General features: G+C 36.3%; 7 protein-coding genes, 1 long non-coding RNA gene and 1 other non-coding gene across 14 annotated transcripts; 7 read left to right on the top strand and 2 right to left on the bottom strand.

Moving 5' to 3' along the window:
* Positions 1 to 11607: 11607 nt before the first annotated feature.
* On the top strand, positions 11608 to 16070 carry LOC122317095 (zinc finger CCCH domain-containing protein 32-like). 2 transcript variants are annotated; one of them, XM_043134013.1, is made up of 7 exons: positions 11608 to 11984; positions 12167 to 12309; positions 12845 to 12907; positions 13080 to 13199; positions 13309 to 13599; positions 13686 to 13997; positions 15409 to 16070. In XM_043134013.1, exons 1-7 carry the CDS (start codon positions 11888 to 11890, stop codon positions 15805 to 15807), a joined length of 1425 nt encoding a protein of 474 aa, XP_042989947.1. In that variant the 5' UTR covers positions 11608 to 11887; the 3' UTR covers positions 15808 to 16070. The 2 variants fall into 2 exon arrangements, with proteins under 2 accessions (XP_042989947.1, XP_042989948.1); XM_043134014.1 differs by having other exon boundaries at positions 12095 to 12309.
* Positions 16071 to 21231: 5161 nt separating this feature from the next.
* LOC122317529 (BTB/POZ domain-containing protein At1g03010-like) lies at positions 21232 to 25930 on the top strand. Of its 4 annotated transcripts, none has more exons than XM_043134658.1 (6): positions 21232 to 21362; positions 21532 to 21656; positions 21800 to 22079; positions 23255 to 23321; positions 23748 to 24944; positions 25056 to 25930. In XM_043134658.1, the coding sequence occupies exons 3-6, from the start codon at positions 21988 to 21990 to the stop codon at positions 25596 to 25598; spliced, it is 1899 nt and encodes a 632-aa protein (XP_042990592.1). In that variant the 5' UTR covers positions 21232 to 21362; positions 21532 to 21656; positions 21800 to 21987; the 3' UTR covers positions 25599 to 25930. The 4 variants fall into 4 exon arrangements, with proteins under 4 accessions (XP_042990592.1, XP_042990594.1, XP_042990593.1 ...); XM_043134660.1 differs by having other exon boundaries at positions 21788 to 22079; XM_043134659.1 differs by having other exon boundaries at positions 21783 to 22079.
* Positions 25931 to 26200: 270 nt separating this feature from the next.
* On the top strand, positions 26201 to 26273 carry TRNAR-ACG. The gene has a single exon. It is a non-coding gene; the product is annotated as a tRNA-Arg (tRNA).
* Positions 26274 to 26373: 100 nt separating this feature from the next.
* Positions 26374 to 37967, top strand: LOC122316816. 2 transcript variants are annotated; one of them, XM_043133615.1, is made up of 2 exons: positions 26374 to 26531; positions 37472 to 37967. In XM_043133615.1, exons 1-2 carry the CDS (start codon positions 26473 to 26475, stop codon positions 37662 to 37664), a joined length of 252 nt encoding a protein of 83 aa, XP_042989549.1. In that variant the 5' UTR covers positions 26374 to 26472; the 3' UTR covers positions 37665 to 37967. The 2 variants fall into 2 exon arrangements, with proteins under 2 accessions (XP_042989549.1, XP_042989550.1); XM_043133616.1 differs by having other exon boundaries at positions 26395 to 26531; positions 37402 to 37967.
* Positions 37968 to 42120: 4153 nt separating this feature from the next.
* Positions 42121 to 42633, top strand: LOC122316293. The gene has a single exon (XM_043132825.1). The coding sequence runs from the start codon at positions 42121 to 42123 to the stop codon at positions 42631 to 42633; it is 513 nt and encodes a 170-aa protein (XP_042988759.1).
* A 1686-nt stretch (positions 42634 to 44319) lies between these two features.
* LOC122316885 (monothiol glutaredoxin-S6-like) lies at positions 44320 to 44979 on the bottom strand. Its single transcript, XM_043133715.1, has one exon. The coding sequence runs from the start codon at positions 44860 to 44862 to the stop codon at positions 44542 to 44544; it is 321 nt and encodes a 106-aa protein (XP_042989649.1). The 5' UTR covers positions 44863 to 44979; the 3' UTR covers positions 44320 to 44541.
* Positions 44980 to 49109: 4130 nt separating this feature from the next.
* Positions 49110 to 51077, top strand: LOC122317485. The gene is made up of 2 exons (XR_006244485.1): positions 49110 to 49745; positions 50801 to 51077. It is a non-coding gene; the product is annotated as an uncharacterized LOC122317485 (long non-coding RNA).
* Positions 51078 to 56061: 4984 nt separating this feature from the next.
* On the top strand, positions 56062 to 57606 carry LOC122315171. Its single transcript, XM_043130962.1, has 3 exons — positions 56062 to 56260; positions 56600 to 56695; positions 56776 to 57606. Exons 1-3 carry the CDS (start codon positions 56201 to 56203, stop codon positions 57064 to 57066), a joined length of 447 nt encoding a protein of 148 aa, XP_042986896.1. The 5' UTR covers positions 56062 to 56200; the 3' UTR covers positions 57067 to 57606.
* An 8754-nt stretch (positions 57607 to 66360) lies between these two features.
* LOC122317112 (monothiol glutaredoxin-S1-like) lies at positions 66361 to 67052 on the bottom strand. The gene has a single exon (XM_043134037.1). The coding sequence runs from the start codon at positions 66871 to 66873 to the stop codon at positions 66568 to 66570; it is 306 nt and encodes a 101-aa protein (XP_042989971.1). The 5' UTR covers positions 66874 to 67052; the 3' UTR covers positions 66361 to 66567.
* Between the last annotated feature and the right edge of the window lie 4442 nt (positions 67053 to 71494).

Genomic DNA, 71494 nt, shown 5'->3' with positions numbered 1-71494 from the left:
TGACACGGGCGCAACAGACCACATGGTTTGTTGCCCCTCCTTGTTCACTTCTACCACATCACTTATCTCTCACATTGTAAAACTACCAAATGGGACTGAAGTACTTGTCTCACACATCGGTAATGTGCAGCTCACAGCTTCCATTTACCTCACTGATGTTCTATGTGTTCCATCCTTCACCTTTAATCTCCTTTCAGCTAAGAAACTTGCTACTTCACTCACTTGCTGCCTCATTTTCTTTTCTGATTTATGTTTTATTCAGGACCTTCTCTCTTGGACAACAATTGGGAAGGGTGAAGTGAGGGATGACCTTTACCACTTGCTACAAACTGAAATTTCTCCTTCAAGTCTCGCCACAACACTTTCACAGTTTTCAACACCCCCTTTCACTATTTCAGCTTCTGTTTTGAACAATGTTGGTGTTACTGACCTTTGACATTGTCGCCTAGGTCACCTATCTTTTCCTTGTCTTAGTTTGGTCAATGATCCTATTGTAAAGAACCATATCTCTTCCTGCCTTGTTATATTTGTCCAATGGCTAAGTTACATCGACTACCTTTTCCTACTAGTCAACACATAACATTTTCTCCTTTTGAAATAATACACTGCGATTTATGGGGCCCGTGCTCAACAACTGCATATGATGGGTCCAAATATTTTTTGACAATAGTGGATGATTTTACTAGAAGTACATGGTTATACCTCCTTCATAGTAAATTTGAAACTAGAAAATGCATTGAATCTTTTTACAATCTCATTAAGACTCAATTCAATCTTAAAATCAAAATTTTAAGAAGTGACAATGGGGGGAATTTCAAATGACTGATTTTTTCAACAACAAAGACATCATTCATCAGAAAAGTTGTGTTGTCACCCCCCAACAAAATGGGATTGTAGAACGAAAACATCAATATTTGTTAAATGTGGCTCGAGCTTTAAAATTTCAAACTGGTCTTCCAATTGAATATTGGAATGACTGTGTTTTAACAGCCACCTATTTAATAAATAGGACCCCGAGCCCTCTTCTTCAAAATAAAACACCATATGAGCTTTTATTCAATTCTAAACCAACTTATGCTCATCTGAAAATTTTTGGCTCACTATGCTTTGCTTCTACCCTCTCTCAAGGTAGGAAGAAGTTTGATCATCGTGGTCGCACATGTATTTTTCTTGGGTATCCCTTTGGTATTAAGGGATACAAACTCCTTGATCTTGAATCAAGAACTACTTTCATCTCTAGGGACGTCATATTTCATGAATCAATCTTTCCTTTTCCATACAATTCCCTCCCTTACTTCTTCCTCCACTAACCATTCACCTCTGGTTTTTACTAAATCTTTACCCGACTCCCTAGATTTTCCAGCCTCCACTCCTCTTTTTGATCATTCTTTACACGCACCTCCAGATGCCTCCCCCTCACCCACTTCACAATCTGATTTAACCTCTCAACCAGACCCCCCCTCTCCTATTCCTTCAATTTCTAGTTCTCCTCCTACCCCACCACCTCGCCGATCCACTAGACTCAGGAGAGCACCTCAATACTTGCAAGAATTCCACTGCAAGCAGGCCTCCCTTCATGAACCAGCTCAATCTTTGTCCAAGTCTTGCACAGAACTCACGGGTACTTCTCACCCTCTTGCTCATTATCTATCTTATCAGAAATTTACTCCATCTTTTAGTGCTTTCTCAGCATCCATTTCCACTATATCTGAACCAACCACCTATAAGCAAGCCATGAAGCATCCTGGTTAGTGCCAAGCTATGGAAACTGAATTAAATGCCTTAGAACAAAACCACACTTGGATCCTCACTGATTTACCTCTTGGAAAACAAACCATTGATTGCAAGTATGTCTATAAAATTAAATTCAACTCTGATGGGTCCATTGAGAGGCTAAAAGCCAGACTTGTTGCTAAAGGTTTTACGCAACAAGAAGGCATAGACTACATAGAAATCTTCTCTCTAGTTGCTAAACTAGTAACTGTTCGGGTTCTCTTATCTGTGGCAGCAATACAAGGCTGGTCCTTACATCAATTTGATGTACATAACGCTTTTCTACATGGTGATTTAGATGAGGAAATTTACATGAGAAAACCACCGGGTTATACTGTAACAGCCCGTTAGAAATTCAATTGTGGAATTTTTATTGACTTTAGGAACCTCGTGAAAACTCTATAAGTTTTCACGAATCTATTAATCATATAGGTTTTAGTCTAATTACATAGTTAGTATTATTACTCATTATGGTATCAGAAGTGTGTTTTGATTATTGGAGATAGTTAGAAGTGTATAAATGTATTATGGTTTGTGCCATTAGACTCGGTGGGTTATTTAAGGTCTTATGGCGCAATAACTATTTTTCATATTTTCGGACGAAACGTCTGTTCAAAACTGTAGATATTATTGGATAAAAATATCTTGAGCTAATTTTCGTGGATATTATTGGGTAAAAATATCTTGAACTGATATTTATAGATATTATTAGATAAAAATATTTTAAGCTGATTTTTGTATATATTATTGGATAGAAATATCTTGAGATGATCTTTTATAGATATTTTGGGTAGGAAAAACTTACACTTAACTCTTAACTCCAGCCTTATCCTCTTTCATATCTCGTCTATAAGTATTTCCAGCCACCACCCACGAAATTATCTTCATTTACACTTTCCATTAAAAGAATATCAAACACTCTCTCGGACAGCTTTTAGGAGTTCTTTTGCATGCCCATTTTGAAGCTTTTGTAAGTGTTTTATCATAAAGTATCCTTCATATAAGTTGTTCTTTTTTTAATCTAGTTTACGTGGATATCTTATTTATCCTATTTGAAAATAATTTGGTCAGTCAAATATTGTATAAACTATAGAAAGATCATTCTAGGAGATAAATTGGAGAATATGTTATAGTTTGGACTTTTTGACCAAGCTAATGGATAGATATTGGTCCGAAATTTTTATGGAATATTTTTAACATGTATATATGATTATTGGTTGAGGATTTTTGCATGATTAAAGGTTTTGATGAAAGATTTTCTTAGATTTAGAAACTTAGAAACTGGAAGAGGAAAAATAGTTTCTGTTTTGAGAAAGTTTAACTCTTTGGTGGTCTAAACCTATTCCAATGACTTTGATAATTTTATTGGAGGATCATAAGCATCTTATATACATGTTATATTATTATTTTGAAGATATTTGATGTTAGTTTCAAAGATATGAAATTTTATGCAAAGAGATATTCAGATAAGCCAAAGTGTGGATGTTCTTGGCTAAATTTATGTTTTGGTTAAATTTTAACCATGTGATCTTGAATTAGAAGCTTATATATATTTTAGGACATCTTTTTAAATCATGTGATGGTTTGATTTGAAGATCACATCTTTATAAGTTATAGATCAAAAGGTTAATCAAAACAAATTAAAAACAAAAAATCAATGGAAATAGCATATGAGAATTTCGGCCCTATGGAGTTTTAATAATTGTGATTATGTTTAAATTTTTCTAAATTAATATTTGAGTTGGGGACAAAATTTACATGAATTTTGGTAACTTTTGAAATTAGTATACAAAATCCTTAAGTTATGGATTAAACGGTCATTTTCCTACATGCAGAGAGTAAAATGAAAATTTTACTCTTTAAGTTAGTATTTTTCATATTTCAATTTATTAGTGATTTAGTGCTAACTTTTAGAATCATTAATTACAGTTCCTCGTGATCGCGCTTAAGGTTTTATAAGAAATGCGGAAATCGAGGTAAGTTAGCTTTTAACTTACTAGCAGTCTACTGTGTATGTGTGCTAAGTAAATGAATTATAATGTATGTATGTGTGTTATCATATATGTCATGCCATGCCAAGTTATCACGTAATTGTTTGTTATACAGAATTTATTCCGTCATCAGTTTTTATCTGTTACATAATATATTCTGTCATGTATTTCTGTATATTACAAGTACGTCATACTAAGTATGTCATCTATTACATATATGTCAAGTCATGTAATATTCACTGTTGCGAATATGTCATGTTAAATATGTTGTCTATTATATGTTATGCCATGTTACGAAATGTTTCTATCTCAAGTTGGTCATGTATTCAAGTTATGTTCAAGTCACGTTATGTTACGTCAGGGCTTCAGTCCTTTCGTATTCCAGTCACGTTTCATCTTGATTACTTATGTATGGGGTCACAGCAATTGTGACAAATACACTACGTGAGACACAGTAATTGTGACACGTAGAATACATAGGGCCACAACAACTGTGGAGTATGTATTTAACTGCATTGTGACGTGTAGAATACATGAGGCCACAATAACTGTGGAGTATGTATTTACACGTAAAATACATGGGACCACAACAACTGTGGAGTATGTATTTAACTGCATTGTAATGTGTAGAATGCATGAGGCTAAAACAACTGTGGAGTATGTATTTACACGTAAAATACATGGGGCCACAACAACTGTGGAGTATGTATTTTTCATATTAAGTCAAGTTTCAGAACACGTTCATGATAAGTCAAGTTTCAGATCAAGTTCATGTCAAGTCAAGTTCAGTTCACGTTTCAATTTAAGTTATGTCAGTTATGCTATATTGTACGTCAAGTTATACTTTAATTACTTATGAATTTGATTAAGCATTCATGCTTTTACTGTCATCCATGCATCATTAGCCTATGTGGAAGTTTTTGTTAACTTACTGAGATTTGTAATCAAATCTCACTTTGGTAGTCCCAACTACCATTCCCCCTGAATGGTAGATCTTGTTATAGGACCTGAAAGAGAATCAGGAGCTGACGAACTAGATGCAGTTGACTGAGTGACGATGCGGCGTCAATGTTAATATAGTTAACGTAAATTACTACTTGTACGATGAAGTTGCATCTCCAGTACTTTTTAGATCATAAGCATTTTGGACTAGTGTTATAATCTTAGTTGTTCAATGGGTCTTTATATATGAAGTATGTTTTAAGTATTTGGGATATTTTCAATTTGGTGCATAGTATTGTTAAAGAAAAATTTATCCGCTGCAAATATTGCATAATGTTAGATACATGTTAGGAGCATTGCATCTTATATGTCATGAACGGGGGCAGGTAACCTTGTGTTGCATGTCTCGACGTTTCAAATGTCCGTCCAATCCCAAACGGAAATTTGGGGGCGTCACAGGGCTTTTAGAATCACTAATTACAATTTCTCGTGATCGTGCTTAAGGTTTTATAAGAAATGCGGAGATCGAGGTAAGTTAGCTTTTAACTTACTAGCAGTCTACTGTGTATGTGTGCTAAATAAAGGAATTATAGTGTATGTATGTATGTTATCATATATGTCATGCCATGCCAAGTTATCACATAATTGTTTATTATACAGAATTTATTCCGTCATCAGTTTTTATCTGTTACATAATATATTCTGTCATGTATTGCTGTACATTACAAGTACGTCATGCTAAGTATGTCATCTATTACATATATGTCAAGTCATGTAATATTCACTGTTGCGAATATGTCATGTTAAATATGTTGTCTATTATATGTTATGCCATGTTACGAAATGTTTCTATCTCAAGTTGGTCATGTATTTCAAGTTATGTTCAAGTCACGTTATGTTACGTCAGGGCTTCAGTCCTTTCGTATTCCAGTCACGTTTCATCTTGATTATTTATGTATGGGATCACAACAATTGTGACGCATACACTACGTGAGACACAACAATTGTGACGTATAGAATACATGGGGCCACAACAACTGTGGAGTATGTATTGAAGCAGTTAAAGAATAAATTTTCGTATAATACATGGGGCCACAACAACTGTGGAATATGTATTTAACTGCATTGTGACGTGTAGAATACATGGGGCCACAACAACTGTGGAGTATGTATTTATACGTAGAATACATGAGGCCACAACAACTGTAGAGTATGTATTTAACTGCATTGTGATGTGTAGAATGCATGGGACCACAACAACTGTGGAGTATGTATTTACACGTAGAATACATGAGGCCACAACAACTGTGAAGTATGTATTTTTCATGTTAAGTCAAGTTTCAGAACACGTTCATGATAAGTCAAGTTTCAGATGAAGTTCATGTCAAGTCAAGTTCAGTTCACGTTTCAATTTAAGTTATGTCAGTTATGCTATATTGTACGTCAAGTTATGCTTTAATTACTTATGAATTTGATTAAGCATTCATGCTTTTACTGTCATCCATGCATCATTAGCCTGTGTGGAAGTTTTTGTTAACATTACTGAGATTTGTAATCAAATCTCACTTTGGTAGTCCCAACTACCATTCCCTCTGAATGGTAGATCTTATTACAGGACCTGAAGGAGAATCCGGAGCTGACCAACTAGACACAGTTGACTGAGCGACGATGCGACGTCAATGTTAATATAGTTAACGTAAATTACTACTTGTACGATGGAATTGCATCTCCAGTACTTTTTGGATTATAAGCATTTTTTACTAGTGTTATGATCTTAGTTGTTCAATGGGTCTTTATATATGAAGTATGTTTTAAGCATTTGGGATATTTTCAATTTGGTGCATAGTATTGCTAAAGAAAAATTTATCCGCTGCAAATATTGCATAATGTTAGATGTATGTTAGGAACATTGTATCTTATATGTCATGAACGGGGGCAGGTAACCTTGTGTTGCATGTCTCGACGCTTCAAATGTCCATCCAATCCCAAACGAAAATTTGGGGGCGTCACATATACTAAAGGAGAACCCCACCAAGTGTGCAAGTTAGTTAAGAGCCTCTATGGCCTTAAACAAGCTTCAAGACAATGGCACTCCAAGTTTTCTTCTGCTCTCATTGCTTTTGGGTTCAAGCAATCTAAAGCCGACTATAGTCTCTTCACTAAAGCAGATGGCACCTTTTTCACTGCTTTGTTGGTGTATGTTGATGACATCATTGTGGCTAGTAACTGTTCACAGTCCATTACTTCTCTCAAAATTTTTCTGCACACTCATTTCAAGATAAAAGACCTTGGTTGCTTACATTACTTTCTTGGTTTAGAGGTTGCAAGATCCTCTAAAGGAATACATTTATGTCAAAGAAAGTATGCATTAGACATACTTTCAGATTCTGGTTCCCTTGGATGTAAGCCACTTAAGCTGCCCCTTGAACAAAATTTCAAGTTGAGTAAGGATTCGGGGCAGCCCCTTTCAGACCCCAGCCCTTATAGAAGACTAGTTGGATATCTATTGTATCTCACAATCACAAGACCCGATATCAGCTACACTGTCCAGCTTTTAAGCACATTCATGGACCACCCCACATCTTCACATCTGGCCACAGCTCACAAACTTCTCAGATATCTCAAGACTGCACCTGGTCAGGGCATTTTACTTCCCTCTACATCTCAATTATAGCTAAGTGCCTATTGTGATTCAGATTGGGCATCATGCCCCGACACACGTCGATCAGTCACAGGTTATTGCATTTTTCTTGGAAAATGTCTTGTTTCTTGGAAGTCAAAGAAACAAACAGTGGTCTCTCGCTCTTCTGCTGAAGCCGAGTATCGTTCCATGGCATCCACATGCTCTGAACTTACTTGGATCAGATTCTTACTTACTGACTTGCAGGTTTCACATCCACAAGCTGCCATGCTATATTGTGACAATCAAGCGACCTTACACATCGCCGCAAATCCAGTTTTTCACGAAAGAACCAAACACATCGAGTTGGATTGCCACCTCGTCCGAGATAAAATTCAAGAAGGTAGTATCATCACCTCTCATGTTCTCTCACAAGCTCAATTGGCAGACATCTTCACCAAAGCATTGCCTGCCCATCTACTACAGCTGCACCTATCCAAGATGGGAGTAGTAAATCTCTACTCTCCATCTTGCGGGGGGCTATTAGACAATGAACATGAGGCCTAAAATCCATCTACACAAGCCCAGCCTCAAGATAGCAAAGCCCATGATCAAGCTGCCACATACTCTCCTCCTCCCATTTCTACAAGTCGCCCAGATGCCTTAGTCTATTTAGATAAAGGATAAATCATTTGTATTTGTTTTATTTTGCTCTTATTATTTTTATTCTTGGTAATATCTTCTAGATGAGCTGTATTATAATTTTAGGAAGAATCTTATTCTGTTAGAAAACCGTGTATAAAGTAGCAGCACTGTACATCTTCCAGGAATAAATTGCTGAGCACGATTCCTCTCTCCATTTTAGAAACTTCCATGTGCAATTCTCTCTCTCTGCTTATCAGTACTATTTTCTCTATTACTTACAAAATCAATTGAAATTAAACAGATCCACTGAGAATTGATAGTTTTTGTGACTTATATGGCCCAATGAGACGTATTCTATGATTAGTAGTCTCCTAATTATAAGTCGTGAAGGTCGACTTTTGTCTCACATTAAAAAACCTTAGTTTTAGTTTACTTTATGTTGATTTTCTCAAGCATTTTCTTAATGACAACTGTTACATACATAAAAAAAAATTATATTAAAATAAATTTATAAATCGATGTGATTTTATAAAATTTATTAGATATGTTTTATAATAAAAATAATTTTACAATATGACGTATTATATCAACCTCCATCAGTTTATAAAATTTTTTTATATTTAAAATATTTTCCTTTCTTATTTTCAACACCATATTTATGGAATAACATGACGAGGTATAAGATTGGTGGCTTTGAAGGTGGTGGGTTTGATTATTTAATGTAATATAATAAAAAGCATATAATTTTCAATTAAATTATGTTCTTATACGAAGCATAAGAACCGTCAATGCTGCCAAAATGATATCACCAAAGAAAGCGATCGGGAAGGCTAGGCGCCGTATATTTCCATAGCCCAGAGACCTCCCCCGAACCACCCCCACGCCCCCACCCCCAACCAATGACCGAAGCCGGGCCCTCCCCGATCGACTCAGGAATATCCTACCTTCCTATTGGCCGTCCCCAAACTCTGTCCACATATGGAAACAAGAACCAAAAAAAAAAAAAAAAAAAAGCGTAAAAGTCTTTGATTACACGTCAGCTTCCATGACTTTTTGAAATTTTAATATTCGTTCCGATTAGACTTAAAATTGATACTCAAAATTCCCAAAATATAAAAAAAGGGAGCCATTGCTTTAGCAAAGCATTATCTTTTTTAGGAAAAAGTGTAAAAGGTGACACAATAATGCTCGATTTAGGCTGTATTAGATTCCCTTAGGACCGTTCAGAGTATTGGAGCCTTTATTTTTCTTAACACCATAGTGACTGTATAATAAAAAGGAAATTATACTCCTATTACTTAGTATAATATTTATCTAACTTTGCTTATTTAGCAAATAATCAAGTATAATATATATTTTTTATTATGATTGATGTGACAGAAATTAATATTTGACGTTAATAATATCATATGTGTGTGACATTAACATGTCACTCCGGTACTGTTAAGAATAGATGAGACGATAGTAACGTGAAAAAGTCTAAACATAAAGATAATATGTAGATAGACAAGATCGAAGGTGGGCGTGACATCGACCCCTCAAAAATCTGAAAAATAAAGAAAACTATAGCCTTCTACGGAAGTCTCCCAACATGTCTTGGTTTCGTAATCTTGTTTCCTCCAAGTTGAAAACTGAAAAAAATGATTGGATTGAGAAGTGCTTAGGCAAATTTAGGAAGTATGGATAGGGATATAAAAAAAAATCGGTAAATTGGTAAAATCAGACTGGACCGGACATAACCGATAGGATTGGTCCTATTTCAAGTTTGGTTTGGTCTAGTATCGATTTCATTTTTTTAAAAACTAATCAAAATTGATTTGGCTCTTTTTTTTCTAAAACCGGACCGGACCAGTTTATATATATATATTTTAATTTTTCTATTGTATATAATATTTATATATAATATATAATTATATATAAAATAATTTTATATTATATGATAAATTACTAATTAATATAATATTAAATTTTAAAATCTTATATCATTTTATTTATTGTATTAATAGTTATACTAATATTATATAGTACATATTAATATTTATAATAATACTATATCACTATATATTATAATATATTATAATATATCATTATATTATGTATTATATAATATCATTATAGTCTATAATATAATTATAATATATTATAATATATTATCACTATAGTATTATATACTATAATATACTAATATATAATATATAATATTAAAATAAAAAATTGGACCAGAAACCCATAAAACCAAAGTACTGGTTTAGGAGAATCATCGGTACGTATTCGGTTTTGAAAAATATAAAATCGATACATACCAGTTCAGTCTTAATTTTGTCTAAAACCGGACCGAACCGGACCGGTTATACCCTTAAGTATGAATATATAGATGAATCTTCTAAATCTGAGAAATGATTTATATAAATTTCATACTATTCATTATAAAAAAGTGAATTTCACTTAAAAAAAATAAGAAAAATCTATTCTTTAAAGATCTACTTTCTTACCAAATATTTAATGGTGGCTTATTTGAGATTTTTTTAAAAAAATTGTATTAAAATCCGATTACATCTTCGTGGACTTGATCATTGTCTTTGAACACATTTTTTTATTAAACCCACTACGTATGCAAATGAAAGAAGCCAACACGAGACAAAACAAGGCACAATTTAGTGCACAAAGTTCTGGCCCCCACCACAAAAAGCTTAAAAAAAAAAAGAAAAAAGAAAAGTAAAAAGAGAGTCGAAGCTAAGCTAAAGCTATGTAGCCTTGGAGTAACCGAATGGAAATGCATGAAAATTATATGCAATGCATGCCCAATCTTGTATGGCTCAACATCAACCACTCTGAAAGAAACACAGACCGACCGACCAATAACAAACGGCATTTTGCCTTCGCCGTTGAAGTTGCAAACCACCAGGCTCCAGCACACCAAATGACACATTTGTCCCCAGCGTCGGGCCTGCAATACCAGAGAAGACTCAATTTTAAATCTAAGGACATATGCGTAGTTTCGCGGGAGCTCCCCCATGTGTCGGTTACTCCTTCCCTCGGCCGTCTACTTCAGCCTTAGTTTACTGTCTTAAATTTATCACTTTTATTTATTTTTTAACTTAATTATTTTAATATATATTTTTTTAAAAATAAAATAATTAAACATTTTTCGATGAAAAAAACTTTTTCATTCAATCATTTGTCTAAATTTCAGTAAAAATCCAAAAAATAAAACTAAAAACTATTTTTTTAATAAAAATTAAAATAGAGATTTATAAAAAAAATATATAATATAGTCTATAAGATTTTGACTGTGTATTCATTTTTATTAGTCTCAATAAATTTTATTTAATTTTCTTTTATATACTTTTAATAATATATTGTAAAAATGGTTTAAAATTTTCTCTTAACAAGCTGGCAGAATAGGTTCGGATGCTAAAAATACATTTAAAAAATTGATTAACGAGTAAAAATATATGTATAATTTTTTATATAATCAAATTTAAAATAAAAATATTTATAAGAATTAATATTATTTTTATAAATTATTTTATAAGAAAGTCTTTCATTTAAAATATAATTATATAAAATATTATAAAAAGAATTATATTTCTCTTATTTTTCTAAAAAATTAATAAAGCACAAAGAAGTCCTGCACCCGAACACACGAGGTAGGGGAAAAAAAAAAGAGCGCACAGAGTTTATAGAGATTTTGGAGAGAGACGGAGTGACATTATCGTAGTGAAACCCAAAACTTTTTGGTCTCTCTGCTTCTTCGCCGCTCGTTTCGGAGGATGGAGCTGTCCGATCCTTTCAGGAGCTGGGTATAATTCTTGTACAAACGTTTCTGCTTCATTCCTGGAACCTGCCTGTACAGAACCAAAAATTAAATAGAGAACAAACAAAATAAAACACGAAGTATAGAAACCCGTTTCCCATGGAATTGTACGGTCGCAACCAGGGGAGGAATAATGGGTCCCAACCAGGTCATCAACCTGAGTGGACCTCCTCAGGCGGAGATACCGGGCTCGAAGGTACTTCCAATTTCGTTTGTATTCGTATTTCGACCGTCTGTATCTATCTTTTGCGTTTCAATTTTTTGTTTTTTTTTTTTGGGGGGGGCGGTGGGGGTTGGGGGGTTTAGGGTTCTTGCAATGTGGGGTTTTGGTTAAGGTCTTTTGACGATTTGGGTCTTGATATTGGCGGTCAATGGTAGAGTCGATGTGGCGATTGGGGCTGAGGGGCAGCGAATCCTACCCGGAGCGACCTGGCGTGCCCAATTGCGTTTACTACATGCGAACCGGCTTCTGTGGGTACGGTGGCAGGTGCCGTTACAATCATCCTCGTGATCGCGCGGCGGTAAACTACTGTATCTTCGAAAATTATATGCATTTCAATTGGTTTTGTGTTGTTTTGATGTGAGGTTTTCAATGTTGTGTGTGTTTTATGAACACAATTTGAAGTAGTTGGTGCTATTGGTGAAATGGGTTTTTCAATTTCGTTTAACTTGCACAATTAAAGTGTTTTGGCAGTGTAGTACCCCAACTCTTTTATTAACTTTTGAATTTTGGATTTGTTTATTAGTTGCGAAATCTGAGGATAAGGAAAGGAAACAGAAATTGGAATTTTATGATTGCACTGTTTTTTTTTTTAAATGTTTTCATAATTATGGTTTTGACATAATGAGAATTCGCCTGGGCTGCAGCCTGCGCTTGGCCATGTTTTTGTGTAATTGTAACGTTGGGGTGGTGGTTTTTTGTTTTATTCAGTGGCAAACAGCCAGATTTTGAGATTTAAAGATTGATCGTTTTCATTCCTCTGGATAGTCTAGTGGCCCAGATTAGAAAGCGTAAATTGGGTTTTCTCAATGCTAATTTGGATTTATGCTGCGTAGGTTGTGGAAGCTGTAAGGGCTACAGGGGAGTACCCAGAGCGAGTTGGGGAGCCTCTATGTCAGGTACACAGTTGCGTAGTGATTGATTGTAACACCTCAGATGGGCTTCTGATGGTTGATGACTTGACATTGCGGCTGCCTGGCAGATTTGCTTATAATTGTCTTAATCTGGCCTGTAAAATGTGAACTGGTTTTGTTCCTTTTGTATTTCTTATTTTCATTACTCAATGCGCAGTATTATTTGAAAACTGGGACATGCAAATTTGGTGCATCCTGCAAATTTCACCATCCAAAACATGGAGTTGGATCCTTGAGCCAAGCTCCACTAAATATTTATGGATACCCATTACGACCGGTTTGTATTCCCTTCTTCTTATTCCCACGTGCATGCCTGCAAATCTAATATCAGTAAGTCATGAAATCGTGAGTGTACTAAAATTGAGGCACACTTGTTGTTCTAACAGGGTGAGACAGATTGCTCCTATTATTTGAAAACGGGGCAGTGCAAATTTGGTGTAACTTGTAAATTCCATCATCCTCAACCAGTTGGCACCTCAATACCGGGATCTGCACCTCAGTTTTATCAACCGGTGCAGTCTCCTTCACTTCCTACACCTGAACTGTATGGGAGCGCATCTACCAGCTTGAGTGTGCCTAGGCACCCGCTATTACCTGGTTCCTACATGCCAGGGACTTATGCTCCTGTCCTGCTTTCCCCAGGGGTTGTTTCTATTCCGGGTTGGAGTCCTTATTCGGTACACTATAAGCTTCACACCTCAAGATTGAGATTTGCCAGAAAGTACATGCATTCTTTTTACTATCATTGGCTTACTTGCTGCAGGCTCCTGTCAGCCCTGCGCTATCTCCTGGTGCTCAACCTGCTGTTGGAGCAACTTCTCTGTATGGAGTAACACCATTATCTTCATCAACACCTGCACTTGCAAGACCTTATCTCTCGTTACCCTCTTCTGCTAACCCTTCAAGCAGTAGCCAAAAGGAGCAAGCCTTTCCTGAGAGACCTGGTGAACTTGAATGCCAGTACTATATGAGAACGGGGGACTGTAAATTCGGGTCATCTTGTCGATATCATCATCCTCGGGATCGGGTTTCTTCCGGGACTGTCCTCAGTCAGCTCGGTCTTCCCTTGCGTCCGGTATGGCACAGTCCTTATCTGGATTAGACCAAACGATTCTGCTCTTTAACTTATTTAATTCATCTTTATTCTTATGTTGAGACAAGTGTTTTGTTAGATCTTAGTATCTGACCAGTAGGTTTTAGTTTGTTATTGGGTTCTGCACAACTTATTTTTAATAAAATCTTTAATTACTTATAAAAAAAACCTTTTTCCCAACCTTATTGATATTAGCAGTGACTCTGAACCTAAGATTTGGTGTTATATGCTTTTTTAGTGAATTTAGTCGTGCAATTATATTTTGGCCATTTAAGCTGTTTTCTATAGTGATGCTTGATGATTTACTTTGGTCTGCTTAAGAGAACTGATCCTCTGCCTTAGAGGTATTTTGTAATTAAATAATTAGTGCACGATATGAATAACTAGGTGTTGACACAATAAATATATGTAGAAAATGGAAAGTTTATAATTGTTATAACATATTACACTTTCTAACACTTTTTTCTGTTCGTCTGAAAACTTATTAATATTTCATAAAAAATTCAAATATGGTAGCAAATATCATATGTTCAGAAAAATGTTTGACAGCTGCGGTTGCATCAAAGCCATGAAAAATTATTCTCAAGGGATGTGTCCTTGCCATCTAGTTATGTCTCTTGGTTCAATTTGTGTGTCTGTCATACCTGTATTCCACAGTACAATGGCTGTATTGATTTTCCTAGTTCGAGAACAGGCTTCTTTTCCCTAAGTATTGGGTTAGTGCTTCATAACATTCTTCTTATTCTTGGTAGATCCGTAATAGTAAACATCAATTTGCACTTTAAGGACCTTGAACTGTCTGTCAACAACTCACTAATATTCTGGTGAAGATGTAAATATCAATCCCCAATGATGTCCTCCACTTTGTGAGTATAGAACAGGATTACCAAGTATCGATCCTGATTATAATGTTCTTGACTTGCATTGTAGTTCATTCTTTCTATAATTGCAGGCATTACTTGCAATAGGGATGAGAGATTGTAGAAGAGTTTAGTTACTAACCTGTCATAATTTTATCTTGCTGCTAACCATGTACCTCACTTCCCCTTCTGATCTGTTTGGTGATAAAGTGAACTAAACTCTTATGAAGTTTTCCATCTCTTTTGTGCATTATATTGCCATCTAGTAATCTATTATATCAAAAATTTTCTATGAACAGATATGTCAATTGTTGCAAGCATAATAATTTACGCTGCCTTCAATTCTCTGCAGTATTTTATTTCTGCACTATTTCCCCTTTCCATTGTTGACAGTGATGTCTTGATCAGTAAGTTCATCAGTTGCTTCGGACCATATTCTCAAAGTGCATGCAGAGGCTTTGCAGATCAATAAAAAGTTTTTGAACGTATTTTTATGAGTTTATTTATTTATTTTTTTTATTTTCCAAAAACAGGGGGTGCAACCGTGTGCTTTCTACTTGCAAAATGGGCATTGCAAATTTGGGCCAACATGTAAATTTGATCATCCGATGGGAACAATGAGATACAGTCCATCTGCATCATCTCTCATTGATATGCCAGTTGCCCCATACCCAGTTGGCTCTTTACTAGCTACTCTGGCTCCTTCATCCACTTCTTCGGAGCTTCGGCCTGAATTGGTTTCAGGATCCAAAAGGGAATCATTTTCATCCAGAATGCCTTCTTCTGGGAATACCAGTAATTCAGTTGGTTTAATTTTTTCTCAACCCGGGTCAGTTTCACTCTCTGAAGTGCAGCTTTCAAGCCAGATTTCTTCCACTTTAAGCGGCGTCAGAAGCACCAGACAAGGGGGTGAGTTTCGTCGTTCAAGCTAATGCAAAACCTTAGAAGCCCATTCTTCATTGTCTTCTGAACTTGGTTTATAGAGCTCAGCAAGTGTTTAGTGGTCAATTGTGCAGAGTCCCCACTTTGCACTTTTAAGGATTATCAACCATATAATTAACCAATTTGGTTTACCTCACACTTGGACTCATCATCTCTGTTTCTACCATTTATGTACAGTCATGAATATCTATACGTTGTAATATTTATACATTTAAAATATTAAAGTAAGGAAGTGTCTAAAGGCGTTTTTACATTTGCTGTATGTTGTCAAAAAGGCTATATATGGTTGATGATATTGTTTACATGCACGCACGTTGATTTGTAAGGGGTTGCCATTTGGATGAGGATCGGATAAGAAGCTTGAGGCGGTCTAGTTTGATTGCAAGATTCAATTAAAGATCAATTTAGTTCAGTTTAATTTTAAATTGAATCTAACGTCTAAACATCTAACTCTCAGATTACTAAATTCATTTCAATTCAAAATTTTCATATATATAATATTCATAATTTTTTTTAATTAAACATATTTTTATACGTTGGAATTAATTTTTTTAATTTTTCATAAATAGAACTAAATTTATCTTAATATTTTTAAACTTATTTTAAATATAATTTATATAATTTATTTTATCTATTTAATCCATTACTGTTTATAAAAAATTCAGCTCAAGATCCCGGCCTTAATTTCCTTGTAGGCCTCGGCCATGCTCACTGCTGCGCTCCACGGTCTAAAGTACAAGGGCCACATGGCTAACCAGTAGAGGCTGCCTGCAGAATTTTTATACTCCCATCACGTATCATAAAAGCCCCAAATGGCAACATCGACAGCCACTGATTTGTAACAACGGAAGAAAGTACACAGCTTGTACCCAATCCACTCAGAATACGATACTGTTTTGATGATATTGTAGCTTTGTTCCCTTCCTTTCATTTCAGGAGGAAAATCCAAACAATTTGACTTTTATTTTGATTCGATTATATTTAAAAATTATTATTTTATTAAAAATTATAAATTCAAATCGAAAATACCTTTCAAAGTCTTACATCAAAAATAAAAGAAAGTAAAGTATTACAAAAGTAGTTTCATCCTTTAATTTTTTTTTTTTTTATATTCTTAAATGTTTGGGCCAGCTTACACGCACCTCAATTAATCTTATGGGACTATAAAGTTAAGTAAACCTCCAGTAATCTTGAAGGGACTCGAACTAGTGATCATTAGAAAGCAAACTCAAAATCTGACCAATTAAGTTACCTCTCAGGATTCATCCTTTAAATTTTAGATAGTATATATCTATTTTCTTTTTAAAATAAGTACATGAAATTTAACACCTTTGAATTATAAATATCATTTAATATTATTTCTCAAAAATATAAACTTGAATAAAATATTTAATTAATTTGATAAAATATAAAATTAGAATTCAAACTCAAAACTTCTTTTCTTTTATATATATATATATAATGACTGTTTATTAAAAAAATCTAACTTACTTATATTTTTATATTAACATTAGTTGGTTATAATTTAGCTTTCCAATCATGTCATGCTGTTTTTATATTTATATATATATATATATATATATATATATATATATTAAATTTTCCAGGGACTTTGCACGCCTAATTACCGACTCCCGACCACCACCAAATACGCACTCCACCGAGAGTCTCTTGGCATCTAGTACTTCTACCCTCTCACCGAGTTGGCCACGTGTTGCCGGCAGCGCTCGTGGCTCTCACACGCCACTAAGTTATGTGGGATGTCCGTCGTAGTCGCATAATATTTGTCTACAAAACTCTCGTTGCAAATTAAGTCATTATATTCGTCATCCGTACCAAATTTAATTTTTTTTATTATTTTGTTATTAAAAATGTAATATATGAATGAAATATTAGCAAGAATAAAAATAAATAAAAAATGACGAGTAAAATTATTCTTGCAAATTAGCTAATAGTTTTAAGGTTCAGTTTGGTTGATAAAAATTTTCATCTCAAATTTAAAATTCTCGTATCATTATTACAACTTTTCAAATTCTATATAAAATATAATAAATAATTCAACTTTTTTAAATCTCAAAAAAAATAATAATATTAAAATATAATATAATATTTTAATATTTCATCTTAAAACTCAAAATTCTCATCTTACTACCAAACTAGGTCCCGTTTGACTGTTAAACTTAATTGAAATCAATTCAGTTAAGTTTAATTTTAAGTTGAGCCTAATATCTAAACACAAAACTGTCAATTTATTAAACTCATTTCAACTCAAAATATCTTTACACGTGGAAGTTACAACCTTTTTTAACTTTCCATAAATATCTTTAAATTCATATTAACATCTAAATACATTTAAATTCATCTTAAATGGGCTTCACGTAACTCACTCTATAAACTCAGCTTACTACTATTTATAATGAACCCAATTCAACTCAACTCAACTCAGTTTAACATAGGGGTGAAAAGTTTAAATCGAAAAATCGGCTCGGATTAGATCGGTTGGTTTGGTTTTAAACTGGTTCGATCCGAGACTGATTCCATGATTCCAGAAACTAGATAGAATTGGTCCGGTTCCAATTTAAGGATTTTCAAGACTGGACTGGTTTGTGTTTATATATATATAATTAATTTTTAATATTATATAAAATATTATATATATAATAAATATAATTATATATGAAATAATTTTATATTATAATTTATAACATAGAATTATAATATTAAATATGAATATTTGTTTGGTCATATGTTATTAATATAATATATATATTAATTACTTTTTTAGTCCTAATAAATTCTTAACATATTCCTTTGAATCCATTTTATAAATACATAATACATTAGTAATACTAATATATATTAGTATAGTAATTACATTTTGCTTTAATTAATTGGTATGCATTAGTATACTAATGTATATTAATACTAATACTATATTAAATCATTATAACTTATTAATATCAAATCACTATAGTATTAGTGTTACTAATACTATATTAAATCACTTTTATATAGTAATATTAATATTATATTAAATTACTATAACTAATAATAATATAGTTATATTAAAACTGAAAAATCGGACTAAAGCGGAAGAGTTAGGATGAGTTATTCACCTAATTCAACGTACAAACGCAGCCTTAGTATTCTTCAGAGCTGGGACCTTGCCCCCTTGGTTCGACACACGTGATCACCAGGTCGAGCCTTAACGTGTGGGATAAAACCAAAACCAAAATCTTGCTTCCACTTTAACATTGATCTTAACGTAAAGGTCGGGAAAAAAAGTGGGGTTTAAAACTTTTTCCTTGTTCTAAAGCAGCTTTAACTTGAAATGAATTTTCAAATGGAGTTGTAAGATGCCTCCCTCTCTGCCATCATTGGACATGGGAAACAACTTTGGTCCAAAAACACAACACTTTGAACCAACAAATGGGAACATTCATATCACTTCAACATGTCTGATCATCTGTGTCACTTCGGAACCCAATAGTAAACATTCATTCATCTCCACCTGTTTGGGTCATGTCGGCAGGTTATAGGAGTTAGGGTTTTCATTGGATAACTCTCGTGAAGATAAGAGAAAACAAAAGATGCTTGAGATTGATGGGAGTCATGGGCTGTAAAGTGTAAAGGCCTGAATTAGAACCGGGCCTACCAAGTTTTTAACAAAGGTGGATCATGTGAAGGCCCATGTACATGGCCCTGATTTTCAACTGTAAAAGATTCCATGGCGGGAGAACTTTTTCCTCCCATTACTCTTCATCTTAAATTTTATCATTTTAATTCATATATATATATATATATATATTAACTTAACATAGAAAAACCGCTTAAAATGTGTTATCTCAACGGACAATTCTCTGTATTAGTGACATTTCCTTTTTCTCCCTACTATCATCTAAATGGTAGAATGTTACTCATGTGATTCAACTATAAAGATTATATTATTATCATATGATCTATCATGCGATAAGTGTTACATCCACGGATGGTATCTTAGATGACATTAATCTAAAATTTTGAAAAATAATATTAGGCATAAGTTTCAAATAGATAAGTCTCATATAATAAAGAATATATATTTTTACATATTTTTTAAATAGAAGTCATTTTTTTACAAAAATTTATATAAAACTTGTCTATTTAAAATTTATAAAAACCATTTCTCACTTTTGAAATGCTGTTTTAGAAGCAATTCGAAGGATTGGGACTTGGGAGTAGGTGAGGGTGAATGACATGGTTTGAGCAGGTATGGGTGAATGATCTGGTTTAGAGGATCAAAATGATCCATGCAATCATCCTCGGGCATGCGATCAATGTGCACTGTAGCAAATATATATAGTACTGACTGTACTGTTATATATATATATATATATATGTATGTATATAGATAAAGGGTGGGGTCCGTGGTCCCATATGTTTTCTGTTGTGGCCACCAGCTTCGCGCACACTGCAGTAATGATTCCAGCCCCTTCCACTCGATCAGCTTGGTGTTAAAAGATAGACAGAAAGACTTCCTGTGGCCTTGGCTGTTCTTTTGTTTTGTTCCATTCTTATTGGCTCTATGCCCCAAAAACAAAATCAAAAAAAGATATGAAGCTTTATGAAATGGAAATCACAAAAAACCTGAACAAAAAATAGAAAATACAGTCCTCTTTAATCATACAAGTTTGTTTACTTCAATACCAGATACCCATGCAGCCAAAAGGTAAGCTAGTGAATCAGTGATGATGAGCCAGATCATGTTGACAGTACTCTAGACATTATACAATTAGAGGCGGGTACTCTCTCATTTAATAAACATTTTTAATTTAATATTATTTGAGAAATTGAAATAAACATTATTAAGTATTATAGGATTCATTTGATCATTAGCAAATATAATTAAATAAAAATCAATAATTTTATAATAAAAAAATATGCTCAACTAGGTAGTTATAACGCAGTCTCGAGGGAAAATTAATTTTGTTAACGGGAAAGAAAAAAGAAGGCATCTTTGAAGAGACTGCTAGACAACATGATTAAGTCGAAGATCCTTTTGTCCTGTTTTATTACAGTTAAGTTTGAAGAAAAAGCAACGTGGATACGAGTGGTAATAAGAAAAATTATATTTATAGTCATGGAGTGTATAAGTGTCGTGTAATTTAAAAAAAAAAGAGTAAATATAGAATTTATGTAAAAAAATTAATTTATTAATAGCGGATTATATTTTTTTAAAAATAATTACACAATATTTACGCACTATAAAAATTTAATCAGCATTACTCAAAATATATACATACCTACCGTGAGTATTAATAGTTTAGTTATATCACCCCCTCGAGAATAATGTTTTTGAAGAGATGAAATTATTTAGGCTACCATCACTTCAACAGTCCTCACCCTACGTGCGTGCGTCACACGTCTATATATTGTTAGCCCCTTAGTTTGACCAATATATATATATATATATATGCTTGGTCTGCATTCTTAAAATAAATTAAAACCCGCATCCTCTTCCTCTTTCACGGCACAGAAATGTCCAAAGATCACAGGCGTTGAGACAGTACTGGTTAAATCAATTTGGTTTTTGGTTTTTAAGTTGGATGGATGCACAGTGGTTTCCATTGGGGCATCTAATCCAACTCATTCTCTTTAGTTTCCCACTTTAGTTTAGCTTTACACATAATCCAGACTTAATTTAAAGCTAATCTTTTTTGTTTTCTTTTTTATAGGGTGGCTTTAACTAGCCATGATTATAGCACCCAAAAGCATTGCAACCCTTCAGGATTCCTGCAATTTCTCTTAACAAAAACCATCTAAAAGGAGGTCACTCCCACCCTACCTTTCACCGAAAAGTGTAAGCACACCTGCATTTTTTTAATCTTGACTTTAGATTAAGCACATTATAAACACTCATTAAGGTATGTTTTAAAGTCATCACCACCCCTTGATCCAGCATGATTTCCTGTGACTTTAACCTCAGTGCAGCTTTCTTTACAGACAGAGAAGGTGGGAGAGGGGGGGTCCTTAAAGAAACTATATTCCCAGTTTTTGGTTTGTGACTGGAACGACAGAGTTTGTTAGGAGCTGAAGCAGTTATATTCTTGAAAGAGGCAATTATTTGGGAGTTGTGCGGAGCTATCAGTGGGAATTTTAAGGTTAAATCGCCAGTTTTTATTTTTGTAGACATGGGTGTCGTTACTGTTGGTGATTTGAAGCCAAGCATGTCAGGGAAGAGGTCGTTTCGTCCAAGTTCCAGTATAAGGCATGCTGCTGAATGGTAATCTCCTCCTCCTCGACTCTTGACATGTTATTTCTCTTTCATCTTCTCCTCCTTGTGGTTTGGCTTCATTTTGTGCAACGTTTCCCCAACAGTAAGTAGATATTATGACAAATTTGTATAGGAGTAATGCAAAGCCTAGAAGAAAAGCAAAAACCAAACATGTTATGGAATTTGTCGTTTTGTTTACTCAAAACTGTCAATACATGTTAAGATTTAAGATGAATCGTCATTTTCTCACTAAAAGTAGATCTGATCACATTCAACGACATTCTGGGGTCAAACATTGCAGCAATTAGAGCTACTTTGCATTCTATCAGGTTTTCATCATGCGCTTCTCCTTTTCTACATCTTGTACTAAAAACCGACATTTTTAGAGGATTTTGGGGGCATTCCTTCTGTTTTCCAAAGCTGCCAAAATTTATGGAAGAAAACTGTACCTCATGTCTCATGCTACATCACAAAAACAGAATGCATGACTACGACGGATCAACCGTGACCATGGCCTCGAAAACCTTATACGACATCAGCACGAGGTTGATCTGATAAAGGGACCATATTCCTTGCTGCAGCCCTCGAGATTGTGAACTGCAATTAATGTTTGCCGGGCAATAATTTATGCGTATTTACTATCCATAGGTCCACAGACAAAGTACGGACAGGTAGTACATTTGATCATCGAGTGTGACAAACCTTCTAGCTTAATATACACAGAAGAGAACAAGCATAGGTAGTTATCAATTTAATCCGGAGGGACCCATATGACTGATATTCTATCTCTGCAACTCAGTAAAATTTCCCAAATTGGTTTGTAAAACCACAAAGATTTCTTCATTTTTCAGTTCAACTATTTTTACCGTTTGAGAATCTACTCATATTGCCTAGAATACTGCTTGTCCAGTCCCACTCCTCGTGTATGTTATATTCCCTTAATTTTCCAATCTGGGCCATCCGAATCAAACCAAATACTAATGATGGATATAACAGTACTGTCCTCCTTAGGTTTAAGATTTTAAGGTATTTACACTGAGCACATGGCGAGGCAAGTTTTGACGAAGCCACTGCAAGGCTTCTAAAATATTGACATTAATGAACATGTATGCGTCCAAGAGTTTCTTTCTTCGAAATTTTTTCATCTCTCTGCTATCTAATTCATGCAATTCTTTCTCTTTCAGGCCAATATCTGATGTTTCTAGTGATCTTACTGTCGAAGTAGGAGCCTCAAGCTTTGCCCTGCATAAGGTAAGACTATCAAGTACTTGACTTCTAATTGTTATTTTTCTTATTCCAACTTTTGAGCTGCAAATTTTCTTTCCTTGAAAATTTGGGTTGTGTCCAGTAATTGATTGTAAATTTAACTTGTTTGCACATTGTCATTAAAACTTAAAAAAACTTCACTCTATGAAATCCTAAAATATAATATCAAATCATAAATCTCTCTGTCAGTGCCGTCTGGGATAGTTTCTAGCTCAAGTTTCACAATAAAAATTTCTCTTCGAGAACATACTTAGCTGCTGGTAATGAAACTACAAACAATGCTTGATAGTCTGAAGAATTTTCATAAAAAGTGATTGTTAATGTAATATTAAGGAGATTGAGGTGAGAATCGAAGAGGAAAAGAGAACTTCACCAGAAGCTTAAGTCAAAATGATCATGGTTCTTTTGCAGTTCCCTCTAGTTTCTAAGAGTGGAAGAATTCGGAAACTGTTGCTCGAAGCAAAAGATTCAAAAGTTTCACGCATAAATCTCCCTGTTGTTCCTGGTGGACCAGAGGCATTTGAGCTAGCTGCAAAGTTTTGTTATGGAGTAAATGTTGAAATTACACTCTCAAACGTAGCTATGCTATGCTGTACAGCTCATTTCCTGGAAATGACAGAGGATTTTGCAGAGAAAAATATAGAAAGTCTAGCTGAAGCATATCTAAAGGAGATAGTGCTCCCGAATATATCAAGCTCAATATCTGTTCTTCATCGTTGTGAAAGCCTACTGCCCATATCCGAAGAGATCAACCTGGTTAGCAGACTTATCAATGCAATTGCCAATAATGCATGCAAAGAGCAGCTCACGTCTGGGTTATTAAAACTAGACCATAACTTCCCTGTGAAAACGGTCCCAAGCATAGAAACAGAAACACCTGCAGACTGGTGGGGAAAATCACTCACAGTGCTTAATCTTGATTTCTTCCAAAGGGTTCTGTCTGCTGTAAAATCCAAGGGTCTAAAACAGGATCTGATTTGCAAAATTTTGATAAACTATGCCCATAATTCTCTTCAAGGGCTTGTTGCCAAGGAGCCCCACCTGGTCAAAGGAATCCTCTTGGATTTGGAACTGCAGAAGAAGCAAAGAGTCATTGTTGAAACAATAGTTAGCTTACTACCAACCCAATCAAGAAAGAGTCCAGTTCCAATGGCATTTCTTTCAAGTTTGCTGAAAACAGCAATTGCAGCATCAGCATCTACTTCTTGCAGATCAGATCTGGAGAGGCGAATTGGTCTGCAACTGGACCAGGCAATTCTTGAAGACATCTTAATTCCTGCGAATTCACATGGAAACAACCACAGCACACTTTATGATACAGAATCAATCTTGAGGATATTCTCCATTTTTCTGAACTTGGATGAAGATGACGATGAAGATAATCACTTGAGGGATGAAAGTGAAATGGTCTATGATTTTGATAGCCCTGGATCTCCAAAACAAAGTTCAATTCTGAAGGTATCAAAGTTATTGGACAATTATCTTGCAGAAGTTGCACTAGACCCCAACTTGATGACATCAAAATTCATAGCACTAGCAGAATTACTTCCAGACCATGCTCGTACGGTTAGCGATGGATTGTACAGAGCTGTGGATATCTTCCTCAAAGTGAGCCACTCACTCTATCCCTCATAATTAATTAAACTGCACACTACATAATCATTTTGATCTTTCTTTTCAAAGTTGTGATCGAGCTCCAGCTTGTGCTTCTAATTACAGGTTCATCCAAATATCAAGGACTCTGAACGCTACCGACTTTGTAAAACAATCGACAGCCAGAAACTATCCCAAGAAGCTTGCAGTCATGCAGCACAAAACGAAAGGCTACCCGTGCAGATGGCAGTTCAAGTCCTATACTTTGAACAAATCAGGCTTCGCAATGCCATGAATGGTGGCCACAACCAATTCTTCTTTGGTACAATCAATGGTCAATTCCCTCAACGTTCAGGCAGTGGTGCAGGAAGTGGAGCCATCTCTCCGAGGGATAACTATGCATCAGTGAGAAGAGAGAACCGAGAGCTGAAGCTTGAAGTTGCAAGAATGAGAATGAGGCTAACAGACTTGGAGAAAGATCACGTATCTATGAAACAAGAGCTTGTCAAGTCCCATCCTGCAAATAAATTATTCAAGTCATTCACCAAAAAACTAAGCAAGCTGAATTCCCTGTTTCGGATTAATGGGATGAAGCCCGTAGGAGGAGGTAAGGCTAACTCAGAGAGTCGATTTCCATTTCAGAAGAGAAGGCGTCACTCAGTTTCATGACTCTGTAAATGTGTAAAATAATAAAAGCAGGAGTGTATAGTAGTTATATGTAGTGTGATTGTGCCTAATGTCAGATCAATAGCTTCTGAGTGTTGTTGATATTGGGTTACTGTGTTCAGTGATTTCTCCATGGGGCTTTGGAGGCAGGAACTCAAATCAACATTGTATGCAAGAGGTATGCCCGGATGTGTGAGAATCTTTCAAATATTGAAATAGAATTTTGGAAAAAAAAAAGCACCAAAATTTTCATGTTTTAGTTGTTTTATTTTTGAGGGGAAAAAGAGTTGTAGCAGATGATACTCATGATATATTATTACTCTCCATTCTACTTACACTGTATCCAAACCAAAGATGCACTCATCTTATATTGGCTCGATGGATTTCATAAAACCCACGTTTCCACAGGACATAGTGTTCTATTTGTAGCAAAAACAAGCCATATGAAAACAATATATTCATATAATCAGCGTAGAATTATCCTTCACTGCGGACTAATAACAAACTGATAAACTGTAATTTTTCGCAATATGAGAAAATGGGTTTAAATAAATATACTAATTATTAGTTATTAAAAATAAAAAATTTTGGCTTTGTAACATAGCGACTCCATGGCCCAATGGATAAGGCGCTGGTCTACGGAACCAGAGATTCTGGGTTCGATCCCCAGTGGAGTCGTTTTTTGACAAATTCCAATGAAACAGTAAAACGCTACGTTTTTTATTGTCTCATTAAACGGCGTCGTCTCTGAGGGCGGTCTCGCTAGTTAAGCCAGCGAGAAGCGGCAAGGGCACGATCGTCTCACGCGACTACTCGGTGGGATTTTCGAAATTTATCAAAACATTCTAGGAGAAGGCTCGTTCCCTTTCCGGTGGACATGCCACCGTTATCTTTCTCTCGTCTCGGGAAGTCTTTGCCATTCTCCGGGCTCTTCAGGTACTGACGATCTCTGTTTGGTTGCGGAGACAAAAATGTAGGAAAGGAAAAAATCAAAATTTCAAAGCGTGACATTGTTTTTATTCCATTTCTTTCTCATCTTTTGGGAACCGGAGAATACCCTTCTAATTTTTTCCTATTATAGCTTTTTGGATAAGTTAACTTCTTCTTCTTTTTTTTTTTTTAATTTTAATTTTTTATATTAAGGGAGCAAAGCTCCTTTCTTTATCAGTAATTGAAGCTGTTTGTTCGCTAATTCCTGGTACCGGTAGGCCAAATCGCTGTAGGAACAATTTAATCATAGACGGATTGGAGTCTGCATATTTATTTTTTAACATAGAGATTAATTCATATACTTATTTGGTGTAATATCGATAGAGAGTTCTAGTTTCTGCTGATCCATGTCCAAACAGGGGGAGAGAAAGACATTCGAACGCAAATTACAATCGCTTAAATATCTTTAAATATCTGAAACCTCTTGCATATTATCTGGGGGCTTAAGATTTTGTTGTCATTGTATCTTGCTGCTGCCTGATTAATTGCATTCAGCAAATGTATATAGAGAAAGAAAGAGTGCCCTATTTTGTTGGATGCAAATATTTGAGAATTTGGTGTTCTAATGACGAGTTGAAACTTTGTGAATGCTCAGAATGCTACTGTATTTTTGTTATGTGTTTTAGTTATGACCAAGAAAATCTGTCCCTCTCGCATTTAGGACTACCTTATTTTCTGATTACGGAGTGATGAAGATTAGCAAGCAAAGAGATCCACCACCACCACCCTGCTAGGCATCACCCAAGCCATTCCACTTCTATTAAACACCCTAGTCACCTCACAATGTAATAATAAATGATCCACCGATTCACCAACATTCTTACATAAGAAGCATCAATCCAAAACAATTAAGCCACACTTCTTGTGATTGTCCAAAGTCAAAATCTTCCCTAAAGAAGCAGACCACTCAAAGAACTCAACCTTTGAAGGCACCTTACTCTTCCAAATACTCTTCCAAGGAAAGGAGTGTACTCCATTCTGCCTAGACAGCAACTTGTACAAAGAAAGAACTGAAAACTTCTTGTTACCAGACTACCAGTGTGCTTCTAGACCATCCTATCACTCTCATCCCGCCCAAGCTGTGTAGCATACAATAAGCCAAACAATTTAGAAACAGCCTCTATTTCCCAGTCATTAACGACTCTAGAAAATTGAACATTTTAATGGGATGTGTTGACGGTGTGTTTTGTACACATAAGGGCCAGGTTCTCAGCCGTTCGGATCTTCGGTTTCTTGGGCCTATGATTTCAAAGAAAAGATTGCAAAGGGCGGCCCTAGGACGGCCCGGGAAACTTCCGATGCCTAAGTCAGTAATAATCCTTTAGTGTTTCGTGAGACAAGAAATATAGCTAGTAAACAATGCTTAGTTGGAAGGATTCGATCCCTTTACCTGAAGGCCAGGGGTCCTTGTATACCCAGCCTTAAGGGTTAGAAGGCCATACCCTAAGACCTGGGGGGAAGGGATATTCTCTCGGAGCCCTCTTCGCCATGCTGTCTTTAATGTGGTGTGATTGTTTGGTGAAGCAATTTAATGCGGCGTGATCTCCTGGTGCTGCTTTGGAGTCCCCTCTCTTCTCTCTGGCGTGTTTCCTTTCCTTTCCGCTAGTTTGGCCTCCTGCGCTTTTTGTGTAACGTCTCATTCTAATCCGGACAGTCATGCCCCACTTACGCGGGTCTTTTTTGGGCCAATGAGGGACTTTGCGGGCCTGGGTCAGGCTTTTAGGGCCTTCTGGGCCCCCCTCGGGGGGTGCGGGGGGGGGGGGGGGGGCTTCCTAGTGCTTGGTTTGGGCCGGTCTTCCTGGCGAAAATGCCCCCAGCAGGATGAACCACTAGAAGTGTCCAAAATCTTAGCCACCAAAGCATCCATATATAGAGAAATATGAAACAGATCTGGAAATTCAGCACTAAGAACCCTACCACCATGGATCATGCCAAAAATGAAGTCTGGAACCATCACCAACCACAAAAAAAACCTGTTTTACAAAATCATCCCAATCACTCCTAGTACGTTTCCACACCCCCACACATGAGTACCTCTTATCTCATTATAACTCCATCCCTTCAGGCACTCCCATATTTTGAATCAATCACGGCCCATTTGTAATCCTGATGATACATCCATAACCACTTCCCAAGTAATGCTTTTTCATTAAAGATACTCAGCTTTCTAAACCCCAACCCACCACATGACAAAGGAGTACAAATCTTATCCTAGTTAACCAAATGAAACTTTGCTTCCTCCCCTAAACCTCCCCACAAGAATTTGATTTGATATAATCTTAATCAAGTGATTTGATTTTCATAATTATTAAATCAAATAATTTGATTTTATAGTTATCCAATCAAGAGATTTGATTTTCATAATGATCAGAAAGCCCATATGGGTGGGTAAAGGCCTTGGTCTTGTTGGTATGCTCCCTCCAGGTCTAAGGTTCAAATCCTTTTGGGTGCAAACAATTTGTAGGGTTCATCGGATTAGGGGAACTTCCCTTGAATTACCCAAGGTGAACTTGCAAAAAATTTCTTGCCTAGGGGTCTGTGCACCCTTGGGATAAGTCGTGACTTTATTCTCGGACACTTGGTGCCAATAAAATAAATAAATAGTGATCAGAATATTTACCTTATCTCATTTCCATGTAATTTTTTCATATAATTTTCCTATAAATAGGGATATACGCTTTGTATCTAAACACAATTGAAATTAATAGAAAAGGAGATGGAGAAGAGCGGAGGGAGAGAGACTTTATAGTATAAGAAGAGAGAGACTTAAGGGCTTCATCTTTCTAATTCTCAAGTGTGTTTGAATAAAAAGCTTAGGTCTCTATTTATAGGGAAGAGAGACTTTAAGGGAGAAGAGGGAGTGACTTTAAGGGCTACATCTTTCTAGTTCTCAAGTGTGTTTGAATACAAAGTGTAGGGTTTCTCTTTATGAGATAAAGTAAATATTCTAATCATTATGAAAATAAAATCTCTTGATTTGATAACTATAAAATTCAGATCACTTGATCATAATTATGAAAAACAACCAATTGATTAGGATAATATCAAATCAAATTCTTGACTGATATTATGTCTAACAGATCCAGCCCCCAATGTAGGATCACTTTATAAATTTGGGTTCAGCATTAAGGATTCTAGTTCTGCAAGATGCTCTTGTTTGAAACTGTCAACGTACAAACAGTCCATACGGGAGGCTACATACGGCGCTGCAATAGAGAGAGGCTGGTCAACACTGCTAAATAGAGGGAGGCTACATACGGCGTTGTAATCTAAATCCTCAGGCGTAATTTTAGGGGCTCTTCCCGCTCAAACTAGACAATACATAGATATGTAAATATGTTCTATATAAGGGGGATAAATCCTCTGAAAAAGGATCATCGAATTGTAATCCATTTTGACATGGTATCAGACCTTCCTTGAAATTTTTTTTTGTTTAGGTCTATCTCTATTGTTGTGGTCCTACAGAAATTTTTTTTTACAGAAATTCTCACCGAGCTACCGCTGAAGCTCTTCAGACTTTCTTTTCAGCACCTCTTCCGAAATCCAGCTCTTCAGAAAATTTCGAAATCCAGCTCTTCAGAAACTGAAGCTCTTCAGAATTTTTTTTTTCAGCACCTCTTCAGAAATCCAGTTCCCGGTTCTGTTCTGTATCTTTCGGCACCCTCATCTCAACAGGTTCTCAGGCAAGTTCTCGGCACCATTATTTTCGGCACCCTCCTCTCCTCTCGGTTTTGTGTGTTGGCGTTGGGTCTTTTATTTTCGGTCTCAGTCAGTGTTGGGTCTTTTCTTTTCGCTAACTCACTTTCACGTGGCTTGAATTTTGCCGTGCTCACTTTCGGTTGGTCTAACTCACTTTCGGTCTCAGCTCACTTTCACGTGTTGGGTCTCAGTCTTTGGTCTTTATTTCTCAGTCACGTGTTGGGTCTCGGAGTGCTCACTCACTTTTTCAGTCAAGTGTCTCGGTCTTATCCAGCTTGCAGCAAATAATTGTCACATCTCGGTCTCTTCGATTGTTTATTTTTTTTCGCAAAGAAACCTGGTTCTTTAGGTTCAGGTAATAAACTCTCGGTCAAACCCAATATTCTCGGTCAAACCCAATATTTTTGGTCGGCCACAATTACTTTATTTCAACTTTCTAGTTTCTTAGCCTTTTAACCGTACCTTTTAAAAGTTAAACTTTATTTTTTTTGGGGTTTGCCGTGGGATATAATTTATTAGTCTTATCTCGGGTTCCATTTAATCTTCTTCTCGGATTTTGTTTTTTTAACATGGACTCCGTACCTGTATGTACTAAGTTTTCGGGAAATAATTATTCTACGTGGGCGTTTCAGTTTGAACTTTTTCTTAAAGGAAAAGATCTTTGGGGGCATATTGATGGCACTGATTGTGCATCTAATCTTGATAAATCCAAGGATTGGGATGTGCTTGATGCTCGAATTATGTCTTGGCTTCTTGGCTCAGTTGAGCCACATATTATCACCCACTTACGGCCTCATCGTACCGCTCAATTCATGTGGACTTACTTAAAGAAAGTCTATCATCAAGATAATGGTGCTCGTCGTTTTCAGTTAGAGCATACGATTGCCTTGTTTTCTCATGACAGTCGTTCCATTCAAGACTATTATTCGGCCTTTCTGACTCTTTGGAACGAATATTCTGATTTGATTACTGCGGATGTTCTTGTTACCTCTCTTTCCACTATTCAAAGTCTTCACGAGACTCGTCGCCGTGATCAGTTTCTTATGAAACTTCGCCCCGAGTATGAATCTGTTCGATCTTCTCTGCTGAATCGCTCGCCTGTTCCTTCTCTTGATGTTTGCTTTGGTGAGTTACTTCGTGAAGAACAAAAGCTCAGTACTCAAGCTTCTCTGGAACACTCTCATGGAAGTTCAGGGTTCCCTCCTATGGCTTATGCTGCTCAACGACGAGGACCGCCTGTTCATTCTCGCACCTTACAGTGTTTCTGCTGCAAGGAATGTGACGCCCCCAAATCCCCACGCCCGAACACGGGAAAATTGAGACGTCCGGATGGTGACAACCCGGGTCACCGTCCCATCGACGGGTGCCGAGTGTGTGCAAGGCAACAGATGTGTACAGAGAAACACGCAGCGGATAAAGAAAGTCATAACTAAGTACCAGAATTTTTCTTAACGTAATACAAGCTGTTTAAAACGTACATAGATAAATATTACAAAACACGAATACAGTTTTAAACAAATAAAAAGATAGCATCAGCAACCCAGCGGAGCCGCATCCTCGGGCTCAGCCTCCTCCTCTTCGTCCTCTAACTCTGCACCAAAAGCTACGGAACCACGAATGGTACCGCAGGTAAGTAAAACCCCAAACACTACCAGATAGAAACACATAAAACTCATACAAGATGCATGAACCATGCCCAATGCACAAAGCCCATAAAACCCAAGTTTTCCACACACGCCAAAAACCCGTTTGGCCCAAAACATATCCTTTCCGAAAAACACGCCAAAAGTCACATTTGGCCGCCAAAAGTCCATTTGGCCCAATATCTCGCCGGAAGTCCATCCGGCCCAATATCTCGCCAGAAGTCCATCTGGCCCACGCCAAAAGTCCCATTTGGCCTCATAAACCATTATCCAATTTTAACCGTATGCACCATGACCTCCCCTAGGGGTCATCCGCACACCCTGGCTCCAGTGTCACACCGTAGAGTACCACCACGCATGTGACACCTAACGAGCGATGCCCAGTTCCGCGCCCCGCGCGTGCGTAGCCAAGCATCCTCTAGCCCTCGCCAGCGAAGGGCCACGGAGTCGGTGAGTAGGGCGATGCCCGGTTCCGCGCCCGGCGCGTTCGTAGCCAAACATCCCCTAGCCCCGCTCCCGTCATCTTTCTCGACAACTCAGGGGACATCACTCAGTTTATTCCGCTCCCGAGTGACCAGAGGAGCTCCACCGAGATAATAACCCATCCCGGCTTGGGCTCGTGATACACACGCACCCGTAAAACCACTCACGCCAATACACAGGCTTTTCACACGTGAACAAAAACACACATGCATGCACCATGAAATGCCAAATCAATGCATAATAAAATAACCAACCAACATAAATCAATTAAACAGACAACTCCGTCCTCCATCCATCCGACCCCCGAAACTCCTCGGATTCAGTCTGGAATCAACAACCAACAACAGTAAATAATTGAATGAGCAATATATATTAAAATCTGAAAATAGGGTTTGGAAAATACTTACAGCGCTATACGGCAATTTTAGAAAACAAGCGGCGTTGCAAACGACGGAAAAACAGCAACGTCATAGTGAATTCACTGTGGCCGTGGGTCTGAAAAACCCACTTTTGAACGGGGACAAACTAGGACACGAGATTGATAGGGAATGGTCTAGGGATGGTTGTGAAGCTATTGGAAGCGACGGACGGCCGTGGGTGGCGGCGGAATCGCCGGAAATGGCCGAAAATAGCAAATCAGAAAACAAGCTCGTAGGAGCTGTTCCGGTGGTCGTTGGAGGCCGGAAATGGGTGGGTTAGGACGGCAAGGAGTCGGTGATGAAGTGGTGAAGAAATGGTGGTCGGAGGTGGAGCGACGGCGGCGGATCGGAGTGAAATCCGTGCGGCCTTGTTGGGCTTTTTCCGGCCAAATGGCCGGCCGGTTGGGGGTGGCTTTCGGAGGGGTGGTGCGCCGGAGGGAGGGGGAACTTTTGGGACCGGTGGGGGTCCGGTTGGTGGCCGGACGACGATGGGCTGGAAGAGAGAGAGAGCCGGCGCGGGGGAGAGGGAGGAGAGAGAGAGAGCACGGGGGGGGTCCGAACGCGGGAGAGAGGAAGAGAAAAGAAAAAAAGAAAGAAAAAAAAAAAGAAAAAGAAGGAAAAAGGAAAAGAAGGGAAAAAGAAAAAAGGAAAAAGAGAAAAAAGGAAAAAAGATGTGAAAAGAGATGAGGTCCAATCCTCACTCCGGGAAAACGAAACAAACCGCCAAAAAGATTAAAACCACAAAACAACTTAAAGAAATAAAACACAACCTCAAATAAATTAAATTAAATCAAAAATCAATTTTAAAACGCAAATAAATTAAAATAATAAACTAATATATTAATTAAAATAAAAACGACCATTTAAGCGAAAATACACTTAAAAGCGGGTCATCACAAGGAATACGGGCATATTGCTGCTAATTGTCCTAAGAAATACTGTTCTTATTGCAAGAAGAAGGGTCACATTATCAAAGACTGTCGTATACGTCCCCAGAATCGTCAGGCTCAAGCATTTCAAACTTCTGTAGCACATGGCTCTTCCTCAGGTGCTTCCTCCGATCTTGCACCTCCTGCAACAAATTACTGTACACCAGAAATGGTGCAACAAATGCTGATTTCGGCATTATCTGCAATGGGGTTTCAAGGTAAAAATACAACTAAACTCTGGTATGTAGACTCGGGTGCTTCTAATCATATGACGAATACTCCTACTGCTCTATGTCATGTTCGGCCCTATGCTGGTCAATCTGCCATTCAGACTGCCAATGGTAGTGCCTTGCCAATAGCTGCTATCGGAGATGCCTCTCCTCAATTTACTGATGTGTTTCTTGCTCCTCAACTTTCCACAAATCTTATTTCTGTTGGTCAATTAGTTGATAACAACTGTGCTGTTCACTTTTCTGGTGATGGATGTGTTGTGCAGGACCAGGTAATGGGGAAGCCGATCGCGAAGGGACCTAAAGTGGGGCGTTTATTTCCACTCTTTTTACCTGTTCCACTACTTTCTTCAGTTTCGTCTATTAAGTCCTTTACTTGTCATAATGTTCCAACTCTGAGTATGATGTGGCATCGTCGTTTAGGTCATCCCAATGCTCAGATTTTATCTCATGTATTGCACTCGGGTTTTCTTGATAACGAAGAACGTTCTTCTTTATCTCTTCAATGTGATTCTTGTAAACTTGGTAAAAGTAAAATTCTTCCATTTCCGTTACACGCTAGTAGAGCTTCTCACTGCTTTGATCTTATCCATAGTGATGTCTGGGGACCTTCCCCGGTTAGTTCACGTGAAAAATTTAAATATTATGTGACTTTCATTGATGATTATAGCAGATTCACTTGGGTTTATTTTCTTCGCTCTAAATCTGAGGTTTTTCGTACTTTCACCGAGTTTTTTGCGTATATTGACAATCAATTCTCTGCGACTATTAAAACATTACGCACAGATTCTGGTGGTGAATATTTATCTACTGAGTTTCAAGCATTCTTGGCTTCTAAAGGTATTATTCATCAACGTTCATGTCCTGCTACTCCCCAACAAAATGGAGTAGCCGAACGCAAAAATCGTCATCTTCTTGATATGGTACGTACACTCTTGTTAGAATCATTTGTTCCATCCATGTTCTGGGTCGAGGCTCTGAAAACTGCTACTCACTTGATTAATCGTTTACCTTCCCAAGTCTTACACATGGAGTCTCCATATTTTCGCTTGTTTGCTAAACAACCTAGTTATGATAATCTTTGTATCTTTGGTTGTGTATGTTTTGTCCATTTACCTCCTCATGAGCGACATAAATTATCTGCTCAATCTGTTAGATGTGCATTCTTGGGATATAATGTGTGTCAAAAGGGATTTGTTTGCTATGATCCCACTTTACATCGTATGCGCATTTCTCGGAATGTTATTTTCTTTGAAAATCAACATTTCTTTCCTGTGTCTTCTATACCTTCTTCCTCTACTGTGGTCCTCCCATCTTTTGAACAGCAGTTCTCAGATCTTCATCCAGTCAGCTCCCGTTTTAAACCAGGTATTGTGTATACAAGACGCTCCCACTCACAGTCTCTTCCGGTGGCTCAACCAATATCTGATCCTACCATGTTCCAGGATCAATTAGTTGCAGCACCTTCAGAGCACTTGGTACGTCGCTCTTCTCGAGTATCAGTACCTCCGGATAGGTATGGGTGGTTTGCCTCTGCTCTTACTACTACATTATCCAATTTTGATATTCCCACATGCTACTCACAAGCTGTCAAGCATGATTGTTGGCGACAAGCTATGCAGGAAGAAATTGACGCTTTAGAGGCCAACCACACCTGGGACATTGAGCCATGTCCTCCCACCATTGTTCCTCTGGGTTGCAAATGGGTTTATTCAGTCAAAATCCAATCTGATGGAAGTTTAGATCGTTACAAAGCTCGGCTTGTTGCACTAGGGAATAATCAAGAATATGGTGTCAATTATGAAGAGACCTTTGCTCCTGTGGCTAAAATGACTACTGTTCGTATGATTCTAGCTCTTGCTGCTTCCAGTGATTGGCCACTACATCAGATGAATGTTAAGAATGCTTTCCTTCACGGAGATCTTAAAGAGTGTATTTATATGAAGCTACCCCCGGGATTGTTCAGCTCTCCAACTTCACATGTGTGTAAGCTTTGTCGCTCTCTTTATGGTCTCAAACAGGCTCCGAGGGCTTGGTTTGATAAATTCCGCACAACTTTATTATAATTTTCATTCAAGCAGAGCAAGTATGATACTTCATTGTTTCTTCGGAAATCAGACATGGGTATTGTTGTTCTTTTAGTCTATGTTGATGATATTGTGATCACTGGTTCCGATTCTGTCTTACTTGGCCAGCTCAAGACTCATCTCTTAGAGTCCTTTCATATGAAGGATCTTGGATCTCTCACATATTTTCTTGGTCTTGAGGTGCATCGTAGTCCCTCTGGTATTTCACTCAATCAACATAAGTATGCTAGTGACTTGGTGGCTACAGCTGGTCTACAGGAGGCTACTTCTGTGGATACTCCTATGGAATTAAATGTCAAGCTTCGCAAAGAAGAGGGTGACTTACTTTCTGATCCCAGTTTATATCGAAAGTTGGTGGGTAGCCTTGTTTATCTCACTATTACTAGACCCGACATTTCTTTTGCTGTACAGCAAGTCAGTCAGTTTCTTCAGACTCCTCGTCATCTTCATTTGGCTGCTGTTCGTAGGATCATACGATATGTTAATGGCACTTCTGCTCGTGGTTTATTCTTCCCAGCCGGCAACTCGACTCGTCTGGCTGCTTATAGCGATGCTGATTGGGCTGGTTGTGCGGATACACGTCGCTCCATCACTGGTTGGTGTGTATTCTTAGGTAATGCATTGGTCTCTTGGAAAAGTAAGAAGCAAGACCGAGTTTCTAAGTCATCTACAGAATCTGAATACCGAGCGATGTCTTTAGCTTGTTTTGAAATTATTTGGCTTCGAGGTATGCTTGCTGAGCTAGATTTTTCTGAGACCGATCCCACACCTCTACATGCCGATAATACGAGTGCTATTCAGATCACGGCCAATCCTGTCTATCATGAGTGCACGAAGCATATTGAAGTCGATTGTCACTCTATCTGTGAAGCATTTGAAGCTCGTATTATCACTCTTCCACATGTTTCTACTGAACTCCAAATTGCTGATATTTTCACCAAGGCTCTCACTCGTCATCGACATTGCTTTCTAAGTAGCAAATTGATGCTTGTTGATCTACGGGCATCAATTTGAGGGGGGCTGTCAACGTACAAACAGTCCATACGGGAGGCTACATACGGCGCTGCAATAGAGGGAGGCTGGTCAACACTGCTAAATAGAGGGAGGCTACATACGGCGCTGTAATCTAAATCCTCAGGCGTAATTTTAGGGGCTCTTCCCGCTCAAACTAGACAATACATAGATATGTAAATATGTTCTATATAAGGGGGATAAATCCTCTGAAAAAGGATCATCGAATTGTAATCCATTTTGACAGAAACTACTGCTACCAACTGTTTCAGTGGCTTCTGATTTGTTTCTATGTTCAAATGTGTTTCTTGTTAGGTACTTGAGGATTCCATGCTTTTGAATTTCAAGTTTTTGCTCAGTTTATGAGGTATTTTTTATTGAGCAGGCAGCTTGAGCAAGAGATGGAAATTGTGATAAAGGTGTTGCAGCCCGGACCACTGGGAATTATAGAACACAAATTCTCTGCTGAAGCAATACATGAGGCACATGCTACAGTTCGTAAAGCAGTTGAGAATTGGCAGAGTAATGCAAAGCTAGAGCAGAGAACCCAGGTCTTGAAAGACTATGTCAATTATTGAAGCTGTAAGGAACATGTGTGATGTTTTGTCACGGATACTGATTATATAAACGCTTCTCTATGCTTCCTTAAAGTCATGATATTTTCCCCACCACGGCATCATTTATTAATACCTGGTGGTGCAATAATTTTCTTCTTGGTTTCCTTTGTTATTCTATGATGTGGGATGAAGTTCTTATTTATTTTTCTGAGTGATTAGGAAAGCCTCTTGCGTTATTCTTGACAACTGAGTTTTTGTATTTGAATATTTGTCTTTATATTGACAAATATGGTATTAATTAAGGCCTTTTTTTACCATTTATTATGATTATGGTATTCCAGTTTGTAATTATTTTAAATGTGTCAACAACATTAATATGTCAGTCACTTGTATAGTTCATGTCTATGCATTCAGATGTTATAAACCGTTCTACAGTAAGATGTTTGATTTGAAGGGCTCCTGTTTCGAAAGCAAGCATTTGTTTCGTGAGTAGGGTTACAAACTTACAGGTACGGGCAAATACAGGGCCCCAAACACGGATTTGCCTGTTTCTCTATCATTTTTCTTTGTTTTGTTCAAAACAATCCTCAAAAGATGTTTAAATGGGGAATATCTCGGCCCTTGATTTTCAGGCACCGTTGAAACATGAAGGCAGGACAGGATGACAGAAACATGACCAAGAGTCAATAAGTAATAGCACTTGAACTAGAGGGAAAGGAAGGGTGAGAATAGAATTAGCTGGAGGTGATGTGCTATGGTCTCCTACTGTCATATGAACTTAACCCAAGGGGTGGTGTAGTGGTCCTGAGGTGAGCCATATAAATTGGATATGTTGGATTCAAAACTCCGCATTCACACTTTTGGAGTTATCGAATTGGAGGATTTTCTTTTGAATTATCAGAAGTGCAGAAAGAGCTAAGGAGGTGGCAAACTCTACCGAATGTCGCACCTCGAGATTAGTCAGCGCTTTCCAATTTAAAAAAACTGTCATAAGAACTTTGCTCGAGTCTGATGGGAAAGACGGTCGGGGACCCTTCTAATGCCTTCTATAGCCTATTTGGATTATCTGGAGGAATTTAGTCAGCAAAGAGCTGCAGATAATGTGAAGCCCAATGTCTTTGGGACTACTGCCTTGGACCTGTCGACGATGTTGCTTTGGTTCTACATGTCATGTGCAAATGCGCAAAATTTTCCACAAAATTAGGAGCCCTAATTTTTAGCAAGTCAGCATCCACTGTCTGGTCTCGTGCATTTCCGTCCTCCTTGAATTGCAGACACAGTGCCCCAAGGTCAGGGCTTAAACAAACATATGACAGTTTTTTCACATGAAGCAGGCAATATCAGGTGGTCATTAACTAATTATGACTCTTATTTTCAGCATACTCTACTATTATTTATTATTTTATCATTATTTTTTACTTACTTTTTACTATTTTGTATTATTAGTCACTGTTATTTTTCATTACTTTTTCCTTACTATTCACAAGATATTTGAGATCATTTCAGTACCCAAATGTAACCTAAGTTAAAAAATATACGTGTTGGGCCTCACTCATCCATGGGAATATAAACCCAGGTGTAAACATCTATAGTAATGGTTAAGTGATTAAAGTCGACATTTCTTATCAACTTGAACTGGTGAATGAAATATGAGTTCTTGATGATCAATTTACACAGAAAATATACCCAAATGTTTCTCATAGTAGTTTATGGTGCTTAGGTTGCATATATACATACTAGGCCTGTGCAGAAAAGGGCTTGGCCCGATTAATCCGACAGATCCGATATGGGCCCAACCGACTAAAGTCGGGTTCAGTGGGTCAAACCCTTTACGGGTTTATTACACATCGAAACCGCCTACCTGTCGAAACCGTCCCCAATTCTCCCTCATCCTCAAACCCTAGCATCTCTGGAATTCAGCTCATAATCTCCTACTTCGGCCACAGCCCTGGACATCAAGAGCTACCGTTAGAGCATCTGGATGATTTCAGCCTCTCTCTCTCTCTCTCTCTCTCTCTCTCTCTCTCTCTCTCTCTCTCTCCATAAACGCAATATTCCGTCGCCTCACCCATACTCCCCTCTCGATTTTCTCTGGATTCGGAAACAACATCTACTTGATTTGAGTTTCAAGAGCATACAAAAATGGTGCTCATGGGTGTTGTAATCTCGCGGTGGCATGAAGCTGAAGAAATGTGATCTCGACATCATTTTTAATGGCTTCTATGGTGTCATACCCTCTCAATCCGAAAGTTTTCGTAAGTTCTTTAGATTACAAACCAAACCTCCCAATTGCTTTCATCCCGAAATGGCTATAACTGAGCACGATCTGAAATGACTTTCATTGTTTTCTCTCAAAGGACACCAAGGAGACGGTGCAAGAGTGTGTTTGGTTGGTTGATGGAATCGGAGTGGTTGTGAGAAATGGAATAAGAGAGAAATTTGGGTGTGTTTGGTTGGTTGATGGAATCGGAGTGCTAGTGAGAAATGGAATCAGAGAGAAATCTGGTTGAAACCCTTAGTCTGCAAATGAAGCTGAAGGATCCAAAGCAGAGAAGAGCAATGGGTTCGACCTGACCCGAAAATCTACGGGTCAGATTGGATCGGATTGGTGTGCCATTTTCTGCGGATTGGGTCGGGTCGGGTCTAAATCTTATTCGGTTGGGTCGGTGTGCAAGCCTAATACATACTTGACACATAAACATATATGGTTAAGAGCTAGCTTTTGCTGTCATGCGATCAAGGAAATATTGTGTAAGATAGTAATGCCTATATATTAGAAAAAATCTAGTTGCAAGCACAATTGTGCACTAATATGTGCACCAATCTATTATGATTGGACAAAAAGTAGATTTTATTGAAAGCAATGCTAATTTAAAATTTAAGTATGAAAGAATCAGTATTGGTACGCAGATTAGTACGCGATTTTACTTGTATGTAGCAAAACTCTATATATTATATCAACAAGCTGCTTCGAATTGGCAATATTGGCTTTGCGGCCGTATGCATGGGGCTTCGAGCTAATAGCTTTTGTAATTTACGAAAATGGTGTCCTATGGTTTTCTTTCGACCAGAATAGTTTGTGCTCCCATGTACATGACAAATCAGCCTCTTCCAATGAAGAATTCTCCTATCGATCGCTAGAAATGTCAAAGCGCGCGCGGCAAGCAGTGATCAGTTGCATGCATACATACATACATATACATGTATATATATAAATTCATGCCAACATAAAATCTGAGATGAATGATTTGGGTCACCCTATTATTTTGAAGTTTACTTCAATTATTTATTAAAAGGAAAATTTAGGGGATATATATGTGAAATTATCACTTGTTTCAAAAATTTAAATTAATGAAAAAAGATAGACGGTATATATGCATATTATCATGTACGTGCACAACTAAGCTAATTTTTAGTTCTTTGTAGATGGGATCGAGATACAATCACGTGTAAATTTTCAAGTTATCATCCTAATTTTTACCATCTTTTTAAATTTGACATGTAAATAGATCGTGCCGGCCGGATCGAACCAGTACTAGATCAATAAGATATTAAAGATGCTTGACCATAAATTGGATCTTTTTCTTATGGTACTCTATTAACTGGGTTGAGCAGGTCCAGCAACGAATCCGCAAAATGACTCGCGTGACTATAGTACGTTGTTTCCAATTAGGGATGAATTAACCCCAATCCAATTATATTCAACTCTAATCTTATTACATGAGGAGCTCTAGACTAAGTTCGTGTCGAGTTTGGAGAACCCTAGATAATCAGTAGCTCTAAGAGAGACGACCAAGTAATAATAAAGTTGTGTAATGGAAAATAAAGTTTTTGAAGTATATAATTCTTCTGGTGAATTCAATCAATTCTTAAGACAATGACACATTTTGCTCTCAAACTATCAATTAAAGTACTAACTCCTATTTTTCAACGTGAAACAATTGGTTGCTAAAAGTTATGATGCTAATCTCAAATTATTAAAAAGTTATATCAATGCGCCCGTCATCCAATATTAATAATTTGACCTATTTTACGTGAGTATGCTAAATACAATCATGAGTTGTGCAAACGTCACGCACTAATTTTAAAAAAGAGTAAAAACGACCATTAAAAAATTAATTTTTACATGTAAATCCCTTATTTACTCACGTTTAATTTTTTTAAATGAGTGTGGGGTTTGCACGACCTATAACTGCAAATATCATTTCTCATTTTACATTGATCTTAAATTCTTAATGGTCAAATTTTAATCGAAGGTGTGCATTATAACATTTTATAGTTTAGAACTTATATGATAATGCTTTGTAGTTTTATAAGCACATTATAAAAATTAGGGTAGTTTAGAATACAAAACGTAATACATTGTTAAGTACATAATACAAATGTGAAAGCTATGTTGCATAAAGGTAATGAAGCTTATTTTACTCTATTGTTTGTGATTAGTTGGGGTTTGTAGCATAGGCGAAACAAAGTGAAAATGGCAGATGAACTGTTAAGTCCCTGGATAGCTGTTAATAGTGCTTTGTCTTTGTATAACTCTTTTACTGATCTTAGCTCTTCAATTGCAATTGATGTGAGGAAGGCTTGTAAATGGCAACCTCCACAAGAAGGTTTCTTGAAGCTTAATGTTGATGGGGTTGTGTTTTTAGAATTAAAAAAGGCTAGTATTGGATTGGTGTTAAGAGATAGCAAAGGTGCTGTGGTGATGGCAGTAACTTTTTTGGAAAGGGAAGTAGATGAACCTGCTACCATCGAATTACTTGCTGTGTTAAGAGGGCTGCAATTGTGCTTTCCTCTCGAGATCCCTAAACTTGCCATTGAATCTGATTGTTTGCTTTTGGTATGGGCCTTGCAAACCGAGTATGAAACCTTTTCATCTAATGGCAATTTACTTAAGGAAACCAAGGCTTTAATGAGTTGCTTCCATGAGGTTTGCATTGATCATGGTAACCGAATGGGCAATGGAGTAGCACACACTTTAACTAGATAAGCTAGGAATGTTAGTAATGTTCAAATGTGGTGGGGAAATGTCTCAAACTTTGTTGATCATTCTCTTTGGTTTGATCAAGTTGCTATGTAAAGGTTTCTGTTATGGAATGAAATTCTTGTTATAAAAAAGAAGAAGAAGAAGACATTTTTAGACAATTAGTGATTTCACACGGTATCAGAGAGAAGGTTCTGAGTTTGAATCCTGACTCTAGATTCTATCTATTTAATTAAATATTCCATGTGTTGGGCTTACTCATTGAGTGAGAGATTGGCCTACAAGTAGGGTTGTAAATTGGTCCAGTTCAGTGATGGTCCATTATTTTCCCCGAACCGAATTATAACGAACATCTATAGGGACTGGAACAGACCGGTAGCTATCAGTTCAGTCGATCCGTTCAATTTGGCCTAATTATTTTATTATTTTTTTTCATCTTTTTTTTTTCAAATAAATTAATAAAAAAATTATTTAAATTACTAAATTAAAATTAAATGAATTATTAATGTGGATTATGTAACTAACTCATTAAAAAATATTTTACTATAATTATATTTATAATATTGATAGTTACTATTCACTAACTTAGACTTTAATTTTTAGTATGCATAATTATTAATAATGTCATACATTTTATATATGGTAATTAATTAATATCAAATAATTTCATTGTACATAAATTATTCATGCCTGCTTGCAACTTCGGTATTTAAAAAAAAATTATCTAATTATTTTAATTAAGTGTAAATACTAGACTATGTATGAATGTATGGTGTATTAACTATTTATATATAATGACATAAATTATCACATGATTTATGATTTATTATTAATTAATAGCACATATTATTTTATATGGTCAATGATAATAAATTAGATAAAAATTACATAGTTAATTTATATAATCACTATATAAAAATAATATATTAAATTATTAAAAACACTTTAAAAAAAATATACATAGGGGTTCGGTCCGATTCAGTTTAGTCCAAAATTAATAGACCCCAAGACATCGGTCCGCATGATATTTTGGGACCGAGACCGACCGGCCCATAATTCAGTTCGGTCTAGTCGTTTTTGCCTGTCCAAATTGAATTATTTACACCTCTACCCACATGTGACAGAGAGTATTAAGAATATAACACAAATAATAAAATCTTTATTTTTGAATGATTTTCTTAGGCCAAACGAATCAATTAAAATAATGATTTTGTATTTTGATCGTAATAGTCGATCTCATTTAGTTAATTAATCGTGACGAGTTCGAGTTTGACTGATCATAAATTACCCCATCGATCGAACTCAACTCATGAACATTAATTGTGTTTGGCAGTCCCATGATTAACCATGTCCATATCCTTTAATTTCTTATATTTGGTGTTTCTCTCTCACTCTCTCTTGCATGCAGATGCGCCCTTATGGGTTCACAATTTATATTGTGCTGCTGTTCACGATCAATAAATATGGGGATTGATTATCTAGTAAAGCGTACTAGGTGCTATGTATAAGATGTTTTGAATGAATTATAGACCCAAAATGATCGAAGGGGAGGCTAAAAAAGAATTAGGGGGTTCTCTAAGATGCATGTAATTTGGAGCTTTGTCATTAGACACATCTATCACATGAATGCAATGCAACTTATGTTGGCAAGTATGTAAATATAGGAGAGAAGAAGATTAAGAAGCTAGCACATAGCAACAAAACATACTAATTAGTCATTATTGTAGAAATTCTACAAGTGAGTACCCTTGTATATAAAGAGAGTAGTACTACTACTTATAGTAACTCTATATATTTATGGAATCCATACCCGTTCACATTTTATTTATGTCATAAAAGGGAAAACAAAAACCTTTGAGTAGTGGAGCCTGCAAGCTCAGATTTCAGATGCCTGTTATAAAGGCTGTAAAGAAATTACTTTTTCTTCCACAGCCATATAGCTTTAACATTCATCAGCAATGGGACTAACTCATTCCGGAGGTGGAGACTCATGGTCTCATTGGCGCCACCAATGAGCTGCTGCCCTATGAAAACAGCAGGAACGCTTGGCTGACAACCTCGTTGCAGCAGTTCCCCCTCAATTTGCTGTCCATTCGACATCTGATCAAGCTCGTACACCGCAGGGTTAGCCCCAAACCCGGTTATGAGTGTCTTGATGGTGTGGCTCATGCAGCAACTGCTCTTGCTGAAAATCACCACTGGTCTTTCACCCACCAAGCTTGCCACAGTATCCATTAATGCCAAAACAGTAATTAGAAGACTGCTGAAATTGTACGTACGTAATGTCGGGCCGGGAGATCTTCTTTTGCAAATGAGTTGTATGTGGTGCTTAGTTGTAGTGAAGAGCTTGAAATACCATGGAGGTCTATTTATAATGCTAAAAGGTGTGTTGTTTTCTAGAATAGAACAACCATACATGCACTAAGAAGGAATAAAATTTTCCAGAAGATATGTGATTGGATTCCCAGATAATTAACCTTATTCATACATGATTACATGATAGAGACCCTCCTTATTTCCATGGAAATGGACTCATAATACGTTGCCAATCAGCCAGTTAACATCTCCAACCATCCTTTTCGGATAAGCCAAGTGCATGCAGTGGTATTGTCGTTTTAATACTTTCAGAGAATAACAAGGTGCAAACATATGCATGCATTTACATGTGTACGTATATATATATATATATATATATTGCCTCATTTAGAGAAGTGCAATTAATATATATTATAGAAAAGGCTAAATTTATGTTCAAGGTACGTCGATCCGTACGTTCAAGATATAATCTAAAGGTCCTAAAATGAGGACGTTTCATCGATTCAACATGCGTACCAGGTATGTTAGATTGTTTTTCCTTCCACCTTTTCCCTTTGATTTTCTCATCAATCATGATCAGTTTTCCTTCGCTTCATAGAAACTCACGTACCTATCTATATTTTTGAAGCATCTGCCAAAGTGATCGATCATAAAGGAAGTCGGGTTTATCTATTTGGAAAGCACTTTTTCTCCCCTTGCAAGATTCGCATTCAGTGTGATGCGGGAAAACCGAAAGCCATGCAATTGAAAGACAAGAAAAAGAGTAAATTGAAAATATAATATGCTTAGAAAAGAAAAGTGATTCGCCCCCAAATAGCACAAAATCTACGTACGTAGAAACCGTACACGATGGAGACAATGATTCCTTGAGAATCCACAAATTATAAATGATGTTGACCCAGCTTCTAACTATTAGAAATCAAAGAAATAACATTATTATCTAATTAATTTGACAGTTAAAATGAAAAATAGATCAGTACATGACAATCTTAATGATATATATAATACTCTTATTATTAGAAATATGACCCATTAATGCATTTATATAATTTAGAGATATAATTTGAAGATATATAATCATGTATCAATTTAGAGATATAAGTACAAGATGCTTGACAATTAGAGAATGTGAATTAGTACTTTATGTTTTTCCTATTTATTTCAACACCATCAATATTAATATTGCACTAATTATTGGAATGATCAATATCATGCTGTAATAAGCAACATGCACAAGGGCGCTGAGGTTGCCTTGAATGTAACCCCTGTCTAAAAGCCCTGGCCTCTACTTGGTGATATAAGTAATAAGAAATGATTTTTACAATTATGGAGTGTAATTATTTTGAAAAATATGAATAAATAGGGGACTCACTTAAAAATAAATTAATTTTTTAATATTGTATTTCACTATTTTTTAAAAGAATTATACGACGCTTACACTTCACGACTATTTCTAACATTACTCGTAAGTAATTATTACTTATAAATTTATAATAATCTTTTGTTATTAATTAGCTAGTGATAATGTAGAACTGGCCGATAAATGCATGGTACAATCGAATATATTGAACCTAACAATATATTGACTAGTTAACTAGTCCTTCTCATGCAGCTTGCATTAATATTTGGCGATGTATGTAAGTACATTTACCTCGATCGTTGCCCTTTTTAAGCCACACCAATTTTGTGGGCCTAGCTAGCTATGATGTCGCATTATTTTAATGTATTATTTGTCGATCAACTATGTTTATAATTAATAGACGTTGGAGCAGCGGGTAAAGAAAGAAAAAAGTAAAAAGCAAGGGGGCGGCGAAAATGATAGAGGTGAAATCCTAAGGGGCATTCATACTTGCAAATTGGCTGGACTTTTTTGCTTGGGCTGGCCCAATGTGTTTTCTTCAATCCATGTGGTTCTTTTGTTTTTAGATGCGTTTTTAGTTTTTTTCTATGTATGTGGTTTTAAAAATAAAAAAAAAATAATATGAAATAGACTATTAGATTTGATGTCCGTTATAGCAGCATAGTCCCGTTCCTTCTTTGGGATGAGTTGGAGAGATAATAATCCTCCTCTTTGGGAGGATGAAGATAGTACTTCTCTTCAGTTGGAAGATGGAGCGTTTAGTTCTGTTTTATAGAGTACTTTTCTTTGTTAGGAGAGAGTTTTTAGAAGTTAAGACAATGTCTATCACAAAAAAATTTGTGTGGGAGTGCTCCGGCCCAGAGTAGATGCGTTAGTTTGGCTTGTAGTCCAGGTTTTTCCTTGTATTGATACTGTAATTTTGGTTCATTAAATGAAATGAAGTCTATTTCTATAAAAAAAAAAAAAAAAAAAAAAAAAAAAAGACGTTGGAGGGTATAAATATAAGGTCTTACATCATGATCATGCATTCATGCATGCCGGCCGCTTGCAAGCATTATAATATAATTAGTCAAGATCCCTTGAGAAACTTAAGGTAATAAGCCTTAATTATGACGATCGAGAGATTATATGGCATGCTTTTGGGTGCATTTTATTATCAATTTTTAGCTAGATTTCGACTTTTTTTTTTACCATAAATATATTATTTACTAATTAAAACACACACACACACACACACATATATATATATATATATATATATAATTCATATAAGAGATATTGGGGACAAAAAAAGAGATAGAGGATAAAAAAGTATGTCTCTAGCTATAAAGTGAATGTGGGGGCAGGGGGTAATGTGAACTTTGGTTGGTGGACCGATGTGCATATATGTGTAGAACAAGATCAGTATAAAGCTGAATGCTAGGACGGTTCCTAGCATCACTTATGGATTAGATCATGGTTCTGAAGTCACTGCTTTAATTTGCTTGTACAAATTATTCACCTCTCTCTCTCTCTCTCTAGCTAGCTAGCTGACAAGGACGGACGTTGACCACTGTTAATTTGTATGCTTCGCCTTTTTATATGCATGCTTTTCTACGAATAAATTGGAAAAACTCCACCAATTTGCAAGTATAGTATATATATATAATAGTCGTTTCAAGCGTGAAACATAATAAATAATTCAAACCACGTGACAATATGGCTCAACTTTAATGCTTTTTCTACGTGGAGGACAGGAACAAAATTCTCCAAAACAATCTTACTTTTTTTTTTATTTTTTTTTTCAAGTATAGAACCTGATATATATGCAACGTCTCTGCAGATATTTAGCAGATCGATGGTGACGTGTACTGATCATGATCTTTGGTAAATATATTATTCTTCTTGTGCTCAAATCCAATTAATTATTCCTCTGCATCCACATGATCGATCTCTAACGTCCAAGATTGATCAAAATCTGCCAGAGCTAGATCAGCAGATGATGAATTAATTCAGTGTCGAAAGTTCCCCATGCATGCAGATCATGTATATATGCTATTGGTTATTGCGTGCATGTATCGAATTAATAATATGTTCATGCATGCGGTAATTATATATAATATATGAGTTCTTCATTATTTCAATCGTCACGATCATCATGTTCAATATCCCGAATCTTCTAGTTTTTGTGCAAGATGTGAGCCTTTATTAATTGGCATGCATGCAAATTACTCATATTAATCTACAGTAGTACTTGGCATCGTGATTTAATTCCTTGTGCACGCGCATCTTCAATTAACTAAAGCAATTATAGCAGCTTGATCATATATATTGATGCTCAACTGATTGATGCGACGTTTGCAGGCCGATTCTTTTGTAGTGCCTCGACGGCTGATTATTTGGCAAGAAGCGTACGTACGTTGGAGGTGATTAGAGTGATCATCAGATCGTGATTAATTAATTATTGCCTGATTCAATCATGACATGATCGTTAATGACCGTACGTAGTACTTGAGATCATGCATATAAATACATGGTCAAGATTAAATATTAACCTAATTTGATATTTTTTTTTATGAGAAATGTCGTTCAAATGCTTTACACAGGACCACGCGTAATGCGTAATGTTAGAAGACATTGGACAAACGACACGTAGTTAGGCACTACGTAAATCTCTGCTGCATATATTTAATTGTATTTTATGTGTATTTACATTTTACACATATCATAAGATTATTAGAGCAAGTTGTTAGGCAGTTATATTTTTTGCTATATATATTTTAACATTTTTTTAATGAACAGTACATAATTTTGAGAATCCAATTGATCATTCTTCTCTGTTGATATTTGCTTCTTTGTTTTTTGTGCATGTTGCCTAGAGCTCTATATCTCTGGATTGTTACATGGTATCGAGAACTATTGATAAGCACCCTGATGGAAGATGAAACCCCTCCACACTCACCATGCCCTCATTCTCCCAGCCCCAATTCTCCCAGCCCTAATTCGCCCATTTTTCCAAATCCTAATTCCCAACTAAACTAGCATACCCATCCCTTATACCTCAATCTCACCAATCCCTCAAACCCTTTTTTTCTTGATCATGGTGATAATCCGGGCATCACCCTCGTTCCTGAACTTCTAACCACTGATAATTATGCCACATGGTCTAGAGCCATGCGACGCGCTCTTCGAGCCAAGAATAAACTTGGCTTCATTTCGGGTACCTCTCTTACAGATCCATTACTTGATTTATGGGAGAGGTGCAACGATATAGTTGTTTCCTAGATCCAGAACTCCATTAGTCCTTCACTTAAATCATCTGTAGTCTTTGTCGATGATGCTAAGGAGATTTGGCAAGACCTGTACGATCGTTTTTCCCAGCAAAATGGTCCACGGATTTTTTAGTTGAAGAAGGATTTAGCCAATCTTCTTCAAGAACGTGATTCTGTAAGCATCTATTATGGTAAGTTGAAATCACTATGGGATGAGCTTTCCATTTATGATCCTTTTCCTACATACACTTGTGGTACTTTAAAAACCCTTATGGATCGTTATCAGAGGGACTGTGTTCTTTAGTTTCTAATGGGACTTAATGAATCATATTCCCCCATTAGAGACCAAATTATGTTGATGGATCCCCTTCCACCCGTTACCAAGGTGTTTTCCCTAATATAGCAACAAGAACGGCATTCTCAACTGACCTCTACTATTCCCTCTACTGAGACCATGGCCCTTGTTGTTAAGAAACCCTTCCCTTCATCCAAATACCCACCCAAACTGAATCCTAACCCCAAGAAGGATAGACCATTTTGCAATCACTGCAAGATTTCTGGCCACTCGATGGAGACCTGTTTTAAGCTTGGTAATGTTGTTGCTCTAGTTTGCTCCCACTGTAACCTCACTGGCCACTATGTTGAAAAATGCTACAAATTAAATGGTTATCCCCTGGCCATAAGTTGCACGCCAAGCAACAGCCCCCTTTTGTTACACTTGCCAATCAGACTTCATATTCTGCTGTTCCTGATGTGGACAATTCTAGTGATGACAGGATTGGTTTGACCAAGCATCAATACCAGCAGCTGCTGTCCTTGCTACAGCCCAAGGATTCTTCAATAGCAGCCTTTGTTTTTTCACTTGGGATCACCATCTCACCCTCATTCCTCTTCTGTTCCTACTTCAAAAATATCTTGTATATATTCTTGTTTTTCTACACACACAGAGAGCACCTCATCTCATTGTTCATCAAGTTCGATTTTGGACACAGGTGCTACAGACCATATGGTCTGCAGCCTTTCATTTTTTACAACCATTTCTTCCATTGTTGCCTACTTCGTTAAGCTTCCAAATGGAAGTTTAGCCCCTGTAACACATATTGGTAATGTTTAATTAGCCAATACCATCATTTTAAAGGATGTTCTCTGCGTCCCATATTTCACTTTCAATTTAATCTCTGCAACTAAGTTGACTCATAGCCTAACTTGTTGCTTGCTATTTTTCTTTCAATATTGCTTCATACAGGACCTGCCTTCTTGGAAAACGATTGGGAAGGGTGAGCTCAAGCATGGTTTATACCATTTCATCTGTTCAGACATTTCTCCTTCTGCCCTTACTCAATCTCTTTTAGCTCACACATCTTTTACTGCACACACTTCTCTCATTAATAATGTCAATCAATCTGACCTATGGCATTTTTGCCTAGGCCATTTATCAGTTATAGGTTAAGAAAGATTTCTGATCCAGTTGTAAGCAAGCATTTTACTGATATTAATGAAACTCCTTGTGCTGTTTGTCCTCCTGTCAAGTTCCACAGATTATTTTTTCCACACAGTGAGCATACTTCATCTAGGATTTTTGAATTAATCTACTGTGACTTATGGGGATCTCATTCCACTATTGCCTATGATGGCTCACGTTATTTCTTAACCATAGTGGATGATTTCTCTCAATCCACTTGGGTTTACTTACTTAATTCCAAAGCTGAAACCAAAACCAGCATTACTTCCTTCTATAATTTGGTGGAAACACAATTTGGACTCAAAATTAAAATATTAAGAAGTGACAATGGTGCTGAGTTTTGTATGACCAATTTTTTCAATGAAAAAGGCATAATTCATCATAAAAGTTGTGTGCAAACCCCTCAACAAAATGACATTGTTGAGAGGAAGCACCAACACTTGCTAAATGTGGCTAGAGCACTACGGTTCCAATCCAATTTGCCTCTTACATACTGGAGTGATTGTATTTTAATAGCCACCTACATCATAAATAGGCTTCCCAGCCCCATTTTACAAAATAAGACTCCATTTGAGATCCTTTTTAATAAAAATCCACAATATGCCCACAAGAAGGTTTTTGGCTCTTTATGTTTTGCAGCCACCCTTTTACATGCTAGAAAAAAATTTGATCCTAGAGGCCGTAGGTGTGTCTTTCTAGGCTACCCTTTTGGCACCAAAGGATACAAATTATTGGATTTATCCACCCACACCATTTTCATTTCAAGAGACGTTATTTTTTATGAGTCCATTTTTCCTTTTCACCAAACATCACAACTCTCATCCACTTCTCCTTCACAATCACCTTTACCTATTTTTCACCCTCACTCTTATACCCCCATTTCTGAACCTCCTCCCAACACCACTTCTTTGCCACCTTCTTCTCTACATCCTACATCATCCCCTACTCTAATTCCATCCCCACCACTTTCTACTACTTCCTCCACTTCACCCACCCTTCTAAATCATTCCCTACCTGTTCTTAGGAGGTCTACCAGAATTTGAACAGCACCACAGTACCTTAAGGACTATCATTGTTCTCAAACCATGCTTGATCCCCCTGCACAATCAATTTTCAGGAATGCACCTGCTCTTAGTGGTAAGTCTTTTTCCTTAAATAATTGCTTATCTTATCATAAATTTAGTCCTACCTTTCTCGCTTTTACTATTTCTATTTATGTCCAAACCAAGCCCACCTCTTATAGACAAGCTTTGAAGGATCTTGGTTGGTGTAAGGCTATGGAAGCTGAGATTGAAGCACTGGAAAATAACCAGACCTGGACACTCACTGAATTACCTTATGGAAAAGAAACCATTGATTGTAAGTAGGTTTACAAAATTAAATTTAAGTTTGATGGAACCGTTGAGAGACTTAAGGCTAGATTAGTAGCCAAAGGATACACACAACAAGAGGGCATAGACTTCCATGAGACCTTCTCCCCTATTGCTAAGTTTGTTACTGTGAGAGGTCTCCTTGCCCTTGCTGCCATCAAAGGATGGCATTTACATCATTTTGATGTTAACAATGCCTTTCTTAATAGTGATTTGCAAGAAGAGATTTACATGAAGAAACCACCCGGGTATACTAAGGGGCAGCCACACCAAGTTTGTAAATTGCTTAAGAGCTTTTATAACGTTAAACAAGCATCAAGACAATGGAATTGCAAGCTTACCTCATCTCTTCTTGAATATGGTTTTATCCAATCAAAAGCTGATTATAGCTTATTCACAAAGCAAGATGGTTCTTCTTTCATTGCCTTATTAGTTTATGTGGATGATATTTTACTTGCTAGTGATTCTCAAGCTTCTATTAATTCCATTAGAACTTTCCTTAATCATAAGTTCAAAATTAAGGACCTTGGCTGCTTTGATACTTTCTTGGCTTAGAGATTGCTAGATCATCCAAAGGCATTTATATTTCTTAAAGGAAGTATGCCTTAGATATTTTGGCAGATTCAGGAATGCTTTGCTACACCCCACTTAAACTTCCTCTTGATGGAAATTTTATACTCAGCAAAACAGAGGGAGTTCCACTCAAAGAACCATGCACTTATAGAAGATTGATTGGTCGGCTCTTATACTTGACTATATTTCAGCCAGACCTATCTTTTGCTGTGCAATTGTTGAGTCAATTCATGGATAAACCCTCCTCTAGTTATTTGGTTGCAGCTAACAAGGTTATAAGATACATTAAAGTAGCTCTTGGACGATGGATTTTACTTTCTTCATCATTCACTTTTCAACTACGTGCATATTGTGACTCAGATTGGGCTTCTTGCCCAGATTCTCGTAGGTCAACCATAGGTCACTGCATCTTTTTTGAAAATTCATTGGTTTCTTGGAAATTCAAGAAACAAAATGTGGTTTCCAGATCTTTTGCTGAAGCAGAATACAAGTCTATGGCCACTACTTGTTCTGAATTACTTTGGCTACGGTATTTACTTCAAGATCTTGGTATTTCACATACTCAAGCTGCTCTTCTACACTGTGATAATCAAGCCGCCCTTTACATTGCTGCTAACCCGGTATTCCATGAAAGGACCAAGCATATCATGCTTGATTGTCAGCTTATTTGAGATCAAATTCAAGCTGGGATTATCTCTATTGCTCATGTGTCTTCTAATAATCAGTTGGCTGACATTTTTACTAAAGATTTACCTTCTTATTTGCTGTACTCACATCTCTCCAAGATGGGAGTAGTCAATCTCTACTCTCCATCTTGAGCGCGGGGGAAGGGGGGGGGGATGGTGTTAGAACACATTGGACAAACAACATGTAGTTTATACACTACGTAAATCTGCTGCTGCATATATTTAATTGTATTTCATTTGTATTTATATTTTACACATGTCATAAGGTTATTAGAGCAAGTTGTTAGGCAGTTATATGTTTTGCTGTATATATTTCAACATTTCTTTAATGAATAGTACACAATTTTGGGAATCCAATTGATCCTTCTTCTCCGTCGATATTTGCTTCTTTGTTTTTTGTGCTTGTTGCCCAGAGCTCCATATCTCTGGATTGTTACATGTACACCATCTACATGATATAAATTGATTGGTAAGATTCAGATTTTAAAATTTATCTTCAAAATCAAATTATGTCATATGAATGATGTGTAATGTAAAGACCTTAAAATAGACTAGTTATTCTTGTCTTGACTGACAATATTACTCATGACCATCATTTGAATTGAATAAAAGGCCCCATCAATGTTCTTTATAGTTAGTAAATGATTTATATAGTTTGAGCGTACTACGCACAGGCCTCACATAATCACTTTTGAAAAAAAGTGGAGTTCAACTAAAGAGACCTACATGAAAAACTTACTTTTTATGATGAGCCCTACATCCTTTTGAAAGGATTGAGTGGGGCAGTTTGCACATGCACCCCAAAACTTTATGGACCTGTTTAGAGAGTGAGATGAGATAAGAATTTTGTGAATACTAGTAAGATAGTTTGTGAATAGTAGTCAGATAATTTGAGTTGAGTATTTCTTGAGTTTTGGAAAAAAAAAAGAAAAAGTTTTATAAAAAATATTATAAAGTTAAAATATTATTAGAATATAGTTTATAATATTATTTTTGTTGACATATATTCTAAACCAGCTTTCTATATGGTACTTGGTGACATTAAAAATGTGCATTTCCTAGATTTTATTTAAGATTGAGAGTTATTTTATACCTCTTACATTAAGTAGCAAATGGTTATTAATGTTCTTGGTAATGTTGCTTAACCAAGGGAATATAAATTATTTAGCCAATTAGGGTTAGGCCAAAAATATGGTATCTCCTGATTATGTAAAGACTTAAGTAGAGGTAAATGACTATAGTAATAACTTGTTTATATGATACATGTGACAAGTAATTGATGAGTGAGAAAACCAGATTTTGTCACTGGTTTCACCACTTTGAGTTGTTTAAAGTCCTTTTCCGAGATAACCAAGGTATTATTCTAATTTGGAAAAGCTTGTTTATGTAATTTGTTAATAACTTTTCAAGGGCATATTTTGATTGGTTAGTTTGTTAGAAGTGAAATATGATTTAACAATATCCTAAGAGGTGAGTCAATGAGACTTTACAGCCATGAGGCAGTTAAGTGAATAACATTAAGTTTGCACTATTTTATTAATGATGCTACTCTATCTTAGTTGTAGATAAATATAGAAGCTATTTTGTTACTTATAAAAAAAGACAGAAGCTATTTTCAGATATACCAAATAGTACTCCAAATTGCTAGATTATATAATGTAAATAGCATGTTACAATACTTTTTTTGTGTTGCATGACAATCATTAGTTTGAATTCTAGATTAAGACAATGATGTGGCAAACTGTAAAGGGGGGAAGGAGGGGACAAGGTGGACACAAAAGAGCACCATCATGTGCATGTAGCACTCTAGATGCACAAGGATTGCCTCTGAGAAGGAATTTGTAAGACAAGGACGACCCACTATCAAATGATTCATCTGAAGCAATAGGAGATACCGGTGTACATGGGCCCATGGATGTAGAACATGTTGAAGAGGGGAATACTACTATAGGTATGGCAGGTTGGTAAAATAAAGTACAAACATTTCTACAATGATGTTCAGATTATAACAATGTGTTGATATATGCACATTGATTAGAGCTATTACTGACTTGTTTTTGGAGATATAGTTCAAACATTAAAGAAATGGAGCCGAGGGCTTGTGAGGAGTACTCAATTTGAACGCCTTCGGAAACTGGGTAACATTCCTTTACTTATCAAGGATGGGCATAGAGGTCCATCGTGCGAGAATACTACCATCTTTACTAGTTGAGTGACGTGGGTTGTTAAAGTATATATTGAAATAAGGCATGCAAGCTAGAGTTGTGTAACTGGGGAGGAGAAGCAAGAGCTGATTGATTGTGTTAGAGTAGTCTCTTATTATATATGCCTTATACCCAATTATATTTGAATTTATCTATATGTTCCATTAATGAAAGTATGTAACATGAACTTTTTCTTAATTTGCAGGCTGAATTTGTGCTAGATTGGATGAAAGACAATCATCGTGAAATGGTGATAACAAATCTGGCCGATAAGTACAATGCATACTATGAATTACACATAGTCTACTTAAAATATGGATCACATGAGGAGGCCCTATTGGTGGGACGTCCATGGAGGACAAACTAGTTTGGGAGTGGCTATGTCAAAGGTGGGCTAGCGGTGCATTCAAGGTAATTAAAAATTAATTGTTTTCTCGCAAAATTGATGCAATTAGTTCTTATCATTTGTGGTTAGGTTTTAGATCAGCTTTAGTAAATTATTTGTGAAAGTTTTTAATTTGTTGATAGCTTCTCACATCTATGAGAGTTGATGTTTTCCTCTTTTAAATTCAAGAGCAATCTCAAATAAACACTAGTAATAGAAAAAAACTAAAGGTGAAACATACATGCAGCAAGAAATCCTTTGTTAGACTTTTGGAAGAGAGGGCAAGAATTATGAGAGCTTAAAAAATATTTATGTTTCTTAAATGTGTTAAGTTTGATGTATAGATGGCTGATTTTGAATGCCAGGACGATGTGACACCGAATCTGGTCGCCTTCTATAAAGAAAAACATTGGTCAAGGCAGAAAGAGAAATTTATCAATGCCATAGTTGAACACAATTATGTGAGAATGTTTCTCATTAATTTTTAATCGATATATATTGAGTCAAATAAGTAGCCTGATTTTCTTTCCTATGATTTCAGAATCTGGTGGTGGAGAAGTTGAATGAGAAAGACCCAGATGAGGAAATTGAAGAAGTGGCTACGAGTATTTTCAAGGACATTTTAGGGTACAAATTTGGTTATGCAAAAGGGTTGGCGCATTCAGTCATTCCCAATCGCTTTCCTTCAATGCAGAAGAACAAAGCATTTGTGTGTTTGGTCAAGGAGAATGAATGGAACAAGACTTGTGCAGAAATGTACAAGTCTAAACTTGACCAAATAATGGGTCAAATGGCTGCTATGCGGAGAAATTTTTCTGAGTATGAGAAATGAATGAAGTTCCAGGTGTCTGAATTGGAGTCAAATAGTGAGTTTCAAAGAGAGACCCAAGGAGATGCTTAGGCATCTATGTTAAGAGAAAAGCCCTACTTTTTTTAAGACCAGAATTTTTATTAATATGGTGGATCTAGGTGGCAGTGTGGGAAGTGTGTGTGGTGGTATTTTGCCACTGGTTTTTGGGATCCCGCTTGCAGAAAGGTTTTATAAGTATCTATTAGTTTTTTTGGGAAAGTTCACCACTTGAATGAATTGCATTGGCATTAATCAAGATTGTATAATGCAGTAAAGTGATTTTACTGAAGCTTGAGAAACTTATGAAGGGGTGATAATCCTCTCCTATTGCATTGGGTATATAATTTGTAGACTTACAATAAACTAATTACAGATTGCAAATTTAAAATACCATCCCTGTTTCTTTGTAGGGTCCACTTTAGCATGATTGCGACCAACATTTTCAAACCATAGCTCATCAAGTTCCAGAACAAATTCATGGGGGAGGCAATATGCAAAGTAGTTGGTGGAGATAATGAACAACTAGCCCACAATTTCATACCAAGTCAAAAGCTAGAAGGAGTAATGATGTGAACCCCAATCGATTTGCTTTGAGACCCAACAACAATATTGAAAAAATAAACCTAAGAAATCCAAACTCAGGTTTATGGATGGAGAATCTAGACCCGATGAGAACTTGTTTCAAAAACCTAGATTATATTAAAATCTAGACCCGTTGAAGAACCCGTCTCAAGAACCTAGATTACAAAGGAGGAACGCCACAAAAGTTTTGATTTACCTTTGATAAGTTCAAAAGTTCAAGAAGAATAAGAGGAGATAACTCAACTCACAATGAAAATTCCTTACAGTCTGTGCTCTCAAATGAGACTACAAGTGGTTTAAATAAACAATTCCCAAAAACGCTAAGTGAAAGTGGCTCGGGTACTGTAGCGTGAATAGTGTCGCACGCAACGCTATAGTAACTTTTGAAACTCTAGTGAGACATAAAACAATAACTTTCCAAATAAACTCTTGGCCAAAATACAAGACCTTCCCAAAAACACCATAGTCTATTAGAAATAAGACATATGTGGGCCAAGTGTCCTCAAGCCTACTTCTTATAAACTAATAATAAAAAGCCTTTAAACAAATTGAAAGTTTTAACAACAACAGACCCTATCTCTAAGTCATGTCTTCCATAACTTGTATCAAGTAGATCAAAACTGGTTCTTCTTCCTTCAAATCCATCTTGAGTGTGAGGCTCTTCCGAGCTATATCCCAAGTGGATTGCACCAATTCTTGCATTGCTTCCTTGATCCTCTTAGCTCTTGATCTTGTAATTGGCCTATCTGGAACTTACAAAGGATCTTTAAGGATAGCTCCACCTTGGTTCCCATCAAGTAAGTTTTCAAGTATTTCAAATATTTGATGATACTTAATAAATGTACTGTGAGTTATCCTAGAAAATGTGTTGCATATGGAAATCATAATATTAACGAGATGGTTTGGTTAAGCCTAAAAATAGGTTGATTAAAGAAGTTTTGGTTTGAGTATGTTTCTTTTCAAAAACTACTGGTGAAAACCACAAATTGTGGCAGTAAAAATGCATAAAGGCAGAAAGTATGTATAAGGGTTTTAGCCATATAAAACCAATTGCTTTTTATATGTGAAAAGATTTGTGGAGGCTTGTATGTTTTATGTGCCAAATGATAATAGAGTACATGGCATTGACATCATGATTTGGCGTTAATCTTGTTAGTAGGTTGTTCAACATATTTGGGAACCACATGGCATAGATGCACCTTACTCTATGGTTGTGTGTGCTTCCTTACTTGCATGTGTCTTAGGGTGTGATAAAGTGGTGGTTTGCACCAAATAAACTTTTTTTTTGTGCAAAAGCAATGTTAATTGTTATTAGGGCCCTATTTTTGTATGATAATGTTGCATATTCTTTGTGTGAATCAAACTTTATCTCCCTTGCTGTAGAGTTGGTCTTATAAGTAGGTAAGATTAGATGTGTATTGGCTAATACAGTTTATAACATCGTTTTTCAAGGTACTTAAGTGTCTCTTAGATATGTGGAGCTGGAAGAGGCTTTGCATCCAGATTTTGTGGACATGAATTGGAGCTTCAACATTAGCTAAGCATGGAATGTTGAGGGAGTTGTGTCTAGAGCCTGCAAAATATCTAAACCATGTAGTTAGACACTTGTATATGTTATGATTTACAATATTACTGTACATTAGTATGCATGTTACCAGTGTCTTCTGTACTTCCCACTTTGATTGCATTGAGGTATTTGCAAATCTTGTATTGACTGGTTAACCCACTGGAATGAACCTAATGATATGTTGTGAATGAATTGTTGTTTGTGTTATTTTTCCTATGGTTTTCAAGACTCACCAATGCACCTAGTATATTGGACATGACAAGAATAGAGCAACATGTGAAAAAGTTGCATTCATATAGACATTCTTTTGCTTATTATTTGGATATTAAATTTCACTTATTATGTATGACTATTATGGATGAAGGCAACTTGTGGGAAAAGATCTTGATTAGGCATTTTCTATCCACAAGTTAATTTTGGTGGAAAAAGCCCTTTACTAATGGTCTGTTGTTGTGATAATATATCTAGCAACAAACGTGTGTGCTTCATAAAAAATGCCTTATATATATATATATATATATGTGTTGCTCATAGTTTAGATTTGTGGAAAATGCCTTCTACCCACTGGTTATGTTCATGGGAGAAGCTATTGCCTGACGTTTATTTCCAGAGAGTCTTTCCATCACTTTTGGTATTACCACTACAAGAAATATAACCTATTCCAGCGATTTTTTAATCGCTGTCAATAAAATTGTTGGGAAATCCACACTTTTGCAGCGATTTAAAAATCGCCGTAGTTTTTAAAGTAAAATCCAGCGAATCAATTGAGGGGTCATTAATTTGAACTTTTACAGTGATAGTCAATCGCTGCAATACATATACATGTTTTCTTAACGCTCAAAACTACGTTGATTTAGACGGGGTGCCAACTCTCAGTACTTTTAATTTTTCCCCCGCCGCCCCCGACCCACCATTTTTCTCCCCACCAAACACATTTCCCCCCAACACCCACTTCGACGGACCCTCGATTGCGAGCACCTGCATTTGGCCCCTTCCCAGCATTTCCGCACAGCGTCACCTCCTCTGTCTTCAGCCATACCTCGTTTTCATTGTCCTATTTTCCCACACTCTTCTCCCTTCCGTTGTTGCTTCTCCATTTTCGACTACCTCCAAAATGAAAAAATCAATTTCCCTTTGTTTCGGCTAGTAACGATGTTGTCCCTACGTTTCCTTCCGTTCCAACTGAGGTTCTGTGCCTCCATTTTATTTCCCAAGTTGAACTTTTGCCCGCAGTCTAGTATAATCGTCATCTGCTCCTTGGAATATTTCCAAGCCGATCAGGTATCTCTTGTTGCCAATTTATTTGTTTTTCCCCCTTCATGCGTAGGTTGCATTGCAAAAGTTGTATTTTTTTTTTTGGTCAATATTTTTGTTTATGCGAAATTGATGTATTAGTTCCTCTGTTTGGTTCAAAATGTTGTGTGTTTGCCTTTTGCGGTTTAAGTGCCGATTTTGGAAACAAGGCTTGGTTTTCTTTGTGTAATACTACTGTTTTTAGTGTTTATATATAGATTTAGATCAAGAGCAAGCTTAAGGTCGAACTGTTTTTTGAACTGTTGCAAAACAACCGTTCAAAATTTGTCCTGAGATTTGAGTTCACAGTTAAAATCCTATAGGAAAATGTACCAAACTACAAGAACAAATATTAATTTGGTAAAGGGGAAAAACCAACTCTTACATATTATGCCAGAATGAATTTCGTATATTAAACGCCTAAAAGGAAAAAATAGGCCAACTTCAGGTAGGGATAGCTCATATAAGTGACAAATTGATAGATTTTAAAAACTGTTTCAGATTTATTAGACTACTAACTTCTTCATATTTTTCTAATTTTACAAGATCATAAAAGTTGATTTCTAGTTATTTTAGTTAGGATCAATATTAAATATATCTTAACTATATTTTTGTTTATAAGTCTTGCATAGTCTCAGTGAAAACCTTAATAAATCATTATTAAAAAATAAAAATATTCTTATATAGGAAGTCCACGGAGGAGAATATGAATAAAAATACTCTCATGAATGACCTTAAGCTTGAAATATACATGAATCTACCCATTTCATTATATTAAAACCATCTCAACTAAAACCTACCTATCCTTCCCCCAAAATAAAATGTTCACAACTGTTTCTTTCAGCTTGATTCTTATTGGAAATGGGGTCTTAGAATAGTACTGATCATATTTTAAATTTACCAAAGAGATCATATTATATATAACTACTGTAGGCTGGTGAAGAAAAGAGAGGTGATGGTACTCATCATCAACCTGTTAAAAAGTTTGTGTTGATTATGGAGCAAAAGAAAAAGATCAATGCAATATAAGTTGTGCCAAGTAATTAAAGATGGTTCCTTTCTCCATCTCACAGCTGGTGTTTTATTAAAGCTGATCTTCCTAATATTGATAGTGATTGGTATAAGGTGGCCAATGAATTACCTGTGCATCTTCTTTAATTTATGTGCCTCAAGTACTGAATTAATGTTTTAGTAATGGTTTGTATTATCTGTCTTGTCTGATCTCATCACAGAAAAAAATAAATAAAAACTGGTTTGTATTATTCCTTGTTTTTAATTAAGAATATCCATCGACCACTTATCCTTTCATTGTGCTTATATCAAAGAAATTAGGTTCCTTACACACCAAGTGATGAATAAGGCAATCAGCATCTATATTGTTTTTTAATTAGCAGGCAAAGAATGACTAATGGATCGTTCTTAATCAGTCAATAAATAACTTTAAAAAATACTAAACACAAGATATAAGTAAAGCAAAAAGTCTTAGTTTCTGGGCAACCACATCCCCATGTTACACATCCAATCCATTTTTCCTTTATGAATATCATTTCAATTAAGTACTCATTATGACCTTTTTTAAACCAGATGCATGAAAAAAGATCCAAGGTTGAGAATGAGATGTCTCTCCATTGCTAGCTGCACCAATAACAGCTTTCTATTTAGTTATTTGTAATTAATTATCTATGTATTTGTCTCTTTTTCTGCATGAATATTTAAAGTGAAAGAGGTGCATGGTCTTGTCAACAAGACTAAGGAACCGCTGTACTGCTATATATATACATACCTTTCCCCTGCATCCTGTCCTATATGGCACCTTTATATTGTACTGAAACTGTGATGGCAGCACTGTAGTATCATGTGACACTGGATCTGATATATTTCTCTTCACAGATGGAATCTATCTGATGGAAGTTGATCGAGTTCTTAGACTGCCAAACTACTTTGCTGGGAAAAGAAGTATGAGAATGGTGAAATTGCCATTTGGAGGAAGAGGTTAAATGCTGATTCATGTCGTGGCAGAAAAGATGATTTGCAGACTCCTCTTTACAAGTCTGTTGAAGCAGATAATGTCTGGTATGCATGTGTTTAGAAAACAAAATGTTGGAGTTCATCCAAGTTTATATTAATCCATTATATATGTTTTGGGAGTAACCCAGGTTTCACCACCACCCAAATTAATGACCTTGGATTTAGGGTACAAGACCTTTTTGGTCTCTATAATTTATAGCTAGTTTCAATCCAGTCAAATTTACAAAATTAAAAAAGTAAATCCTTTAAAATTGTTGCAGTGTCATCCTCTGATCAATAAAACTTACTGCGTTTCATGATTATTGTTGAAGTTGTATGGTAGACTATTGTTGCAGGGAAAAAAAATCAATAAATGGCCATAGCAGTAACTTATAAGAAGTTTTAAATTCTGCCCTCATCTGGTTTTTCCTCTTTAGTTGTCTGTTTCTTCTTCTTTTGTTGTCCTTTTAGAAGATGGACATTTTTTGAAATTTTACATTCCATCTAGTCTTCCGATGTACTATGTTTGGCAAAAAAAAAGCCATATCAGCAAGTTTAAAAGAGTGAAGTATATCATTGTAATGAGTTTGAAATGTCGAGGATTTGATTTTAATTTTTAAATTTTAGGTACTAAATTGAAACAAACTAGAAATTATAAGGACAAAAGATGTCAAATTAGATAATGTCTAGTATGCATGCTTTTAGAGCATTGCCTTAAAAAAAATTGATGGTAACTCAGGTTTTACCATCATCCAAACAAATAACATCTGTATTGTTAACCTAGCAATGTACACTGCTATATTTTCTTTTGAGTTATTTAATGTTATTATGTTTTATATTTTGATTCCACCTAAGAAGATGCTATGTATTTCATACAGGTATGAGAAAATGGAGGCATGCATAACTCCATACCCTGTGGTCAGTAGTCCAGATGAAGTTGCTGGTGGGGAATTGAAGGCCTTTCCAGAAAGGCTTTATTCTGTTCCTCCTAGAATTTCTAGTGGATCTGTTCCTGGAGTTTCTGTTGAGACATACCAGGAGGACAACAGTAAATGGAAGAAACATGTGAAAGCTTATAAGAAGATTAATAAACTCATTGACTCTGGAAGGTATCGCAACATCATGGACATGAATGCTGGTTTAGGAAGTTTTGCTGCTGCACTTGAATCTCCCAAATTGTGGGTCATGAATGTTGTGCCCACTATATCTTAGAAAAATACATTGGGTGTCATATATGAGCGAGGATTGATTGGCATCTATCATGACTGGTACAACTTTCCCAGCTTTCTGCTTCTGTTTGATCATTTCAGCTTTGAATAATCATTTTTGCCTACTTACTCATTTTGTAATTACTTTTTGCCCTAGTATCTTTGCTTTTGTTTTGCTTGTAAAAAATATAAATTCGCTTTTGTTCTAAATGTATATGGTTTTTGTAGTACTTACTAGAAAATGTTTACTTGCTTATGGTGATCTGTTTAACTACATGTTCAGATTGGCCCATCTTGTGTAGGGTTATAAATCCACTAATATGTGCCTACTACTGTGGAGTTGTCTAGATCTAGGAGAATGATCTATATTCATGCATATAGATTTTGATGAATTTACAAGATATAATAAGTTGATTTAATTATATGATAAGGATGTTGTGTGTTTTAGGCTATAACAGCCATATAGGTTCAACTGTATTATATATTTTTTTTATTTTTTAAAATACTATTTGCGGCGATTAAATGTCGCCGGAAAAGGCCATTTTTTCGCGGAGAATAGGCTGATAAAACTGCAAAGGATATTTAATGGCGGCGATTCAAAAATCGCTGGGAAATCCTTTGGCAGTGATTTTTGAATCGCTGGCAAATGAATTTAATAACCGAAAGACATTTGCCAGCGAATAAAAAATCGCTGGCAAATCCTTTCCCAGCGATTTTCTAATCGCTGGGAAAAGAATTTAATAACCGAAAGTCATTTGCCAGCGATTCAAAAATCGCTGGGAAAGGATTTGGCAGCGATTTTCTAATCGCTGGCAAATGACTTTCTGTTTTTAAATTCCTTTGCCAGCAATTCAAAAATCGCTGGCAAAGGATTTGGCAGCGATTTTGTAATCGCTGGCAAATGACTTTCTGTTTTTAAATTTCTTTGCCGGCGAGTCAAAACTTGCTGGGAAATCCGTTAGTTTTAGCGGCAATTTTTTAGTTTCCGCCGCAGTATATCGGAAATGGCTGAATAGTACCGGCGAATATGCAGCGATTTTGTAATCGCCGGTATATGTATTTGGCGGGGATTTTTCCACTTTTCAAATCGCCGGGAAAAGTGCAATCTGTTGTAGTGTACCCACCAATGCAATTCGTGGAAACATGTTGTATTTCTTACCATGAATTGATATCTCATGGAGTATTTTTGGCAAGGCTTTCTTCCGTTAGTATAGTCCTAGTTTATTTCTTGGAAAAAATTGCTTCCCTCCCCCCCCCCCCCCCCCCCAAAAAAAAAAAAAAAACTGAATTAGACCTTTCATGAGAAAATATACCTAAAGTCCTCAGTTTTAAGTCCCGAGCCACCCACACAACCATTTGGTCAGTAAAGACTTTTTCTCACAAAATCCACATCTTTTCCGACAACACACCCTCTTGTAATAGGATTTGAAAAAGTTAAACTGTTTTTTATTTTTTATTTAAAAGTTTGAGAAATTTGTAATGATTATTTTAAAAATTTTGTATTTGAATTATAATTGAGAAGGAGCAGATGCCCGGATGAGATGAGATAAGAATTTTGGGATGAGATCTATTATATAGTTTTACTCATTCTTATAATTAATAGCTAGTCTGTATTTTATACTCTCATTTTTCCTCCCAAAAGCATGCTCTTTCAGAGCAATTTTTTAATTCTAAGTTTTGCATGATGTTTATTCCCAAAAATAGAATTCTTATCTTTTTGAACAAAATAATAAAATAAAGATTTATATTTTGGTTTGCTTTTGTTAGTGCACAACGTAACCGAACAATAAGTTTTTTGAGCTGCATTGTATATATGATCTTGGAGATCGTTGAATTTCTTATGAAATGTCCCAAAAGAGACATATATATCATGACATTCGTTCAATAATACACGGTGAATCAATTAGGCCGGCGCGGGTGTATATGATTACTAAGTTCCAAAATAGGCTTGATTTTTCGAAACACACACACACACATATATATAGTTGATGATCAAAAGTTCTGGTTTTCCCATATGAAATGAACGTAGGGCTGGTACGTGTGGGATTAAGGAGTAAGGTTCCCATTTGGCCGACTTCAATCAAATAAAGGACAAAGGCAATGATCACATGACAACTTTAGTTGAACCTGGCAACATATATATAGCTGGTTTGGGCCCAGATCATGCTGCGCTAACTCTTGTATTCGCAGTGGTTTTAGTAAACTAGCTGCAGGCTCAGGCCGCTCAGCCAAGGAAACACCAAACTAGTGATCATGCACGAATCCAATTATTGGTGATTCAGCGGAAATACAATCAAGAAAAGACCAAATTAGCTAGCTAGCTTGATTTGGTCTCCGCTTGCTCGACATTTTTCAGTTAAGGCCATCTATCTAATTAAGGTTATCTTTCAAAGGTAAATCATTCATGTGTTAATCGTGTATGGTCGCTTGTTTCTTTGCATTTCTAGTTGCGCAAACTTCAAAATGGTTTGCACAGAACATGCAGTACGTACTACCGGCCAGTACTATTAATTAATCCAGATTATCAGAAGAAGCTGCAAATGTTTTGGCCGGTGAAAGATTCACATGCATTTTTATGCTAGCTATAATATTCTATGTCAAACATTTCTCAGAACGAACTTGAACAAAAAGGAGTTTAACACTTAATAACTAATATGACCAAAAGCTAGCACTTGAAAGACCGACACAAAAATAAAAATCGGTAACCTCTCATCATGAGTAGTAGTAGTACTTCACGTTTCCTCTTGCAAAAAGTGGAAATCCCTTATTCAGATCGATCTATATATATATATATATATTAATTACGCTTCATTTCCTTGCTGGCCTTTAGAGAAATATAGCTCCAGCCCTTCTAAGCAAGGGGACAAGCTCGCTCCTGAGGTTGAGACTCATGACCTCTCTTGTACCACCAATGAAAGTTTGCCCTATGAACACTGCAGGTAGCTGACACCCCCTTTCTGACAGTGCCCTTTCAATCTGCTGTCCATTTGGGATCCCACCCACATCATAAACTGCAGGATTAGCCCCAAAGCCAGCTATAAGAGATTTGATCGAGTGGCTCATGCAAGAACAGGAGCTTTTGCTGAAGATGACAACAGGCTTCTCGGCCACCAGCCTCGTCACTACATCCATTACTAATTAACTTGATATGAAAATTGATGAGGGAAATGTCGGAAATATATTTGAGTTTTGTATTGAAGGTAGCTTGTGATGATCAAGTGAGTCAAGTACTCAAGGCTTTGCTCTGAGGAACTTCAGCTCCATCGTTGGGTCATTTATAATGGCAATATTAAGTCATGAGTGGGTTGAGATTCATTGTTTTCCGGATAGAATAACAACGATCGACCGAAAGAGCATATATATAACAATATTCCTAAAGATAAGCCTTTGGAAATTATGCTTTTAGATTTCTTAATTAAGTACTCTCATGATCTGACCCGCGTATTGGAGTGTGGAAATTACAAGTTGCCTAGCAAGTAATTACCAGCGTGTTCATCATGTGTCTAAGTAGAACTCTAACCATCTATCATTTTTGTCCTGATCGATCAGGTTACCGTTGTCACATTAAAATGGCAAGAATTAATCTACTTACATATATTATAAAGGTGATACGTACTAGGAAATAGATATTTTTAGATTCCAAGTATATTGCTGTGGGGAACAAACATGCATGATTGTATGTACACTACAAGAAAAATGACTATACTATTTGTAAAGGATTATATGCGACAGGAATGATTATTTACGACTAAAATAAACTCATTTTTATAGAAAATAATCATTTTTATAAAAAATTATTCGCCACCAGTTTTCTTATAGTATATATATTGCATGCATATATAAATATATCAGACAATACTTGGAATATATTGTATTGGTTTTTCTGGAGCATAGAAATGATTTTCCATGCAGAAAACGTTTAATCGTGATCAGCCTGCAGTGACATGTACACGGGTTATATTATATAAAAACGATCGAAGTTTTTGAAATTAAGATAGGTCGGTCATTTTGGCAATTTTATATATATATATATATATATATTTAACTCGATCCTGGCCTTTTGATCAGCAATGTTTTCACATATATAAGATCTTTCTGTGTTTTGGAGCATATAATATCTGGGATTGAAGAATGAATGAAGTTGGATTTATATCCCATATTGGATTTTTCCACTGATCAACAAGATTGGCATCTAGTTCGATCAGTCGGAAAGAAAAGAAAATTAAAACCGTACAAAGAGAATAAAACGAGATCATGATAGAAATATATATATATATTTATATATATAGAAAGAAATATAATACGTAATAAAGTTATAGGATCGATCTGCTCCTTCACGCTGAGAGATTAATAATGAAAATCCATGTATATATATATATATATATATATTGGCCGTACCAAAAGGCCGAGAGACCAAGCTGCTAGATAAGGTAGAAGATACCGGCCTAGCCTTACAGAACCAGTACCATGCACACATTATATATTACCTATTTTTCACATGCCCAGATTCGGAACTATTAATATATTCGCCTCATGAATAGAGCACAAGTTGGTCCGTACTAGTGCATATATGCGCGCAGCATGCATTATTATATATATACTTCTAGAAAAAAACACTATATTCTGATTGTGTGCATGCATGCGATGCTATACTTTATATATATATATATATATATATTGTTTTTCCAATTTTTGTGTATTGACGTTTAACTAGGTCATTGCACTGAAATATTTTGTTATTTATGCCGACAAAACCACAGTGCTTGTGGAATAATTCAAAGTAGATCAGCAACGTGTCATCTCATTATTTTAAGAGAAATACTTTAACCATAAATGTATAACACAAAAGTAATCATACAAATTGATATGACTTCATGTGGTTCATCGATTATAAAGTTACTTTTATTATAAAGTAGATATAACGGATAACATGAAACCACGTCAGTTTTTAAGATTATTTTTGTGAAATCTCTTTATAGTTATAGCAATCCTCTTATTTTAAATAGTGACCACCCACTACCTGCGTTTGGTTGTGCCGGTAAATAAATGCCATTAATTGCTTAACAACATTTATTTTGATTGTTGCTAGTGCTTATCAAATGCTGGCAAATCACTGCCTTTTTTTTTTCTTAAATTTTTTTAGTGATTGCAAGATAAGTATCCAGCTTAATTATATCGCTTTCAAGAGATAATCCAATATCATGCATGTTTTTTTTTTTTAATAGAAACAAACATCTTCATTGAGATAAAAACTATTACAGACATTTATCAAACCATAATATTTGAGAAAGAAAGTCTGTAATACAATCCCACCACATTTCAAGATGATCAACTCTTCAAGTATTTCGAGCAAGCTCATAAGCTACCCTATTACCCTCTCTATACATATGTTTAAAAGAAACACTCTCAAAACAATTGCATAGTCTTTTAACTTCAAAAAACAGGTTGCCAAGCATGGAATCCAACATATCATTTTTTTGCAACGATTGAATCAGCAATAAACAATCAGATTCTATTTCTATTTGTGCAATACCCATGGTGGAGCTCAGTTGCACGCCTTTGAAAACTGCCAACAACTCAATGGCTTCTGGTTCTTCAACCTCTGATTCATGTTTAGAAGCTGCCATTACCACCTTCCTTGATGAGTCTCTTAGAATAACACCTATACTAGTCTTTTGTAGATTGGAAAGCATAGCACCATCAGTATTTAGCTTAAGCACTCCTGAAGGAGGAGGCTTCCAACTGAACTGATCATTTAACTGAATCCTAGAGTTGACAGCAATAGCTTTGAAAATATGCAAAAGACCCAAAGAATGATTAGCGACACGGCGTGGGCTCAATCTATTTTTTGAAACTCAAACTTATTTCTTCTGTACCAAAACCCCCAAGCTAGACAGAAAAATTATGCCAAACTATTAAAATCTTTCCCCTCCACAACCTGTAACACCAGATTAGCAACATTAAGAGTCATAAGATGTGTCAAAGGAGGAAAGACCTACAACCATAATTCCCGAAGCTGAGGACAACTAAAAACTACATGTACTAGGTCCTCTACTGGATGTAAACAGAAGCTACAAGTAGCTTCTGTAATCACCTTTTTCCTTATTAGCTTATCCTTAGATGGTAGACTATCTTTACATGCACGCCAAGTAAAAACTTTGATCTTGTTTGGGACTTTCATCCTCCACAAAGCTTTCCATAACCTCTATTGTCTTGCCATCGAAGATGACTCTGTTGTATTAGAACCAATCTGTGCCATAATAAACTTGTAACAACTCTTCACTGAGAACTGTCTACTCCTTTCCTGACTCCATATCAATTTATCAGCTATGCCTTTAGGGAAAATCAAAACTTTGCTAATATCTACCACAACCATTGGATTGAAGAGAGTTCTAAGTTTTGGAAGGTCTCACCCCCTTCTTTCCTCATCAATAACAGAAGCCACAACAACCTCTCTATCTTGCACCTGTAACCCAAGCTCTTGAGCCAAATTCTTATGCCCTGGAAGCCATTTATCTGTCCATAACTGTGTAGTCTTGCCATCTCCAATCCGCCATCTACATCCCTCCCTCAAACATTTCTTAGTCTCCTAAACACCTCGTCATGTATAAGATGGGCAATTTCCCAAGCTAGACCCCAAAAAATTTGTCTTAGAAAAATATCTAGCCTTGAGAATTTTATATAACACAAAATTCCCATCTTGCACTAGCCTTCAACCTTGTTTTGCAAGAAGAGCAAGGTTAAAAATTCTGAGCTTCTTAAACCCCATACCTCCTCTAAACTTCCCTTTAGACATTTTGTTCCAACTGATCCAATGAATCATTCTTTCCTCTTTCTTTTGTCTTCACCAAAATTTAGACATTAATCCTTCCAACTTTGAGCAGAAACTAGTAGGTAGGAGGAAACAACTCATGGAATAAGGGGTAGATAATGCAATAGCTTTTAATAAAATCTCCTTACCCTTTTGAGACAACAGCTTTTCCTTCCAACTTTGTAATTTTTGCCATACCCGCTGCTTAATAGATTGAAAGGTCCTTGTTTTTGATTGACTAGCTATTGGAGGCAACCCAAGATATTTTTCATACTGCTGTATTTCACCATTACCCCATAGCAACCGAATCTCTTCCCTTACACACTACCCACATTACTACTAAAAACCATGGAGGTTTTTTCCTTATTAGTTTTATGCCCTGACACATTCTCATAAATTGCTAGGACAGCTTGAACTCTCTTATTATCCTCTACTTCAACCTTATAGAAGATAACACTATCATCTGCGAAAAGCAAATGATTAATGTTGGGAGCACCCCTGCAAATTTTAATTACAGAAATTTCCTTCCTTATACCTACTGCATTCAACAAAGAAGTGAACCCTTCAGTACAAAGGAGAAAGAGATAAGGGGACAAAGGGTCTCCTTGTCTCAACCACTTACTAGGAATAATTGGCCATTTCGACTCCCAATTAACCAAAACAGAAAAAGAGATTGTTTGAACACATAGCATCACCAAAGAAACAAAACATGCCTAAAACCCCATCACCTCTATCACCTTTTTTTATAAAACTCTACTCAACTCTATCATAGGCCTTACTCATATCCATTTCAAGGACATAAACCCTTGTTTCCCCTTCTTTTTGTGCTTTAAAAAAAGTACCAACTCATACACAATAAGCACATTATTTGTAATTAAACGACCTGGCACAAAAACATTTTGACTTTCCCCAATAATACTAGGTAAAACAGATTTCAGCCAT

This window comes from Carya illinoinensis, chromosome 7 (assembly GCF_018687715.1).
Source record: "Carya illinoinensis cultivar Pawnee chromosome 7, C.illinoinensisPawnee_v1, whole genome shotgun sequence".
In the NCBI taxonomy this organism is placed as follows: Eukaryota; Viridiplantae; Streptophyta; class Magnoliopsida; order Fagales; family Juglandaceae; genus Carya; species Carya illinoinensis.
Note: the sequence above shows the minus strand (reverse complement) of the source record. Positions and strands in the feature narration are given on the sequence as shown.

Coding starts and splice junctions, on each gene's coding strand:
- LOC122316816 (XM_043133615.1), top strand. CDS start 26,473: ATGCCACCGTTATCTTTCTCTCGTCTCGGGAAGTCTTTGCCATTCTCC. Junction 26,532..37,471: donor CCATTCTCCGGGCTCTTCAG/GTACTGACGATC, acceptor TTTATTGAGCAG/GCAGCTTGAGCAAGAGATGG.
- LOC122317095 (XM_043134013.1), top strand. CDS start 11,888: ATGGAATTGTACGGTCGCAACCAGGGGAGGAATAATGGGTCCCAACCA. Junction 12,908..13,079: donor TTGGGGAGCCTCTATGTCAG/GTACACAGTTGC, acceptor CTCAATGCGCAG/TATTATTTGAAAACTGGGAC. Junction 13,600..13,685: donor CGGGTTGGAGTCCTTATTCG/GTACACTATAAG, acceptor TACTTGCTGCAG/GCTCCTGTCAGCCCTGCGCT.
- LOC122317112 (XM_043134037.1), bottom strand. CDS start 66,873: ATGGATGTAGTGACGAGGCTGGTGGCCGAGAAGCCTGTTGTCATCTTC.
- LOC122316885 (XM_043133715.1), bottom strand. CDS start 44,862: ATGGATACTGTGGCAAGCTTGGTGGGTGAAAGACCAGTGGTGATTTTC.
- LOC122316293 (XM_043132825.1), top strand. CDS start 42,121: ATGGCAGATGAACTGTTAAGTCCCTGGATAGCTGTTAATAGTGCTTTG.
- LOC122315171 (XM_043130962.1), top strand. CDS start 56,201: ATGGAGGACAAACTAGTTTGGGAGTGGCTATGTCAAAGGTGGGCTAGC. Junction 56,261..56,599: donor GGGCTAGCGGTGCATTCAAG/GTAATTAAAAAT, acceptor TTTGAATGCCAG/GACGATGTGACACCGAATCT. Junction 56,696..56,775: donor CCATAGTTGAACACAATTAT/GTGAGAATGTTT, acceptor CTATGATTTCAG/AATCTGGTGGTGGAGAAGTT.
- LOC122317529 (XM_043134658.1), top strand. CDS start 21,988: ATGGGTGTCGTTACTGTTGGTGATTTGAAGCCAAGCATGTCAGGGAAG. Junction 22,080..23,254: donor ATAAGGCATGCTGCTGAATG/GTAATCTCCTCC, acceptor TTTCTCTTTCAG/GCCAATATCTGATGTTTCTA. Junction 24,945..25,055: donor CTGTGGATATCTTCCTCAAA/GTGAGCCACTCA, acceptor TTCTAATTACAG/GTTCATCCAAATATCAAGGA.